The sequence below is a fragment of the Physella acuta genome, unplaced genomic scaffold (genome assembly GCF_028476545.2).
Source record: "Physella acuta isolate Inbredline_101_S28 unplaced genomic scaffold, ASM2847654v3 ptg002121l, whole genome shotgun sequence".
In the NCBI taxonomy this organism is placed as follows: Eukaryota; Metazoa; Mollusca; class Gastropoda; family Physidae; genus Physella; species Physella acuta.
In genome coordinates, this window is record NW_026733622.1 from 1 (window position 1) to 72,089 (window position 72,089).

General features: G+C 41.7%; 3 protein-coding genes across 7 annotated transcripts; 2 read left to right on the forward strand and 1 right to left on the reverse strand.

Moving 5' to 3' along the window:
• Positions 1-5,658: 5,658 nt before the first annotated feature.
• Positions 5,659-24,348, forward strand: LOC131932261 (midnolin homolog). 4 transcript variants are annotated; one of them, XR_009384527.1, is made up of 8 exons: positions 5,659-5,911; positions 15,379-15,466; positions 18,524-18,580; positions 19,019-19,264; positions 19,403-19,766; positions 20,013-20,195; positions 20,806-22,216; positions 22,313-24,348. XR_009384527.1 is itself a non-coding variant. In XM_059289124.1 (7 exons), the coding sequence occupies exons 1-7, from the start codon at positions 5,694-5,696 to the stop codon at positions 21,099-21,101; spliced, it is 1,452 nt and encodes a 483-aa protein (XP_059145107.1). In that variant the 5' UTR covers positions 5,659-5,693; the 3' UTR covers positions 21,102-24,348. The 4 variants fall into 4 exon arrangements, 2 of the variants coding, with proteins under 2 accessions (XP_059145107.1, XP_059145109.1); XR_009384528.1 differs by having other exon boundaries at positions 20,806-22,156; XM_059289124.1 differs by having other exon boundaries at positions 20,806-24,348.
• Positions 24,349-25,849: 1,501 nt separating this feature from the next.
• LOC131932259 (ATP-binding cassette sub-family D member 3) lies at positions 25,850-56,427 on the forward strand. The gene is made up of 27 exons (XM_059289121.1): positions 25,850-25,966; positions 31,627-31,672; positions 32,022-32,068; positions 33,500-33,551; positions 34,202-34,290; positions 34,372-34,441; positions 39,686-39,712; positions 40,300-40,370; positions 41,575-41,698; positions 43,285-43,341; positions 43,454-43,506; positions 44,115-44,204; positions 45,719-45,788; positions 45,879-45,948; positions 46,495-46,592; positions 46,805-46,896; positions 47,010-47,104; positions 47,656-47,731; positions 47,863-47,926; positions 48,057-48,134; positions 50,369-50,434; positions 51,759-51,872; positions 52,677-52,727; positions 53,186-53,230; positions 53,478-53,582; positions 55,121-55,177; positions 55,275-56,427. The coding sequence occupies exons 1-27, from the start codon at positions 25,851-25,853 to the stop codon at positions 55,350-55,352; spliced, it is 2,001 nt and encodes a 666-aa protein (XP_059145104.1). The 5' UTR covers position 25,850; the 3' UTR covers positions 55,353-56,427.
• A 293-nt stretch (positions 56,428-56,720) lies between these two features.
• On the reverse strand, positions 56,721-59,898 carry LOC131932260 (E3 ubiquitin-protein ligase MARCHF9). 2 transcript variants are annotated; one of them, XM_059289123.1, is made up of 5 exons: positions 59,881-59,898; positions 59,044-59,302; positions 58,645-58,834; positions 58,419-58,508; positions 56,721-58,264 (listed from the first exon to the last, which is right to left on the reverse strand). In XM_059289123.1, exons 2-5 carry the CDS (start codon positions 59,277-59,279, stop codon positions 57,920-57,922), a joined length of 861 nt encoding a protein of 286 aa, XP_059145106.1. In that variant the 5' UTR covers positions 59,280-59,302; positions 59,881-59,898; the 3' UTR covers positions 56,721-57,919. The 2 variants fall into 2 exon arrangements, with proteins under 2 accessions (XP_059145106.1, XP_059145105.1); XM_059289122.1 differs by lacking the exon at positions 59,881-59,898 and having other exon boundaries at positions 59,044-59,427.
• Positions 59,899-72,089: the final 12,191 nt, after the last annotated feature.

Below are 72,089 nucleotides of genomic sequence, written 5' to 3' on the forward strand. Positions count from 1 at the left end.
AAGAGTTGGGGGATGTGTGATGAGTGGAGAATGTGTGAGTGGATGAATGTGAGTGGATGATGAATGTGTGAGGGATGAATGTGTGAGTGGATGAATGTGTGAGTGGATAAATGTGTGAGTGGAATGTGTGGGAATGTGTGAGGGATGAATGTGTGAGTGGATGAATGTGTGAGTGGATGAATGTGTGAGTGGATGAATGTGTGAGTGGATGAATGTGTGAGGGGATGAGAGTGGATGAATGTGTGAGTGGATGAATGTGTGAGGGGATGAATGTGTGAGGGGATGGAATGTGTGAGTGATGAATGTGTGAGTGGATAAATGTGTGAGTGGAAAATGAATTGAGGTATGAATGTGTGAGGAGATGAATGGGTGAGGGGATGAATGTGTGAGTGGATGAATGTGTGAGGGGATGAATGTGTGAGGGGATGGGTGAGTGGATGAATGGGTGAGGGGATGAATGTGTGAGGGGATGAATGTGTGAGGGGATGTGTGAGTTAATGAATGTGTGAGTGGATGACTGTGTGAGGGGATGAATGTGTGAGTGGATGAATGTGTGAGGGGATGAATGTGTGAGTGGATGAATGTGTGAGGGGATGAATGTGTGAGTGGATGAATGTGTGAGGAGATGAATGTGTGAGTGTGAGGGGATGAATGTGTGAGTGGATGAATGTGTGAGTGGATGAATGTGTGAGGGGATGAATGTGTGAGTGTGAGGGGATGAATGTGTGAGTGGGATGAATGTGTGAGGGGATGAATGTGTGAGGGGATGAATGTAGGTGAGTGGATGAATGTGTGAGTGTGAGGGGATGAATGTGTGAGTGGATGAATGTGTGAGTGGATGAATGTTGTGAGGGGATGAATGTGTGAGTGGATGAATGTGTGAGTGGATGAATGTGTGAGGGGATGAATGTGTGAGGGGATGAATGTGTGAGGGGATGAATGTGTGAGGGGATGGGTGAGAGGATGAATGTGTGAGTGGATGAATGTGTGAGTGGATAAAATGTGTGAGTGGTATGAATGTGTGAGTGTGAGTGGATAAATGTGTGAGGGGATGAATGTGTGAGTGGATGAATGTGTGAGTGGATGAATGTGTGAGTGGATAAATGTGTGAGGGGATGAATGTGTGAGTGGATGAATGTGTGAGTGGATAAATGTGTGAGTGGATGAATGTGTGAGTGGATGAATGTGTGAGTGGATGAATGTGTGAGGGATGAATGTGTGAGGGGATGAATGTGTGAGGGGATGAAGTGTGTGAGTGGATGAATGTGTGAGTGGATGAATGTGTGAGGGGATGAATGTGTGAGTGGATGAATGTGTGAGTGGATGAATGTGTGAAGTGGATGAATGTGTGAGTGGATGAATGTGTGAGTGGATGAATGTGTGAGTGGATGAATGTGTGAGGGGATGAATGTGTGAGTGGATGAATGTGTGAGGGGATGTATGTGTGAGTGGATGAATGTTGTGAGGGGTGAATGTGTGAGTGATGAATGTGTGAGTGTGAGGGGATGAATGTGTAGAGTGTGAGGGGATGAATGTGTGAGGGGATGAATGTGTGAGTGGATGAATGTGTGAGTGTGAGGGGATGAATGTGTGAGTGGATGAATGTGTGAGTGGATGAATGTGTGAGTGGATGAATGTGTGAGTGGATGAATGTGTGAGGGGATGAATGTGTGAGTGGATGAATGTGTGAGTGGATGAATGTGTGAGGGGATGAATGTGTGAGGGGATGGGTGAGAGGATGAATGTGTGAGTGGATGAATGTGTGAGTGGATGAATGTGTGAGGGGATGAATGTGTGAGTGGATGAATGTGTGAGGGGATGAATGTGTGAGGGATGAATGTGTGAGTGGATGAATGTGTGAGGGGATGAATGTGTGAGTGTGAGGGGATGAATGTGTGAGTGGATGAATGTGTGGGTGGATGAATGTGTGAGTGTGAGGGGATGAATGTGTGAGTGGATGAATGTGTGAGTGGATGAATGTGTGAGTGTGAGGGGATGAATGTGTGAGTGGATGAATGGGTGAGTGGATGAATGTGTGAGGGGATGGGTGAGAGGATGAATGTGTGAGTGGATGAATGTGTGAGTGGATGAATGTGGAGTGGATGAATGTGTGAGGGGATGAATGTGTGAGTGTGAGGGGATGAATGTGTGAGTGGATGAATGTGTGATTGGATGAATGTGTGAGTGGATGAATGTGTGAGTGGATGAATGTGTGAGTGGATGAATGTGTGAGGGATGAATGTGTAGAGTGGATGAATGTGTGAGTGGATGAATGTGTGAGTGGATGAATGTGAGTGGATGATGTGTGGGGATGAATGTGTGAGTGTGGATGGGATGAATGTGGTGAGTGGATAAATGTGTGAGGGGATGAATGTATGAGTGGGTGAATGTGTGAGGTGGATGAATGTGTGAGGGGATGAATGTGTGAGTGGATGAATGTGTGAGTGGACGAATGTGTGAGGGGATGAATGTGTGAGTGGATAAATGTGTGAGGGGATGAATGTGTGAGGGGATGAATGTGTGAGTGGATGATTGTGTGAGGGGATGAATGTGTGAGTGGATGATTGTGTGAGTGGATGATTGTGTGAGGGGATGAATGTGTGAGTGGATGATTGTGTGAGGGGATGAATGTGTGAGTGGATGAATGTGTGAGTGGATGAATGTGTGAGGGATGAATGTGTGAGTGGATGATTGTGAGGGGATGAATGTGTGAGTGGATGATTGTGTGAGTGAGTGGATGAATGTGTGAGTGGATGAATGTGTGAGTGGATGAATGTGTGAGTGGATGTGTGAGGGATGAATGTGTGAGTGGATGAATGTGTGAGTGGATGAATGTGTGAGTGGATGAATGTGTGAGTGGATGAATGTGTGAGTGGATGATTGTGTGAGGGGATGAATGTGTGAGTGATGATTGTGTGAGTGTGAGTGGATGATTGTGTGAGTGGATGAATGTGTGAGTGGATGAATGTGTGAGTGGATGAATGTGTGAGTGGATAAATGTGTGAGGGGATGAATGTGTGAGGGGATGTGTGAGTGGATGAATGTGTGAGTGGATGAATGTGTGAGGGGATGAATGTGTGAGTGGATGAATGTGTGAGTTGATGAATGTGTGAGGGGATGAATGTGTGAGTGGATGAATGTGTGAGGGGATGAGTGTGTGAGGGATGAATGTGTGAGTGTGAGGGGATGAATGTGTGAGTGTGAGGGGATGAATGTGTGAGGGGATGAATGTGTGAGGGGATGAATGTGTGAGTGGATGAATGTGTGAGTGGATGAATGTGTGAGGGATGAATGTGTGAGGGGATGAATGTGTGAGGGGATGAATGTGTGAGTGGATGAATGTGTGAGTGGATGAATGTGTGAGTGGATGAATGTGTGAGTGTGAGGGGATGAATGTGTGAGGGATGAATGTGTGAGTGTGAGGGGATGAATGTGTGAGGGTTAAATGTGTGATAGTGTGTAATACAAGCTTGTATGAGTAGGCAATGCGATCATAATGTAAAGAGTTTTAATTAATTTTGTATAGTTTAAATTTAGATTAGCTTCTCACTGAGAAGCTATAAATAGAACTTATTAGAATGAAATTTTAAAAAATAGAAAATTATTTTATAGCACGTATTATATTTAAAATTGTGAAAATAGAAACAATTTCAACTATGTATCAGATTAAAAGTTGTAAAAATAGCATTTGTATTGGTGGAAATTGTCAATTGTAAAAATAGAAAGATGAGCATGTGACGTGACGGCAAGAATTTCACCGGTCTACGTCACAATCGCTGACGTCGGCGTCAATTAGCCTTGGAATGATGACGTCAAGAAAATATGTTGCAACGTTGGATGATTGCGCTTGCAGTCGTATATAAAAGTTATCACATTATGAGAAGGGAGGGGTGTTGGGTTTTTGTGACGATATGTGACGAGGGAGATTTGTTTAGAAAGTGTGACGTCACACTTGTACATTTTTTTGTGACAATGTGCGGTGTTTAGGAAAAAGGAAGGGATTAAAAAAAAATTGGTCCAAAAAGTGACGCAGTTTACGGAGGCAGTAGGAGGGGAGAGAAAAATGTGGGACAAGTGATGGGGGGAGGGGGGGTAACTGGGACAAGTGATGGGGGGGGGTAACTGGGACAAGTGATGGGGGGGGAGGGGGGGTAACTGGGACAAGTGATGGTGGGGGGGGGGGGTAACTGGGACAAGTGATGGGGGTATGGGACAAATTATGGGGGGGTATGGGACAAATGATGGGGGGGGGGGGCGGGGGGTATGGGACAAGTGATGGGGGGTACTGGGTCTAATGATGGGGAGTGATGGGGGGGAGGGGGGGTACTGGGATAAATATATTGAGAACGTGGGCATTTCTATAAAAGTGGTCCTAAAATTACAATCGATTCATTACCAGCCGCCTTCACGTTAGTTGTTTGCGGTTATTTCATATAATGTAGCTTAATAATTTGTAGTTGTTTAGCTACAATGTGGGAGTCGAACATTAACCCCCCCCCCCCCCCCCATTCATAACTCCCAAATATTATATCCCCTCCCCCTGTATATTAACCCCCCTCCCCTGTATATTACCCCCCCCCCTCGTCCCCTTTTTCTCCTGCCTAAGAACTGCATGCGAATATCTGAACTCAGCACATTTCGCTGTTTTAGTCAAATTTGTTACAGTGCCATGAGGTTTGCTATATTTATCAGTGGCGTAGCGAGGCCGGGTGTCACCCGGTGCCGCACGTAAAATGGTCACACACCACCCCCCCCCCCCCCCCCCCCCCAGAGGCGGGCGGTTGAGCGACCATTCCTGGGGACAATCTTTCAATTTTTGATTTGCATCCCCCCCTCAAACTTTTGATTTGCACATCCCTTCCCCTCAAACTTTCGGTTTGCACCCCACCCCCCCCCCCCCCCCCCCCCCCCCCCCCGTCGGGATGTGTCAAATTTGCTCTTAAAAGACTTTTTTAACACTCAAATTAATCACTTAATTAAGTGGAATTATCATTTTTCTCTATATATTTTGCTATTTTTTGGCTTGGTGTCGCCCCCTAAATGGTGTCACTCGGTGCAGTCTGCACCCCCCCCCCCCCCTCGCTACGCCACTGATACTTATCATGTTTGTTAAACGGAAGGCCTATCGATGCAGGTGGTCCTTTACCACCAGCTTTTGATCGTCAACACAATCGTCATCCGTCATTACATCAGCTTTAGCCACTGAGGATGCTGAACCGACCAAAAATCACCGTCTAATCTCTTTAGACTATTATATTTGCAACAAAAATTGAATATAAAACATGAATACTCGTTAAAAATGTTACATTACCAAAATCTCTAGATCTATTTAAACTTGACCAACCAAAATCAGCAATAAAAAATTAACTCTAACATTAGGCAGCAGTCACCATGTAAACGGTAACCTTAGTGTCGTCTGCGGGGTCGAGTCGAGGTGCAACGAACGAGACTAACGCAATCAACGCGACTGGATGCTGCCGCCCCTTCACCGCGCAATGGTTTCGTCCAGGCCACCTTTGCTAGGTCAATACGCTGTCATGGTATAAAAAGGAAATAGGCCGTCGACGGTCAGAGTGTAATCATTGTAGTAGAAAGTTTGAAGGTGGAGGATAGGACTAAAACTTGAACAAACTGTGCTGTGTTCTCTGGATGCGGTGGATGCGGATTTTGTTGCCAGAGTTGTCAGTGAAATTATGGAAAGGAAATTCCACGTTTCTAACCGAAAATCTGTGTCTAGGGTGAAGGCATCACGCAGACGTCCCGGCTGTATCCGCCTCTTTGTGTGCCCTACGACCGGGGGCCGTCTCGAGATATCTGTCTCACCCCTAGAGACTGTGACGGGCCTAAAGGCAGCCCTGGGCAGAAAGTTGAGGGTAGCCCCATCAAAGATCACCCTCATCTACAAAAACACGTAAGTTGACAACGTTTTTATTTGTCTCTGAACTTGAACCTCTGAGTTTAACTGGGTCCCATTGTTCTACCAAGTCCTAAATCCAGGTCAGTGTGTACAACTTCTCATTTATCAAATTCACCGCTTCGTTGTTAGATTTTTTCTAGTCATTGTGTCTAGTTTAACGGTTGGCCGGGGGTCAGGGGTGGCCGGGGGTCAGGGGTGGCCGGGGGTCAGGGTGTAGAAAAATAAAGCTACCCCTAGCCCAGCCTTTGTTCTCATCTGCTGTCGACATTATAGATCTGGTGAGTCACCGTCAGGCAGACGTTCATCTATCGAATCGTAGACACGCTGTGATGTGGGCTTGGTGAGGGTTGGTTGGTGGGCTTGGTGAGGGTTGGTGGGCTGGTAGTGTGGGTTGGTTGGTGGGCTGATGTGGGCTTGGTGAGGGTTGGTTGGTGGGCTGGTTGTGTGGGTTGGTTGGTGGGCTTTGTGAGAGTTGGTTGGTGGGCTTTGTGTGGGTTGGTTGGTGGGCTTGATGAGGGTTGGTTGGTGGGATGGTAGTGGGCTTGGTGAAGGTTGGTTGGTGGGCTTGGTGAGGGTTTGAGACTGTTAGCACACGCCAATAGATGAATGCAAGAGCAGAGTTAAGTGCAGTTGTTAGTAGTAATATTTAGACCTGCTTAGACTACTTTTTTCTCGTAGCCTTCTATTTTACTGTTCATTAGTAGGACTTTCTGTACTATATGCTTCAGGCTTATGATTTACATAATTATAAATTATAAACCCTATATGCTTACAATTAAGGCGTTTAACTTATAGTGAATAATGTGCCTACCAATGATTACAATTTATATATTTCAATATAGACCTTGTTAACTTTGTGTCAAATACAAAAGCTTATAGCATAAAGGACTAAAGTTATTTACTACTAACAGTTAAATTGTTATTTAAGCATTTCATATGTAAAGCTAAAACTAACAGTCAACAATGTTTATAACGGGAGGTTTGTTGACTTGACACGGGGGTGGGGGGGGGGGGGGTCGTGATTTTAAGTTTTGGCCCAGGAGTCCATGATCTTTTGTCGGTTAGATAAAAAACTACTTGAGGTGGGTCCGTGCGACACCGTTCTGACTACGACAGTGCGACACAGCCCTGTGTTAGGCCAGCATTGGCGGACTTAAGAAATCGTTTTAAATAGGATCGGTTCTGTGTTCATATTTTGACACGTCCGGCTATGTTCCAACCAGTTCCCTAACCCGAGCCACACACCACCAGAAAAAACCACATACCAACCAAAAATACCACCACTGGTTGCATTTTCGGACAGGGGAGAAAAACCTGTTTGCTTGAGTTTCGTTTTAAACAGCTGTGCTGGGCCACGCCTACTAAGTGGTGAACTCTTGCGGTTTGACCCCCGCATTGATCCGTGACCTACTTACTTAGTTACACGCCTCCATGGGCGGGTCAGTTCTTTGTTCGCGGCGGTCTACACCTTACCACCGCCGCACGGTCTACACCTTACCGCACGGTCTACACCACCACCGCCACACGGTCTACACCTTACCACCGCCGCACGGTCTACACCTTACCACCGCCGCACGGTCTACGCCTTACCACCGCCGCACGGTCTACACCTTACCACCGCCGCACGGTCTACACCTTACCACACGGTCTACACCTTACCACACGGTCTACACCTTACCACCGCCGCACGGTCTACACCTTACCACCGCCGCACGGTCTACACCTTACCACCGCCGCACGGTCTACACCTTACCACCGCCGCACGGTCTACACCTTACCACCGCCGCACGGTCTACACCTTACCACCGCCGCACGGTCTACACCTTACCACCGCCGCACGGTCTACACCTTACCACACGGTCTACACCTTACCAACGGGTTAGGCTTTTACTTTTACTCTACATAACCTAACCATAATTCTACATGACCTAACCATAACTCTACATGACCTAACAAATACTCTACATAACCTAACCATAACTCTACATGACTTAACCATAATTCTACATGACCTAACCATAACTCTACATGACCTAAAAAATACTCTGCATAACCTAACCATAACTCTACATGACCTAACAAAATTATCTACATGACCTAACCATAACTCTACATGACCTAACCATAACTCTACATAACCAAACCATAACTCTACATAACCTAACCATAACTCTACATGACCTAACAAATACCCTACATAACCTAACCATAACTCTACATGACCTAACCATAACTCTACATAACCTAACCAATACTACACATAACCTGACCATTACTCTACATGACCTAACCATAATTCTACATGACCTAACCAATACTACACATAACCTGACCATTACTCTACATGACCTAACAAATCTGAATTGGCAAGGTTGGGCGTGACATATGTAAACATTGATGTAAACAAACAATAGCTACACATGTGTCGACCTGTGCTGCGTGTTGCGACACTCGACCTACACATCCGTAAGTTGGCTGTCGATAGGTGTAGGTGTCTGAAGATGTGCTTATATCATAGATCACGTGATACCGTATTTCCACATCACAAGCAACCAACAGCCTAAACCAACCACGGTGGTCACTGTAGTGTGACTGATTAAACCGTTAGTGAGGTCATACCAGGGGCTAGCACCCTCAGGCTAATCAGCTGCCCACGCCTTACGTAATATTTCTGCGCAGATAGTTGCCGTCCGTGGGACAGGCTATCGACAAGTTTGGCGGTCTCGTTATTACGCACAAGAAATGTTTTGTGTTAATTGCGTGTCTGGGCCACTCATCCGCGTCCAAAGTGTTTCGTGAAATCACACGAGCGTGTCTGCAGAACCTTCACGGGTGATTGCGTTCATGTCCATGTCACGAGCAGGCTGAGGTCACGTGTCATGTGACTACCAGCTGTCTGGTAACTGTGTTATCTGTATTGATCCCTTCCTCTCCCCCCCCCCCCCCCCCGAAGAACTTTAACTGAGCCCACTTTTCCTTGCCGTCCCCTCCCTAACTGCACGAGTTGTCTGTTTTTATGACACCGCCCGCCTACCTGTGACGTCACGTCTAGGTGTATGTATTGAATCTGATCTAGGGCGGGGGGTGGAGCTTCAGTCCTACACACTCAAAAATGTGGCGGCGTTCAAAATATGTAAGATGGTATGTTACTAGCATTTGATCCAACTTATGGAAGATGGTATGTTACTAGCATTTGTGCCAACTTATGGAAGATGGTATGTTACTAGCATTTGATCCAACTTATGGAAGATGGTATGTTACTAGCATTTGATCCAACTTATGGAAGATGATGGTATGTTACTAGCATTTGATCTAACTTATGGAAGATGGTATGTTACAAGCATTTGATCCGACAGCAGCATTCAGCTGGTGAACTAAGAAGGCTCCCAACATAACTTGTTGGAATTGAGTAGGCTACTGGATAGATCACGCAATGTGATCCGGAGTTGCCCATAGGTGGTTTAGGGAAATACTGCCTGTCTGAGGGGTACCAGAACGTCGTGGGGGTGGGAGCAATGGCGTCACTAGGTCGGGCAGCACCTCGTTGTGTCACCCCCCCCCCCTTTATTTTTCTCTGTAAATTTCCAGTTGGTGTCCCCCCCCCCCCCCCCGAAAAAGCTTTAGAGTGTTCACATTTAATTCTACTGATGTTTATCTAGAGTCGGTTGATTATAAAGCTGGGTGTAGTATTGTATTCTCTATAGTTTGCATGTTTACGTCATGGCGTCCTCCCTTGTCACGATCGTCATTATGTACTTTTTTAACACTGATTTACCATTCATTGAACTGGTAAAAAACATTTTTTATATATCTTGCACTTTTTTTGTCTTAGTGTCACCCCTAAATGGTGTCACCCGGTGGGTGGGGGCTACAGTACTCCAAGACGTCTGGGGTGGGGCTACAGGACGTCTGGGGGTGGGGCTACAGTACATCAGGACGTCTGGGGGTGGGGCTACAGTACACCAGGACGTCTGGGGTGGGGCTACAGTACACCAGGACGTCTGGGGGTGGGGCTACAGTACACCAGGACGTCTGGGGTGGGGCTACAGTACACCAGGACGTGTGGGGGTGGGGCTACAGTACATCAGGATGTCTGGGGTGGGGCTACAGTACACCAGCCCGTTTAATGCGGGATGTACCGAACATGACAACTACACACGTGACAAAAACTAACGACATTTCTTACAAGCCAGACCCCACCCCACCCCCCCCCCCCCCCAATCTCCCAATATCAGGGTCAGATGAGTACACAGGTAGGGTAGAAACTTTATCAACCGTCAAAATGTACACAGGTAGGGTAGAAACTTTATCAACCGTCCAAATGTGCAGTGAACCCATAGAGCGTCACTTGCTGCATAATTACACGTCTCGAGAAATGTTAATAATAACCATTAGCAGGTCATCCGGTGCTATAGCAGACAAAGGCAGATAGGTAGCGAATATCGCACTAGTTTATTAAAGCAGTCAGGCTTCACCTCCCTGCCCGCTATTTGCGCAATGAAACCTGAGCTCTAATCTTGAGCAGTTGAACGGTGGTGGTGGGGGGGGGGGGGTGGAGAACAAATCGATCCTGCGACATTTCTTTGTTGATCACACACGTTCATCCACCCCACCCTTCCCACTTTTTGTCTCCGCCTGACGTCACAGTGACGTCAGTGTAGCAGACTTGAGTGCTGTAAGACCGAGTGTCGTGGCTGTTTCGCCACTTCCTCATTGGATGCTGCTCGCGCCACTGGTGGGCATGCGCAAAACCTTGTTTTTAACGGCGGCAGTTGTTTACCTGTTGTTTACTGCTACCAATATTGTGTTAATATTTTAGCCAATACAAATTTTCTGCCAAGCTGCCCCATCGGATACACGTTTGGTATTGTTTCCCTCTGCTGATACCATTTACCCGAATGTTGCCCGTTCTAATTTCCCCGTGATTTGTAAACAAATGATGACGTCACAGTGACCATTAAAACCTGATCGCTCTTTGTCTAAGAAATGCTCTCATCTTTTGTACACATTATTTGGTGGGGGGGGGGGGTATGCTGTCGTTACCTTATCTGGGTCGTTTGTCATGACATCACGTGATTTGTGTTAATGGCCTCCCCATCTCCCCACCCCATCCCCCCACCCCATCCCCCACCCCCACAGACACTGCTCATCTTGCCGCTGATTGCGACATAGCAACAAAAAAATCCTACGATTCAGCAGCAGACTTGAGTTCTTGACCGTTACACAAGCAGAAGTCAGTGAGAAATCTCCAGCAGCTTAGCCCCACCACCCGGTGGCCTGGTCAGCTGACATCCAGTGGTCAAGCCGTTGGTCAGACTATAAGACTCCAGAAGTGCTAGCTATTTATAGCCACCGTCAGCTGTAGGGCTTTAGACAGCAGTGATAAAACCCGGATATGACGTCACGCATCTGTCTTAAGACTAAGTTCGGAACGTTTTCTTACACCGTGAGAATAGTAGGCAATCGTGAGAATAGTAGGCAATCGTGATAACAGTAGGCAATCGTGAGAATAGGCAGGCAATCGTAGAATATCTGTATGATACAGATTTTCTACAGTATATGGTTTCTGTCTTCACCCCCCCCCCCATTCCCATAGGGTAGCATATGGTAAACAGTTGGGACGGTAATGACTGGGTCATCTTACAACTGACGTCAGCACTTCTCACTTTGGTCTGGTTGGGTCAGGTGTCTCCCATGTCTGTGCCCATGTCTGTGCCCATGTCTATGCCCATGTCTATGCCCATGTCTATGCCAGTGTTGTTAGATTTGTGTTCGTGTCACTTAGCCAAAGATGGATGTCTGTGACACATTATCTCCCCCCACCCCCACCCCCCAGTTGTATTGCACAAGTCCTAATATATTCACGTGACGCGCCGGGATGTTGAAACTTTGCTCACATCAATACACGACTGTCTGTTCAGGTGAGTCAACTCTGTGTGTGGGGGGGGGGGGGGGGTGGCCAGGTGTCATCTTGTTAACCTACACACGAACCTGCCGACCACCACACGAACCTGCTGACCACCACACGAACCTGCCGACTACCACACGAACCTGCTGACCACCACACGAACCTGCCGACTACCACACGAACCTGCTGACCACCACACGAACCACCACACGAACCTGCCGACTACCACACTGACCACCACACTAACCACCACACGAACCTGCTGACCGCCACACGAACCTGCTGACCACCACACGAACCTGCCGACCGCCACACGAACCTGCTGACCACCACACGAACCACCACACGAACCTGCCGACTACCACACTGACCACCACACTAACCACCACACGAACCTGCTGACCGCCACACGAACCTGCTGACCACCACACGAACCACCACACGAACCTGCCGACTACCACACTGACCACCACACTAACCACCACACGAACCTGCTGACCGCCACACGAACCTGCTGACCACCACACGAACCTGCCGACCGCCACACGAACCTGCTGACCGCCACACGAACCTGCTGACCACCACACTGACCACCACACTGACCACCACACTGACCACCACACGAACCTGCTGACCACCACACGAACCTGCCGACCGCCACACGAACCTGCTGACCGCCACACGAACCAGCTGACCGCCACACGAACCTGCTGACCACCACACTGACCACCACACTGACCACCACACTGACCACCACACGAACCTGCTGACCACCACACGAACCTGCTGACCGCCACACGAACCAGCTGACCGCCACACGAACCTGCTGACCACCACACGAACCTGCTGACCACCACACGAACCTGCTGACCACCACACGAACCTGCCGACCACCACACGAACCTGCTGACCACCACACGAACCTGCTGACCACCACACGAACCTGCTGACCACCACACGAACCTGCTGACCACCACACGAACCTGCTGACCACCACACGAACCCGCTGACCACCACACGAACCTGCTGACCACCACACGAACCTGCTGACCACCACACGAACCTGCTGACCACCACACGAACCTGCTGACCACCACACGAACCTGCTGACCACCACACGAACCTGCTGACCACCACACGAACCTGCTGACCACCACACGAACCTGCTGACCACCACACGAACCTGCTGACCACCACACGAACCTGCTGACCACCACACCTGAGCTGTGTGGTACTGTTGTGTCAAGGTGGGGCGGGCTAAAGTGCGACCTGGTTTCTAAAAATAGTACTGGCAGCTGACCGTTGGCCTTTATTCAAGAAAACTGCAGCGTGTTTGTGTACTCCATCCCAACTTTGATTTGACGAAAGGACATTTTTGTGTGCCAGCCCACACCCAGATGTTGGGGGGGGGGGGGGGGGGGGGTAGGTCACCTGGTACGTTAGCAGCGGTGCGTAGTAAAGCCAACTGTACCTGCGTAGCTCCCCCCTCCCCCTCCCCCCCCCCCACATTTAACGCACCGTGCCACGGCGACAAAAAAAACAACTTAAAAAATAACAGGTGATAGTGACGTCATATAAAGGACAGTCTTAAAAATTGACTCTTGTTATCTAGGATGGGAGGGGGGGGGGGGGGGTTTAACTAGAATATTCTGTCGAGGTTCTACACTAATTTATTGATGCTGAAAAAAAATACTAATATATTGACTCTGAAAAAGGGGGTACACTATATTGGTACCTTTAATAGGGATATGGTTGAAGCATTATTGACCGAATTTGGCCATTTCACAACGGCCCAGTAATGTTAGGGCTATCATTGGGTGTCTGATAATTTCTGGTCATTGAAAAAAAAAAACGTACAAGGGTTCCATACTGTACATCTAGACACGGTAGACCTATCTAAACTATATAGATCTAACCATTCTATACACTGAGGCCACCTCGACAACACGTAGCCTGTGAGCCACGCAACATCATGCATACCATTGACCCAGTAACCCCTGATCCAAAACCTAATCTCAATGAGTACACGAATCTGGGTTACATTTTTACCCCTGTCCGTGCAGACTTTTAGTTGGCACCTCGAGTGTGGAGAAGCGAGACTATAAACAGCTGTGTTGTGTGTGCATCACGTCACTGTGACGTAGCAGTCTGCGTGCTCTTGTGTAGCACGTGACGGCACGCTGGTTGACACAATGTCTGCCACAACACGCTGGTTTTTCTAGGAAATAAATTAAGAGAGCGAATTAACTTGGTTCCCAATGAATTAACTTGGTTCACATTCAGCAACATTCCTCTAACGGTCTACATCGACTAAATTTAGATGTGCTGTGCATCCATTTTACATAGGTGACCTACTTAATTTTTTTTAACGTTTGTTTTGCAGCTTGACATGACTTAGTTTCTAATTTTAGCCAATGTACGTCATCGTTACGTTTAACCGAGGCAAACTGCTGGTAGAGCGTGGAGTGCACAGCCGAGCTAACTTCTGATCTCGGTCAACACAGGGATCAGTTCACAGTTCAAATGTCACGATCAGTTCACAGTTCAAATGTCACGATTAGATCAGTCCACAGTTCAAATGTCACGATTAGATCAGTTCACAGTTCAAATGTCACGATTAGATTAGTTCACAGTTCAAATGTCACGATCAGTTCACAGTTCAAATGTCACGATCAGTTCACAGTTCAAATGTCACGATCAGTTCACAGTTCAAATGTCACGATCAGTTCACAGTTCAAATGTCACGATCAGTTCACAGTTCAAATGTCACGATTAGATCAGTTCACAGTTCAAATGTCATGATCAGTTCACAGTTCAAATGTTACGATTAGATCTATTCACAGTTCAAATGTCACGGTTAGATCTATTCACAGTTCAAATGTCACGATTAGATCTATTCACAGTTCAAATGTCACGATTAGATCTATTCACAGTTCAAATGTCACGATTAGATCAGTTCACAGTTCAAATGTCACTATTAGATCTATTCAAAGTTCAAATGTCACGATTAGATCAGTTCACAGTTCAAATGTCACGATTAGATTAGTTCACAGTTCAAATGTTACGATTAGATCAGTTCACAGTTCAAATGTCACGATTATATTAGTTCACAGTTCAAATGTCACGATTATATTAGTTCACAGTTCAAATGTCACGATTAGATTAGTTCACAGTTCAAATGTCACGATTAGATCAGTTGACGTTTGTGTCAACATGACTTCTCTTTATCTATGGTCTGTATCAGTCAGAGGCGTAGCGACCCTTCCCGGCGCCCGGGGACAAACTTTCGATTTGCACCCCCCACCTCAAACTTTCTGTTTGCCCCTCAAACTTTCGAAAAACGATAGTTTAGCTGTATTTTCGGCTGACTCCAGTGTAACAAAGATGTTGTTTGTTTACAGTGTACTAAAGATGTTTGTTGTTTGTTTATAGTGTACAAAAGATGTGTGTTGTTTGGTTACAGTGTACTAAAGATGTTTGTTGTTTGTTTACAGTGTACTAAAGATGTTTGTTTGTTTACAGTGTACTAAAGATGTTTGTTGTTTGTTTACAGTGTACTAAAGAACGGTTGCCTACAGGACCATCACATCCCAGACGAGAGTCACGTGACCTTGTTGCCTAATATGGAGTCTGGCCTTAGCGTAAGTAACCTCGATTCATCCTTTTGTTTGTTGACTCTTTTCCCGCCATTCATGTCCTGTCTGTGTGGCCAGATTGGGCGGCTTGTTGTCACAAATTTTGACCTACAAAAATTGTCACATTCAGGTGACTATCATACTATTTATGCTATTTATTTGTTAGGTTTTTTAACTACCAGTAAACTAGGTTTTACACTTAAAAGTTAAACTCCTTCACATTGTTAATCTTTTAAAAGACAGTCAATGGCTTTTTCGCCTTTGTCCCCAAACAATGGTCACGGGGAGAGATGTGAGGAGAATTTCCATTGGATTAAACTCGTTGCCTTATATGGTAAAAATAAACCTGGAGAGTGCCGGGGATTTTATCAATGAAAGCTCTTGTCACATGACCGAGTAAGGACGACAGGTGGGGTGGGGGAAGTGGGGACTCGCATACACGTCATGTCAACAGTTGAGTTGTCTGACACTTTCTGGATGGACTAGATTCTTTATTCCCTCCTCGTGTGGTAGATTCTTTATTCCCTCCTCATGTGGTAGATTCTTTATTCCCTCCTCATGTGGTAGATTCTTTATTCCCTCCACATGTGGTAGATTCTTTATTCCCTCCTCATGTGGTAGATACTTTATTTCCCCTTGCCATTTGTTTCGTGTAATTCATTACTACGGGTGGCTTTTTAGGCGGGGTGGGGGGGGGGGAGATCAACTGTAGATACTCTCTCTTCTAATCGCCACCTTTGTGAGCAGCTCAGTCATTTGGGATAATCTTACCACACGTTAATCATGGGATAATCTTACCACACGTTAATCATGGGATAATCTTACCATTGTCACACAAGTTAATCATGGGATAGCCCTAAATTCCCATTATTATACCCAGCCGCAGTTAGACATGAACGCCAATCTAGGACTAGAAAGAAATATACCTGTCGTCCACCAGTCCAATCTGTTCCTGTTTTAAAAAAAATCCCCAATGTTGTCAGCGAGCTATGGGGATATCCTGGACCCCCCCCCCCCCCACCTTGTTGGCGGACGTAAGGGACGGGCCAGGGGGCTCTCTGTGTTTGTACGGGGTGCCTCACCTTTTCCCCTGGGTCATCTAATCACTAATGGGTTCTATACTGACCTGCAGTGGACCAGTGACCACTAGATGACCAGCAGTAGACCACTGACCAATAGACACACTACATACAGCATAGGGTCATGTGATGCGCGGGTGGGTCATGTGGGTCATCCACCGTCTCGTGTCCGAGATGTTGTCCGAAGGCTAGAGTAAAGGGGTGGGGGGGTATACCCGGATACGTGTACTGTGTTGTCTGACGCCACACACATCAGGAAGGGGCGTGGTTGCTACAGGATGTGGGTGGGCTTAGGTTTTAGCGGGGTTCGTGGCCTGTTTCTGCTACTACTGTCAGAGACGTAACAGTCCAGTGGTAGAGCGTTCGACTGCTAACCCGAGCGTCTTGAGCTCGGATCACGTCCCTGAGTTCACGCAGCTCTGGTGGGTACCTGACTCACATTAGGCGACTGGGCTGACCGCACTATCACTTCAATGCCGAGGGCAGAGAAACTGGTCAACACCTCCCCTATTCATGGACCGTAAGCCATACTTTAGGCGACGATTCTAGCTGACAGCTAGACAGCCATACTGTAGATGACGATTATATCTGACAGCTGTGCATGACGCCAACAGAGATGAATCCCGACGACTTTGTGTCAACAGTTACATCACGTTCGTAGCATTTAAAAATGGTCAGGTTTTTTGTGACATAATTAAATCAGCCCGTCGTTGTTTGTTTAACCCAAAACTATGTTCAACCCAGCCCAAAAACAATGCACATGTCATTACATTTGATTACATGTCATTACATTTGATAACATTTGATTCTAATGAACGCACTTTAAAAGCCACCGATGACGTCAGACTGCGGGTCGCGCGCCACGATATTCCCCTTCTCCCATTGGCTAGCGCCGGTTTTTCCTGAATGAGTTTCCAAATCAATAGCAGATCGATGCAACTTACGCACGAACTGACCTGTTTTACTCACACGGGTTCTGCTCACCTTGGGCTGGAGGGGTGTCAGGGTGTACAAGCAGGAAGAATGGTGTCATCTTTAAGCTGGCTTGTCTGGTGCTATTAGATTGTTGTCAACAATTATCCAATGTCGTGGCCCAACAGCTGAGTATACGAGGGCGATGTTTACATAGATCAAAGCTGACTTACGTTTTCTTTACAAGACAAAGTTCGGTTGTGAAAACAGGTGTTGATTCAATTTTGCTGTGAAGTGGTTGTCACGTTGTGGAGTGGTTGGCACGTTGTGGAGTGGTTGGCACGTTGTGGAGTGGTTGGCACGTTGTGAAGTGGTTGGCACGTTGTGAAGTGGTTTGCACGTTGTGAAGTGGTTGGCACGTTGTGAAGTGGTTGGCACGTTGTGAAGTGGTTGGCACGTTGTGAAGTGGTTGGCACGTTGTGAAGTGGTTGGCACGTTGTGAAGTGGTTGGCACGTTGCGAAGTGGTTGGCAGGTTGTGAAGTGGTTGGCAGGTTGTGAAGTGGTTGGCAGGTTGTGAAGTGGTTGGCAGGTTGTGAAGTGGTTGGCAGGTTGTGAAGTGGTTGGCAGGTTGTGAAGTGGTTGGCAGGTTGTGAAGTGGTTGGCAGGTTGTGAAGTGCTTGGCAGGTTGTGAAGTGCTTGGCAGGTTGTGAAGTGGTTGGCAGGTTGTGAAGTGGTTGGCAGGTTGTGAAGTGGTTGGCAGGTTGTGAAGTGGTTGGCAGGTTGTGAAGTGGTTGGCAGGTTGTGAAGTGGTTGTTAAGTGGTTGGCAGGTTGGGGAGTGGTAGGCATGGAAAAATCCGCCTTTGACCAGATTTCATCCGACTTTAATGACGTCCCCCACCCCCATGAGGTTGGTTCAAATGTGGCACAGATTGACCCCGACTGACCACGCCTAAACCACATTGACGTTAAGAAACTCGTGCCACTCTGCTGCCCGTAAAGCCTACCCCCACCCACCCAGCCCACCTCTGTCATTACTTCCTGGTCTGCCAACTCCACTTCTATTGTTACAGGTGAGCCAATCAGATCGCAGCATCATGCAAGCTTTAGAGAACCTCACAGAGACTCAGGTTCGTTCACTTGTCAACATCATCCAACCTCATTTAGTTTATCAACCTCATTTAGTGTATCAACCTCATTTAGTGTATCAACCTCATCCAACCTCATTTAGTGTATCAACCTCATTTAGTGTATCAACCTCATCCAACCTCATTTAGTTTATCAACTTCATTTAGTTTATCAACCTTATTTATTTTATCAACCTTATTTAGTTTATCAACCTCATTTGGTGTATTAACCTCATCCAACCTCATTTAGTGTATCAACCTCATTCAGCGTCATGCAACCTCATTCGGCAATATATATATCATTGCTTATCAACCTCATTATTTCATTTTTTTGTCTCATTATTTTCCCCCTAAATCCCCCCCCCCCCCCCCCCCCACACCTTGATGTATTTGTGCTGTATGTGTCTTGTCCCTGACTTAACAAACTCTGGTCCCCTGCAGGTCAACGACTTCCTCTCAGGCCGCAGTCCACTGATGCTGGCCATCAGGATGGGTGAGAACATGGTCTTTGTCCAGCTTCAGTTGTCCATGCTTCAAGGCCAGCGCCCTGCCCCGCCCACCGCCAGCCCCATGGCGCCCACCGCCTCCATCTCTCAGTCCAGCCTCTCTCCCTCGGCCATAGCTGAAGCCACGCGCTGTCTCTCCCAGCGCATACACAGGCTACAGGAGCTCAACAAGTCTAGCAGGGTAAGCTCAGAGTTTCCACAGAGCACAGTGCCTACAAAACTTCAGCTGTAGTTTACAAGTTGTGTAACATAGCACCTACTGAAACCCATGAACAAACCTGTCAAGCTACAACTAACCTGGCTGTCTTATTCCTTTCAGCAGTCTACACCTTCTACCTCAAGCCTGCACAGGCTAAGTCAAGCAGCAGCCCTGTCGCAGGCAGCACCCCTGTCGCAGGCAGCACCCCTGTCGCAGGCAACACCCCTGTCGCAGGCAACACCCCTGTCGCAGGCAGTACCCCTGTCACAGGCAGCAGCCCTGTCGCAGGCAGCACATGCACCCCAACCAACTCCTGTATCAACCCCTCAACCAGCAGCACCCCCAACCTCCCCATCCCATCAAAGACCCCCAGCCCTGCCCATTGTACCTGACAACCCCCTGCCCTCCCCACCTCCCAGTCCTGGTGCAGTGATTGACAGCATGAAGCACCTTGGACGTGGTGTTTACACTGGAACATTTCAAGGTAAATGGCATTTTATACTGGAACATTTTATGGCAAGCAACATATTGCTTGTTCTGGCATGTTGCTTGTCTTGACCACATGTCATATTACTTGTCTGGACCACCAGATGTCATATTGCTTGTTCTGACACCAGATGTCATATTGCTTTTCTTGACCACCAGATGTCATGTTGCTTGTCTTGACCACCAGATGTCATATTGCTTGTTCTGACACCAGATGTCATATTGCTTGTCTTATTTCCCTCAGGCACGTTGGACCCCTCGCTGCAGGACGTCCACGGCCATCCCAGGAGGAGTGTCAGCACCATCCTGCACATCCTCAATGATCTATTAATAGCTGCCCCACATAGCCCAGCACCAGCCAATCCAATCACTGCCTGTCCATCCATGCTGACCCCACCATCTAGTCCAACCAGTAGGGCAAGTCCAGGTAAGCTACAATAGTTTATACACACTCAGCTACAATAGTTTATACACAGTCAGCAAGCTACAATAGTATATACACAGTCAGCAAGCTACAATAGTTTATACACACTCAGCAAGCTACAATAGTTTATACACAGTCAGCAAGCTACAATAGTTTATACACAGTCAGCAAGCTACAATAGTTTATACACAGTCAGCAAGCTACAATAGTTTATACACACTCAGCAAGCTACAATAGTATATACACAGTCAGCAAGCTACAATAGTTTATACACAGTCAGCAAGCTACAATAGTTTATACACAGTCAGCAAGCTACAATAGTTTATACACAGTCAGCAAGCTACAATAGTTTATACACAGTCAGCAAGCTACAATAGTTTATACACAGTCAGCAAGCTACAATAGTTTATACACAGTCAGCAAGGTACAATAGTTTATACACAGTCAGCAAGCTACAATAGTTTATACACATTCAGCAAGCTACAATAGTTTATACAGAGTCAGCAAGGTACAATAGCACGCTAGTTTCTTCTTCACATTCATAGTGATGAAGTCAATCAATCTGAGCATGTAAAAAGAATGAGGGCATTTATTAATTTTGTTTTGCTTACAGTGAACCTGAGTGAAAACTTGGAGAACATTCGGCTGCGTGGCAAGATGCAGCAGATCCAGAAGATGCTGGCCCACAAGAAGGAGGAGAGAAGGACACGCAGGGAGCAGAGTGCCCCCTACAGCACCGGCCCCCGCTCCCACCAAAAGTTGGCCATCTCCTCCTCCCTCTCACTAACAAGCTCGTCCTTACCCTCCCCTGTGTGTGTGGACAAGAGCATGTCAGCAGTGTCCAGCCATGTGGAGCCCAGCACTGACCAGTCCAGCTACTGCAAGCCCAACATCGAGCAGGCGGTCTGAGCGCTACACCTGGATGGCCTTCACCTTCAACCCCAATGAAGGTTTTTTTTTCTGCCTTCCTCAGGCCGTTTGAGGCGAGGAACTTTTAGAGAAATTGTCTGGCTGTTTGACACAGCTCTTAGCTTGGTGGCCCAGAGAGGCCCAAGCCAGCCCTAGCTAGTTAGCTTACAAAGGGCAGTAATTCAGGCTTGTAAATATCAGTGTACATAGCGATTAGTCACCACACCCTCAGTGATACATAGACATTGGGTTATTGGCTGTTATACATCAGTCATTGGGTCATTGCCTATTATACATCAGTCATTGGGTCACTTCTTGTTGTGATCCAAATTTGGAAACATTGCATTATTTGGTTTCCACTGTTAAACAAGAAAAAAAATGCAACTTAAAGTATGCAAAAAACAAAACTTCCTTCAACTAATCTTCTGTACATACAATAATTGGGCTTGACAGGCACCTTAATCTCCATACTGTGATATTGGTACGCAGCTTTTTTTTACTAACTTTTTAACCCATGAACAATATCAAATCAAAATATTTATGACACAATTTCAAAAGTAACCGACCTACACATAACAGACCTACACGTAACCGCTACCTACACGTAACAGACCAGATGGTGTGTAGTGGGTGAGAGGAGTGACCTCGCTGACTGACCGAAATGTCAGCGAGGTGAGTGTGACAGGTCACAGAGGGTGCTGGTACTAATGTCTTGTTGGCTTATTGTTTCATTCAGGCAATACTTTCAGTTTTTTAAAACCAGTTATAATGCTAGTGCATTATACGGTTGCATGTTATTTGATTTGCCATATTTTTTGTACCTCATAGAACCATTAGACTGATGGCAGGTTGCTCACACAAGTGTATATCTACATGCACTTATATACCCCATTGCTTGTAAATATAATCCCACAGTGTTATAAATTTATAAATATAACCCACACAGTATGTGTTATAAATTGTATCTTGCATTATCTCCCTTCCATTACACAATAAGCAATACATGCCACCTGTGACATCAATTAGGACAGTTACCTGGGTCAATATAGGTGGGGGTAGTTGTGGAAATAGTGATAGTTGGGGAAATAGTGGTACCTGGGTCAATATAGGTGGGGGTAGTTCTGGAAATAGTGGTAGTTGTGGAAATAGTGGTAGTTGTGGAAATAGTGGTACCTGGGTCAATATAGGTGGTGGTAGTTGTGGAAATAGAGGTAGTTGTGGAAATAGTGGTACCTGGGTCAATATAGGTGGTGGAAATAGTGGTACCTAGGTCAATATTAGTGAGGGCAGTTTTGAAAATAGTGGTTTCTGTACAAAAAATTGTTTAATATAACCTAAACAATATCTGCTTTATCAGAGTTAATATAAACATAGCTACTTATCTAGAGCTAATCTAACACGGCTATTTCACAAGAGTTGATCTAGCTTGTAGCTTTTTATCCATGTTCAATTAGTACTGTACATAATTCTATATTTTGTAATTTTTCATTTCTAGCATAGAATGATTCACTTTTTTTGTAACACCAGTAAAATCAAATATTCTATAGAAATCTGGTCCATGCTATGTTGTGATCAGCTCATGATGAAAACATGACTGACCACATAATTTTCTGTTTACTAATTTATTATTTCATCCATACCCTTCTGCTCATTTTGTAATTAATTAAGGTGAATTAAGTTTACTTTGCACAAAAGATCTTTTTTCTCTTAAGGAAGGGTTTGTGGCATATGTTGTGTAGTTCCATTAAAGAATTTTACTTTCATAGGTTTGTACACAATAGGAAACATTAACTTTTAGTGGAAGGTTTAGACCACCATTTGAGTGGGAGGTTTAGACCACCATTTGAGTGGGAGGTTTAGACCACCATTTGAGTGGGAGGTTTAGACCACCATTTGAGTGGGAGGTTTAGACCACCATTTGAGTGGGAGGTTTAGACCACCATTTGAGTGGGAGGTTTAGACCACCATTTGAGTGGGAGGTTTAGACCACCATTTGAGTGGGAGGTTTAGACCACCATTTGAGTGGGAGGTTTAGACCACCATTTGAGTGGGAGGTTTAGACCACCATTTGAGTGGGAGGTTTAGACCACCATTTGAGTGGGAGGTTTAGACCACCATTTGAGTGGGAGGTTTAGACCACCATCTAAGGTTAACAGAATAATAATTCTACTGGTAGACTGTGTGATATGGTGAGTCTGACAAGATTTGTGCTACTCAATGGTTCAGCTGACCACTGGCTGTACACAATTGTTCAGCTGACCACTGGCTGTACACAATTGTTCAGCTGACCACTGGCTGTACACAATTGTTCAGCTGACCACTGGATGTACACAATGGTTCAGCTGACCACTGGATGTACACAATGGTTCAGCTGACCACTGGATGTACACAATGGTTCAGCTGACCACTGGCTGTACACAATGGTTCAGCTGACCACTGGCTGTACACAATGGTTCAGCTGACCACTGGCTGTACACAATGGTTCAGCTGACCACTAAATGTATAGGACTAACTGGCTGTTGTACATTTGTCTGGAAATCTTTGTTCTACTGCCATTGGATGAAGGGGCAGCTCAAATAGAATGTTTTTTCTGACTATTGTTCCATCAGATTTTATCAGCAGAGTTTTTATTTAACAGAGTTTTTATTTAACAGATCTGTCTAGTGTAGATCACTAGATTGCTCTGGTTACCATCCAGTACCAAAAATTTAATCCAATTGTTTTGTTCCACCAACAAATGTGGTTTGGGTTTTGTAACTGTTTTAACATATTCTATTTTTAGTAAATGACAGAGAAACTTGATTTTAATTTTTCATAGGTTTTTAAAAAAAACTTTAGAATGTTGGTGGAACAAGTAGATCTATAGCTGTATGACCTGTGCTTGACATAGCTGCCCAGCTGTATAGATTTCATGTTAGATTTTTTTTCAGACCTTTTAGGAGGATAAAGTTATTAAACTAAGAGTTCATTGCTAAGGTAAAAATAAAAGATGGACCTTATAATTTAAAGCTGCTAATATGTTTCCAGGCATGGAACAATGATTTATTGCAATCATTTTAAAGTTTGTTTTTGTGCTGGTACAGCAGGAATAAAATGTACTCATCTGTTTTTAATTACTTTTAAAAAAATAAGCAGTCAGTGATGAGATTCCTGCATGTAAACGTTAGCACATTTTGTACTGGTAATATTTGAAATTGATCTGTTTTATGAGAATAAAGAATGAAGAAAAAAACAATGTTGTTTGTGCTGCTAATCTAGAGAAATGTTTTATATATCTTGTTATTGTTGGTGTGCCTAAGGTAATTTTATCGTTTATCTATAATTTGACGTTTCTAACACACTGTTTTCTCTCTAAACTCGAGATTCTAATTTTAATATTTAGACCTAGATCTAATAAATAAACATAGAAAAAAATTATAGCCTGTTTATCAGTTAATAGGTACACAGTACATGCTATTAAAATAGTAAATTGGTAGTAAGTTTGAGAGGTCTACTAAATTTTTGTGGACATCCACATGGGGGTGGGGGGGGGGGGGGGAGTTCTAATAACTGAAATTTTTGTGGACGTCAGAAATGGATGACTCCCAAGTGAGGTAACACCTATGATTTTACTCGCGCCCGTAAACATTTGATCTATGTTTAAAAAAATTGAAACTTTGAATACAGACTACATAGGTTTTAGCGATAGAATATAGGCCTACAGCTTACATCAATGCATTAAACACCTCCGTCCCTATACATGACGCCAAGGGCGTAATATTATACACGGCTACAGAAGGATCACATAAAGCAGACGGCATAAGCAGGCGGCGGGATTAAACATGCAACTTAATCTCGGTGCATGTTGCTGTAGGCGATAATCTCAAGTCTAACTGTATAAAATAATGTCGGTGTATGTTCCTAAAGGCGATAATCTCAAGTCTAACTGTATAATGTCGGTGTATGAACTGTGGAAAGCTTCTGGGAGGCGGCTGGTTCAACTTTTTAGAAAAAATGTATTTTACTGCAGCTACGGTTTGACATGTAGAAATGATCACAACGAGTGTTAAATATTAAAAGGTTAGAAACCAGCCAAATCAGAGACATAACCTGTCGAGCGGACATTGATGTTTACTGTTTCCAATTTGGGGTTTCTGAAAGCCATGAATTAGTTCTGGAGGGAAGGGGCGGTATTCGACAGTCATCAGTAGCACTGTTTTAACATCAGAAATTGTTCACTCTGGGTGTCATACAGGGGTGTTCTATTCTAATGGGAGTGTTCACCTCCTTCTCCTAACAGTAACACGCCCAGTCTATACCCCTGATGACCTTTTTTTTATATATAGGCCCTATAAATGTGTGCTAGTGTGTTTACAGATGAACATCATACAAATTATTTCTCATTTTAAGCTTTATCGAATGTGATTGACTATACAATGATTTATTAGGCCCATGTAGGGCCTAGGCCTATGGGCAAAATAATGGTGAGAGATGAAGAACATTTCTGACTGGTTGAACGCCTCAAGAACTTTGGACTTTGACTTTTGGCACAAAACATTAATCTAAGATCTACGATTTATTTTAAAATCTGAAGTGAAAACTGTTAAGAAAAAAAACACTGTAAAATTTGTTTGTTCCTGTATTCATTTATTTAGTATAAAAGATGATATATTTTCAGATCTAGAAATCTTTACTATTGCTAAACGTTAGAGTCATAAAAGTTTTGACCGTAAACTACTTAGACTAGATTTTTAGTTTCCCATAAACAACATGGCGGCTCAGAGTAAATTTCTAAAGTTCACTCCTAGAAACTCAGCACTTTTTACTGCAGCCGGTATTGCAGCATACTTCATTTACAAAAGAGCCTCAAATAAAACAATCAAAAAGTAAGCACAACTTTGTTTGTTTTAAAATATATTTTTTTGTCTTAGAGACAGGGTTCGCACGCATTGAGTTTGGCTCCGAAATTCTGGAAAAAGTCTTGACTGGACACCAGCGAGAAAAGTCTCAAAGGTATTTGAGAGGTGTATAATATAAATTCATTTAAAAATCATGCACAGCGTAGTTACAATTAATATGGTTATAAAATCCTGTCTATCTGGTTTTTTTCGGACTTTACTAAAGATTGGATGTATTTGATGTTTATAATATTTTCGGTAACTAAATAAAAATTAAAAAAAAAGCAAAAACAATTTGGGGATGATATTTCGAGTCGTCCCTTTGAATCCCGGACAGATCGTCCCCCCGGCGTGGCCTCAGCCAACCGGCGGGCTCGTTGCATTGAGTTAAATATAAACTCAAAACAATAATATAAACAATCTCCTTTTAGGTCGGTCAGGCCACATACCAGGCACGCACAGTGTTGTGTGTCGTTCCTTAACCAAAATAAACTATCTCCCTTCATTATCATTAGATATATTTAATTAGTTAATTAATTAGCTAATTTATAAAATTATGTATGATGCTATAGCAGTAGGTAAGTTACGGTAAGTATAATTTTTTTAACTATGTATTTGTACTATAAAGAAACACCTTCGTTGTTTGAATACCACCCCCTCCCCTTCTTGAACTCAAACTTTTAACCCCGTTCGTAGAGACATGCGGTATGTTGTAAGGCGGCGGGTGGGTAGGGTATATACTCGTTGAAGAAAAAATCCAACGTGGTGCGTGTTATTGGCCTTGGGCCTTCGGTGACGTTGTTGGCGTTTGCTGTGAGGGGGAGAGGGGTGTGTTATATCCGTTTAAAAAAATCGCAACATGGTATTGGCCTATGATGACGTCGGCGCAAGCGGGGAGGGGGGGGGGAGACACTTTTTTTTTTAAAACCAAGAACTAGGCGTTTAAAGGCTGTAATGAAAATCAAGGACTGGTATAGCCATGTTGTCGAATTTAACGAGTGATGCTTGCTGGGTCTATCATACGATTGCTTGGCGATGGGAATCTTGTCAAGCTCAGTTTATATTTACAGTGAACTATTGGGATGCTGTCATACATAAAGTAACAGCTACCGAATGTAGCACTTAAAACATCGAGTGCATCCCGCTCATTATAAATTTGAAATACAAGTTATGGATTGCCCAAAAACTTGAAGGACTATCAGAATATATGCATTGTATTATAACATTAATCATTACGATAAAACTAAAATGTGTATTCAAATATTTTTAGGCTAACAGGATCTGCATTTAAATAAACAAGACCTATTAGGCTACTTTTGCATGGTAGCACAACTACATTTTTAGATTTCATAATGAGTAGCCTAGTCGTGCATTAAAGGACTGTACTCAATAACAATGAAAAAAATGAAATGCCGGCTTCAAACTTCAAGCTATGATTTCCCCGTATTCTTCTACTAGAAATATAGTTCCGTTGTTCTAATGACCTCACCCTCCTCCTCTCACCTAGTTCAATTTAAAGTTACACTTTCAACCCCGTTAGGATGCGTGAACTACTGATGACCTAACTATTGAAAAAAAAATTATTCTGGTGTTAAATTGCCCTCCCCTACTCGCAGCACTTTGGGGCCATACACATCAGGAAGGTCTAGGTCGGTGTTGTATCTCGTGCAAATTTACTCACAACACGACTACACACTATGCTTGTATCCAGGACTAAAGCTGCGACACTCGCATAGAGTTGGATTTATTCGTTAGATCATTGTGCTTCAAATTCTGTTTCAATATTGGATTAGATGGATATAATGTTGGAATTCAGTTAGTTTGTTATATTATATTTATCTAAATGTCGTGTACCATCAGAAACTAAATTGGTTGACAAGACACATGTGTAGGCTAAAGAATGACCTCTAGATCGAGCCAAAGATGGCTGGTTAAGGTTGACAAACTGTGGTTTTCAAATTTCATGGTGATACTTTTCTAAAGGATTTTATTTTGTGCTTTCTTTGGGATTATTTTGTGTGATGTGATTATTCAGAAGTAATTTGTAAGTAGAAGCTTTTCACATCCAACCATTTTAACAGTTTGCGATTGATCTGCGGCTGGGCTGATTAATTTACATTTAGCGAAACTACACACTACACGGCGCCCTCAGGCCGTTGTTTCAGCATGCCCTACTAGTCAATTATAGACAACTTTAGAATCAATACATAGAGCCAACACACCGATTTTTATTTAATAATCTTCAAGAGCCATTCCTCTAGGGTCGTTATTTTCACGAAATTGTCGTTTTCCATTTTGTTGTCAAGAAACTGGTATTTAGTTCACGAGAACGTATGAAAACCACTCATGCGTGACCGAAATCGTCGATTGGGTGCCTTCACGTGGTTTGACACGTGTTGACCTAGGCCATTGTTTACATCCAAAAATCACCCAAAACGGCCTTTTTTCGATAAATTTGTTTGAAAAAATGGCTAAGTCCAGTTTTAAAAAGTGTCATTTTCGGGCCCATTTTAAAAAACGTAAAAAAATCCGAACTACGCGTAGAAAAAAATGGCTTTTTCGGCCCTTTTTAGCTCCAAAAACGCGTCGCGTGACGTCACCGTGACGTCAGCCGCCAACCAAAACGGGGAGAAAGCGCGCGTTTGATTGGTTGGCGGCTGACACTATGAAATCCTCTAAGGACGATTCGAATGGTATACCCAATTTGGTTTTCACATGTAATGGCGACATAAACAATGGCATCCTGCTATTGGATAGGCCGCCATTGATTTTATTGTACACATTGTAAGCTAAAAATAGAAAACTAGGTCATGGGGTTTTAAATTTGCATAGTTATTTAAAAACTTGATCTGCAAAGTTTTGTAAACAAATAGTTATCGATCACTAAGTTACTGTACAGCCAATCAATATTTGTCTTACGAAAGTGAAACATCCGGTTATAACTTAGGCTTGATGAAAATAAATAGAAATGTAGCCTTAAACTCAACAAATTATTTTCAAGTTCTCTGGATTTGCAACTTTTATAACATTTATTCTAAAAATATAAAATTTCTAAATTAATTTTAGGCTTAAGTTTTTTTTTTTATTTTTTTTTTTACGGTCTAAATCTAAAAAGCACGTTTTTATTCCATGTCAACAACATTGGGGACGGAATCTCGTCAACTCGCTCGCCTCCCTTGGCTCTTGATTAGTCTTGATTCCTTGATTTTAATTTTTTAATTTAGAATCTAGATCTAGATTCTAGATCTAATCTAGATAGAAAAGTGAATTTCAGACTTTAAAGTCTGGAAAATCGCTACTTTTTGGGCTGGATTTTTTTAAAGTCTGGAAAAAGTCTGGGGAGAATAATGGATGATTATTTAGTAATATATATAGACTTATTTTATAGATCTAGGAGTAGATACTAGATACCGGTGTCCGATAATGGAATCTACTTTAAAAAAAGTGGTGTTGGGTTGGTAGTAGTATTGTAATCTTGACTAATTTTATGGTTAGAAATTAGGGTTAGGCGTATGGTAGGACCAGGCTTGGGGTTAGGGACCGGTTAGCATTGACATTAGTAGGTCATTCGATTCAACTCTTCCGGGTTTGTCATTTTCGTGGCACTATGATATGGCAGAGGGATAAAACTATTGATTTCGATGCCATCGTTAATTTTAGAAAACTGAACTCATCTAGTTCTGTCTGTTATTTAAGAATTCCCAGATGTACTTTTGACCTAATTTCTTTGTTTGTCTCGCAAGCGGCGTGTAAGTGAAAATAGCTCTATGTATTCTTGTCTTTTAAATCAAATAACTCTGAAATATCGCTTTGCCTGTAAACCAGCTTATGTGACTTCTAAACTTTTAAGTATTAATTTAACACACATTACAATTAACTGGTAATAATTTATGGGGTTTATGAGATGTGTTCGTGGGTAATGATCAACCCTCAATAATGCCATTTTATTATAATCTTTTTTTGGTGAAAACGAGGCGCGGGAAAAAGTGTGCCGCGCAAGAATCCTATCATTTGGCTAGATTTATGACTGTTTTTGATTTATGAATGTTTACGCTTTCTTCATTGATGATCGTTTTTATTATTTTTTAAACTAAAATTATGAATTATTGGTCAGATTGCAGGTTTTGTAACTTGGTATACTTATCCTTTATCAATTTTCAAAAGCATAGCATGCTGATTGTGTATAAATATAGTCATAAAACACGCAAATCTAAAGTTCCAATTGCGATGTGCCACACCCCCTCAAGAAAGCATGTGTTTTTTAAGCTGTTTATCACACTTTACTACAGTAATTAAAATTAATTTTCAATTTGTTTTACTTATTTGGGTAAAATTAAGCACTTTTTTACTAGTAATTAAAAAAAACAATAGTAAATTCTGTTTTAATGAAGGTCACAGGTCAAGTTTTTTTTCCTTCAGTCAAGTTCAGTGGAGGGTGCCATATGCTGACCTGACTTTGAAATTTTTTTCAGTAATAATGACTTTGCACAGGAAGTTAAAATATGCTAAATTGGCTTAGTTTACTAGTGTGCTAGCTATTATTGATAAATTTTTAATAGAAAAATCATTCTGAAATTCTCATCAAAAAGCCTAAACATTTGCATGCCATGTGTGTATTTAGTTAACTACCAGTAACCTAACACCCCTATTTTTAAAGAACATTCCATTATCGGACACTGGTATAAAAATCAGGATCTTCAACACACTAGTAAAACCTGTTTTACTCTATGGAGCTGAGACATGGAGAATAACTGCTATAAATAAGAAGAAAATACAATCATTTATAAACGCATGCCTCAGAAAGATCCTGCGAATTTGCTGACCAAAAAACCATCAGAAATGATGTTCTATGGCAACGGACAAATCAACTGCCAGCTGAAGTAGAGACCCTCCAGAGAAACTGGAAATGGATTGGCCACACACTCAGGAAGCCTGCATCCAGCATAACAAGACAGGCCCGCACCTGGAATCCACAAGGTAGGAGGAGGAGAGGCAGACCAAGAAAGACCTGGAGACGTGACCTGGAAGAAGACACCAAGAAGATTGGATACAACTGGGAACAGTTGGAGAGACTAGCCCAGGACAGAGATGCTGGAAAGCTCTTTGTCAGTGGCCTATGTCCCAGTAGGGAGGACAGTCAAACCTAACCTAACCTATTGTCATAAAACACATAAAGCTCTATTTTTATTTTTTTTTAGATTTTTTCATTTTTTGATTACCATTATCCGCCACCACCTAGCTAATACAATACTATACATTATTTTTTTTTAATTGTTTATTGATTGTGTTAATTTTTAGCAATTTTTAGCTATCTAAATTTATTTCTAAAATATTTTAATATGCTTCTGTGAAGTTTTATTTAAAAATCTTTAAAAATAATTGAGAAATCCACTAATGAAATCAGGTCACCGGACTAGTAGTTTATTTCTACAGTAGGTCATAATAGGGTGATCCTGGCATCCAGGGTCTAAAGCCAAAACCAAAAAATGTGTCAGGGTTGTTGTATATCTTACATGTGTACTGCCAAAGACTAGCGTAACACTGATCTCTAGTCAACTACACATCCACCTTTAACAATAACTAAACAAAAACTTGACTTGGGGTAGTCTTATGAAATGGAATTAACCTGTTGTGCTGTTTTCTTACAGAAAAACCAACAATGTTGAAGAGGAAGTTAAGGTTGTAATTGCGCAGGTAATACTTACATTTCTTATTACTGTTACTAAATACATTTGTTTATTAGTTGAGCTTGGTTGTGATGATAGCAACACAAACTATTATCTGCACCCCCCCCCCATACACACACTCAAACACACACGGAGTGTTGATGAAAAGTGTGTTAAAGTACACAATTGCTGCATGCCATCATCCCTCCTTGTGCACACACAACCACACATACACACAACTTGAAATGATTGTAAATTGAGCTATCTAATTCTTTCATTAATTTTTTCTCTTTATTATTTGCAGCTTTTGAAAATAAAATACGTTAGAAATCAAAGGCTATTTTAAATATAAGGACAATTAATATTTTTATTTCCAGCATGGCCAAAAAAAGGAGAAAGCTGTGGTGAATGCTGTATTTTTTAAGTAAGTCACAAGCTTTTTATTGTGTGGGATTTTTTAGGTAAGTCACAAGCTTTTTGTTGTGTGGGATTTTTTAGGTAAGTCACAAGCTTTTTATTGTGTGGGATTTTTTAGGTAAGTCACAAGCTTTTTATTGTGTGGGATTTTTTAGGTAAGTCACAAGCTTTTTATTGTGTGGGATTTTTTAGGTAAGTCACAAGCTTTTTATTGTGTGGGATTTTTTAGGTAAGTCACAAGCTTTTTCATGTGTGGGATTTTTTAGGTAAGTCACAAGCTTTTTATTGTGTGGGATTTTTTAGGTAAGTCACAAGCTTTTTCATGTGTGGGATTTTTTAGGTAAGTCACAAGCTTTTTATTGTGTGGGATTTTTTAGGTAAGTCACAAGCTTTTTATTGTGTGGGATTTTTTAGGTAAGTCACAAGCTTTTTATTGTGTGGGATTTTTTAGGTAAGTCACAAGCTTTTTATTGTGTGGGATTTTTTAAGTAAGTCACAAGCTTTTTCATGTGTGGGATTTTTTAGGTAAGTCACAAGCTTTTTATTGTGTGGGATTTTTTAGGTAAGTCACAAGCTTTTTATTGTGTGGGATTTTTTAGGTAAGTCACAAGCTTTTTATTGTGTGGGATTTTTTAGGTAAGTCACAAGCTTTTTATTGTGTGGGATTTTTTAGGTAAGTCACAAGCTTTTTATTGTGTGGGATTTTTTAGGTAAGTCACAAGCTTTTTATTGTGTGGGATTTTTTAGGTAAGTCACAAGCTTTTTATTGTGTGGGATTTTTTAGGTAAGTCACAAGCTTTTTATTGTGTGGGATTTTTTAAGTAAGTCACAAGCTTTTTCATGTGTGGGATTTTTTAGGTAAGTCACAAGCTTTTTATTGTGTGGGATTTTTTAGGTAAGTCACAAGCTTTTTATTGTGTGGGATTTTTTAGGTAAGTCACAAGCTTTTTATTGTGTGGGATTTTTTAGGTAAGTCACAAGCTTTTTATTGTGTGGGATTTTTTAGGTAAGTCACAAGCTTTTTATTGTGTGGGATTCAACGTGACATAACATAGAAACAATTGGGATTTGTGTGTTGCCTATCTAGAGGCAGTTCAAGTCCGGTGTAAGTTTGATCCAACCACTACCATCTGATGTATGCTCACTAGAACACCACACTGTGAAAACATGTTGACCAGTTTCTTATCAGTGTTGAAGATTTCATCTGAAAATATTGACGATTTCATCTAAAAATGAAATCATCGTCAACTTTTGTTGTTGATGAGTCCTTAAGCCAAGGATAAAAACTAAAAAGTCAGCTAGTAACAACTAACTATGTGCACCAGATTTAGAGTTGAGTACACAATCTGGCATCCTTTTAGCTCATGCTTGTTATGAAATTTATTGTCACTGAAATTTTTAGTCAGAGAAATTGATTTCTATTGTTTAAACTTTACAGTCGATTGTGGGCTATCCTAAAAATTCTTATACCTGGCTTCTTCACCATAGAGGTAAGTGCAACAATTAGCCAGCTGATTGCATGTCTGCCCTTTTGTTTAGCAGCTGATTGTATGTCAGCAAACTGCCCAAACCTAAAGATTTAACCTGTGTAAACAGCCCCAAACCTAAAGATTTAACCTGTGTAAACAGCCCCAAACCTAAAGATTTAGCCTGTGTAAACAGCCCCAAACCTAAAGATATAACCTGTGTAAACAGCCCCAAACCTAAAGATATAACCTGTGTAAACAGCCCCAAACCTAAAGATTTAGCCTGTGTAAACAGCCCCAAACCTAAAGATGTAACCTGTGCAAACAGCCCCAAACCTAAAGATATAACCTGTGTAAACAGCCCCAAACCTAAAGATTTAGCCTGTGTAAACAGCCCCAAACCTAAAGATATAACCTGTGTAAACAGCCCCAAACCTAAAGATTTAGCCTGTGTAAACAGCCCCAAACCTAAAGATTTAGCCTGTGTAAACAGCCCCAAACCTAAAGATTTAGCCTGTGTAAACAGCCCCAAACCTAAAGATTTAGCCTGTGTAAACAGCCCCAAACCTAAAGATTTAGCCTGTGTAAACAGCCCCAAACCTAAAGATTTAGCCTGTGTAAACAGCCCCAAACCTAAAGATTTAGCCCCTGAAAGATTTCTATTTCTCCTGCAGTCTCTGTATCTGGCAATAGTTGCAGTCAGCCTGGTGGCCAGGACTTACGCTGACGTCTGGATGATACAAAATGGAACCTCCATTGAAAGGTTGGCTACATACTATCTGTTCATGTTAAATTAACTCTATACATTCTTCCTCCATTTTTGACACACCTTTTTGTTTTCCAGTTCAATCATTGGTAGGGACTCTGAGCAGTTCAAAATTTTACTTTTCAAGTTTATCTATGCTATGCCAGTTGTAAGTATGATCTTTCCCAACACAGTCATTCTGGTACAGTAGTATCGTACAGTCTGGTATAGTAGCATTGTACACAGTCTGGTACAGAAGCGTTGTACACAGTCTGGTACAGAAGCATTGTACACAGTCTGGTACAGTAGTGTTGTACACAGTCTGGTACAGTAGCATTGTACACAGTCTGGTATAGTAGCATTGTACACAGTCTGGTACAGTAGCATTGTACACAGTCTGGTACAGTAGCATTGTACACAGTCTGGTACATTAGTGTTGTACAGTCTGGTACAGTAGCATTGTACACAGTCTGGTACAGCAGTGTTGTACACAGTCTGGTACAGTAGTGTTGTACACAGTCTGGTACAGCAGTGTTGTACAGTCTGGTACAATAGCATTGTACACAGTCTGGTACAGTAGCATTGTACACAGTCTGGTACAGTAGTGTTGTACACAGTCTGGTACAGCAGTGTTGTACAGTCTGGTACAGTAGCATTGTACACAGTCTGGTACAGTAGCGTTGTACACAGTCTGGTACATTAGTGTTGTACAGTCAGTCTGGTACAGTAGCATTGTACACAGTCTGGTACAGTAGCATTGTACACAGTCTGGTACAGTAGCGTTGTACACAGTCTGGTACATTAGTGTTGTACAGTCAGTCTGGTACAGTAGCATTGTACACAGTCTGGTACAGTAGCATTGTACACAGTCTGGTACAGTAGCGTTGTACACAGTCTGGTACATTAGTGTTGTACAGTCAGTCTGGTACAGTAGCATTGTACACAGTCTGGTACAGTAGCGTTGTACACAGTCTGGTACATTAGTGTTGTACAGTCAGTCTGGTACAGTAGCATTGTACACAGTCTGGTACATTAGTGTTGTACAGTCAGTCTGGTACAGTAGCATTGTACACAGTCTAGTACAGTAGCATTGTACACAGTCTGGTACAGTAGCATTGTACACAGTCTGGTACAGTAGTGTTGTACACAGTCTGGTACAGCAGTGTTGTACAGTCTGGTACAGTAGTGTTGTACAGTCTGGTACAGTAGCATTGTACACAGTCTGGTACAGTAGCGTTGTACACAGTCTGGTACAGTAGCATTGTACAGTAAGTCTGGTACAGTAGTGTTGTACAGTCTGGTACAGTAGCATTGTACACAGTCTGGTACAGTAGTGTTGTACACAGTCTGGTACAGTAGTGTTGTACACAGTCTGGTACAGTAGCATTGTACACAGTCTGGTACAGTAGCATTGTACACAGTCTGGTACAGTAGTGTTGTACACAGTCTGGTATAGTAGCATTGTACACAGTCTGGTACAGTAGCATTGTACACAGTCTGGTACAGTAGCGTTGTACACAGTCTGGTACAGTAGCATTGTACAGTAAGTCTGGTACAGTAGCATTGTACAGTCAGTCTGGTACAGTAGTGTTGTACACAGTCTGGTATAGTAGCATTGTACACAGTCTGGTACAGTAGCATTGTACACAGTCTGGTACAGTAGCGTTGTACACAGTCTGGTACAGTAGCATTGTACAGTAAGTCTGGTACAGTAGCATTGTACACAGTCTGGTACAGTAGCATTGTACACAGTCTGGTACAGTAGCATTGTACAGTCAGTCTGGTACAGTAGCATTGTACACAGTCTGGTACATTAGTGTTGTACAGTCAGTCTGGTACAGTAGCATTGTACACAGTCTAGTACAGTAGCATTGTACACAGTCTGGTACAGTAGTGTTGTACACAGTCTGGTATAGTAGCATTGTACACAGTCTGGTACAGTAGCATTGTACACAGTCTGGTACAGTAGCATTGTACACAGTCTGGTACAGCAGTGTTGTACAGTCTGGTACAGTAGCATTGTACACAGTCTGGTACAGTAGCATTGTACAGTAAGTCTGGTACAGTAGCTTTGTACACAGTCTGGTACAGCAGTGTTGTACAGTCTGGTACAGTAGCATTGTACACAGTCTGGTACAGTAGTGTTGTACACAGTCTGGTACAGCAGTGTTGTACAGTCTGGTACAGTAGCATTGTACACAGTCTGGTACAGTAGTGTTGTACACAGTCTGGTACAGTAGCATTGTACACAGTCTGGTACAGTAGCATTGTACACAGTCTGGTACAGTAGCATTGTACACAGTCTGGTACAGTAGTGTTGTACACAGTCTGGTACAGTAGCATTGTACACAGTCTGGTACAGTAGCATTGTACACAGTCTGGTACAGTAGCATTGTACACAGTCTGGTACAGTAGTGTTGTACACAGTCTGGTACAGTAGCATTGTACACAGTCTGGTACAGTAGCATTGTACACAGTCTGGTACAGTAGTGTTGTATACAGTCTGGTACAGTAGCATTGTACACAGTCTGGTACAGTAGCATTGTACACAGTCTGGTACAGTAGCATTGTACACAGTCTGGTACAGTAGTGTTGTACACAGTCTGGTACAGCAGTGTTGTACAGTCTGGTACAGTAGCATTGTACACAGTCTGGTACAGTAGCGTTGTACACAGTCTGGTACAGTAGTGTTGTACACAGTCTGGTACAGCAGTGTTGTACAGTCTGGTACAGTAGCATTGTACACAGTCTGGTACAGTAGCGTTGTACACAGTCTGGTACATTAGTGTTGTACAGTCAGTCTGGTACAGTAGCATTGTACACAGTCTGGTACAGTAGCATTGTACACAGTCTGGTACAGTAGCGTTGTACACAGTCTGGTACATTAGTGTTGTACAGTCAGTCTGGTACAGTAGCATTGTACACAGTCTGGTACAGTAGCATTGTACACAGTCTGGTACAGTAGCGTTGTACACAGTCTGGTACATTAGTGTTGTACAGTCAGTCTGGTACAGTAGCATTGTACACAGTCTGGTACAGTAGCGTTGTACACAGTCTGGTACATTAGTGTTGTACAGTCAGTCTGGTACAGTAGCATTGTACACAGTCTGGTACATTAGTGTTGTACAGTCAGTCTGGTACAGTAGCATTGTACACAGTCTAGTACAGTAGCATTGTACACAGTCTGGTACAGTAGTGTTGTACACAGTCTGGTACAGTAGCATTGTACACAGTCTGGTACATTAGTGTTGTACAGTCAGTCTGGTACAGTAGCATTGTACACAGTCTAGTACAGTAGCATTGTACACAGTCTGGTACAGTAGTGTTGTACACAGTCTGGTACAGTAGTGTTGTACACAGTCTGGTACAGTAGTGTTGTACACAGTCTGGTATAGTAGCATTGTACACAGTCTGGTACAGTAGCATTGTACACAGTCTGGTACAGCAGTGTTGTACAGTCTGGTACAGTAGCATTGTACACAGTCTGGTACAGTAGCATTGTACAGTAAGTCTGGTACAGTAGCTTTGTACACAGTCTGGTACAGCAGTGTTGTACAGTCTGGTACAGTAGCATTGTACACAGTCTGGTACAGTAGTGTTGTACACAGTCTGGTACAGCAGTGTTGTACAGTCTGGTACAGTAGCATTGTACACAGTCTGGTACAGTAGCATTGTACAGTAAGTCTGGTACAGTAGCATTGTACACAGTCTGGTACAGTAGCATTGTACACAGTCTGGTACAGTAGTGTTGTACACAGTCTGGTACAGTAGTGTTGTACACAGTCTGGTATAGTAGCATTGTACACAGTCTGGTACAGTAGCATTGTACACAGTCTGGTACAGCAGTGTTGTACAGTCTGGTACAGTAGCATTGTACACAGTCTGGTACAGTAGCATTGTACAGTAAGTCTGGTACAGTAGCTTTGTACACAGTCTGGTACAGCAGTGTTGTACAGTCTGGTACAGTAGCATTGTACACAGTCTGGTACAGTAGCATTGTACAGTAAGTCTGGTACAGTAGCTTTGTACACAGTCTGGTACAGCAGTGTTGTACAGTCTGGTACAGTAGCATTGTACACAGTCTGGTACAGTAGCGTTGTACACAGTCTGGTACAGTAGTGTTGTACACAGTCTGGTACAGTAGTGTTGTACACAGTCTGGTACAGTAGTGTTGTACACAGTCTGGTACAGTAGCATTGTACACAGTCTGGTACAGTAGCATTGTACACAGTCTGGTACAGTAGCATTGTACACAGTCTGGTACAGTAGCATTGTACACAGTCTGGTACAGTAGTGTTGTACACAGTCTGGTACATTAGTGTTGTACAGTCAGTCTGGTACAGTAGCATTGTACACAGTCTGGTACAGTAGCATTGTACACAGTCTGGTACAGTAGCATTGTACACAGTCTGGTACAGTAGTGTTGTACAGTCAGTCTGGTACAGTAGCATTGTACACAGTCTGGTACAGTAGCATTGTACACAGTCTGGTACAGCAGTGTTGTACAGTCTGGTACAATAGCGTTGTACACAGTCTGGTACAGTAGCATTGTACACAGTCTGGTACAGTAGTGTTGTACACAGTCTGGTATAGTAGCATTGTACACAGTCTGGTACAGTAGCATTGTACACAGTCTGGTACAGTAGCATTGTACACAGTCTGGTACAGTAGCATTGTACACAGTCTGGTACAGTAGCGTTGTACACAGTCTGGTACAGTAGCATTGTACACAGGCTGGTACAGTAGCATTGTACACAGTCTGGTACATTAGTGTTGTACACAGTCTGGTACAGTAGCATTGTACAGTAAGTCTGGTACAGTAGCATTGTACACAGTCTGGTACAGCAGTGTTGTACAGTCTGGTACAATAGCATTGTACACAGTCTGGTACAGTAGCATTGTACACAGTCTGGTACAGTAGCATTGTACACAGTCTGGTACAGCAGTGTTGTACAGTCTGGTACAGTAGCATTGTACACAGTCTGGTACAGTAGTGTTGTACACAGTCTGGTACAGCAGTGTTGTACAGTCTGGTACAATAGCATTGTACACAGTCTGGTACAGTAGCATTGTACACAGTCTGGTACAGTAGCATTGTACACAGTCTGGTACAATAGCATTGTACACAGTCTGGTACAGTAGCATTGTACACAGTCTGGTACATTAGTGTTGTACAGTCTGGTACAGTAGCATTGTACACAGTCTGGTACAGCAGTGTTGTACAGTCTGGTACAGTAGCATTGTACACAGTCTGGTACAGTAGCATTGTACACAGTCTGGTACATTAGTGTTGTACACAGTCTGGTACAGTAGTGTTGTACACAACCTGTAGTTCACATTTCCTGTATATGTGAAAAAATAGATGAGAACTTTGCCACATTTTTTAAACAAATTAAAAAACTTTTTTCTGCAGATCTCTGTGGTTAACAACCTGTTGAAGGTAATTGTTTAGTTATTGTTTAGTAATTGTTTAGTTAGTGTTTAGTAATGTTCAGTTTGTTTAGTAATGTTCAGTTTGTTTAGTTATTGTTTAGTAATTGTTTAGTTAGTGTTTAGTAATGTTCAGTTTGTTTAGTAATGTTCAGTTTGTTTAGTAATTGTTTAGTTAGTGTTTACTAATGTTCAGTTTGTTTAGTAATGTTCAGTTTGTTTAGTTATTGTTTAGTAATTGTTTAGTTATTGTTTAGTAATGGTCAGTTTGTTTAGTAATGTTCAGTTTGTTTAGTTATTGTTTAGTAATGTTCAATTTGTTTAGTTAGCCTTAAGAGAAAGTGTTTATGATTGTTAAACAAGTTTGTTTTTGTTTATAAATAATCTTTGGGCTTCTGACAAGTTTTTTTTTTTTTTTTGTGGCCAAAGAAAGGCAAGATAAGTTTGTTTACTATTTTTTGTCTGATTGTTTACAGATAGTTTACTGATTTTTGTCTGATAGTTTACAGATAGTTTACTGATTTTTGTCTGATTGTTTACAGATAGTTTACTGATTTATTACGGCTTGTTAACTGAAGGGTTAACCCTTTGTTTCAGTATGGACTGAGCATGTTAAAGCTTCGCTTCAGAATCAGACTTTCCAAGTATTTGTACGACAAATATCTCAGGTCAGATATAGACACATATCTCAGCTACTTCACTTAACTCTGTTCTACAACTCAGGTCAGATATAGACACTAAGCTAGTTCACTTAACTATGTTCTACAACTCAGGTCAGATATAGACACTCAGCTAGTTCACTTAACTCTATTCTACAACTCAGGTCAGATATAGACACATATCTCAGCTACTTCACTTAACTCTGTTCTACAACTCAGGTCAGGTATAGACACTAAGCTAGTTCACTTAACTCTGTTCTACAACTCAGGTCAGATATAGACACTTAGCTACTTCACTTAACTCTGTTCTACAACTCAGGTCAGATATAGACACATATCTCAGCTACTTCACTTAACTCTAATCTACAACTCAGGTCAGATATAGACACTAAGCTAGTTCACCTAACTCTAATCTACAACTCAGGTCAGATATAGACACATATCTCAGCTACTTCACTTAACTCTGTTCTACAACTCAGGTCAGATATAGACACATATCTCAGCTAGTTCACTTAACTCTGTTCTACAACTCAGGTCAGGTATAGACACTCAGCTACTTCACTTAACTCTGTTCTACAACTCAGGTCAGATATAGACACTAAGCTAGTTCATTTAACTCTGTTCTACAACTCAGGTCAGATATAGACACTAAGCTAGTTCACTTAACTCTGTCCTACAACTCAGGTCAGATATAGACACTAAGCTAGTTCACTTAACTCTGTTCTACAACTCAGGTCAGATATAGACACTTAGCTAGTTCACTTAACTCTGTTCTACAACTCAGGTCAGATATAGACACTTAGCTAGTTTACTTAACTCTATTCTACAACTCAGGTCAGATATAGACACTTAGCTACTTCACTTAACTCTAATCTACAACTCAGGGTCAGATATAGACACATATCTCAGCTACTTCACTTAACTCTATTCTACAACTCAGGTCAGATATAGACACTAAGCTACTTCACTTAACTCTGTTCTACAACTCAGGTCAGGTATAGACACTTATCTCAGCTAGTTCACTTAACTCTAATCTACAACTCAGGTCAGATATAGACACATATCTCAGCTAGTTCACTTAACTCTGTTCTACAACTCAGGTCAGATATAGACACTTAGCTACTTCACTTAACTATGTTCTACAACTCAGGTCAGATATAGACACTTATCTCAGCTAGATTGTACTTCACATGTCCATTGACTTTTTGTTTAGGGGCTTCACATTTTACAAGATGAGCAATCTGGACAATCGCATCGCAAACGCTGACCAGCTGTTGACCCAAGACACTGAGAAGTTCTGTGACTGCGTGGCAGAGCTGTACTCCAACCTAAGCAAGGTGGGTAGTGGTCAGTAGTTAACCCAGGGTTTAAGGTGGGTAGTGGTCAGTAGTTAACCCAGGGTTTAAGGTGGGTAGTGGTCAGTGGTTAACCCAGGGCTTTAGGTGGGTAGGGGTCAGTAGTTAACCCAGGGTTTAAGGTGGGTAGTGGTCAGTAGTTAACCCAGGGCTTTAGGTGGGTAGTGGTCAGTAGTTAACCCAGGGTTTAAGGTGGGTAGTGGTCAGTAGTTAACCCAGGGTTTAAGGTGGGTAGTGGTCAGTAGTTAACCCAGGGCTTTAGGTGGGTAGTGGTCAGTAGTTAACCCAGGGCTTGAGGTGGGTAGTGGTCAGTAGTTAACCCAGGGTTTAAGGTGGGTAGTGGTCAGTAGTTAACCCAGGGCTTTAGGTGGGTAGTGGTCAGTAGTTAACCCAGGGTTTAAGGTGGGTAGTGGTCAGTAGTTAACCCAGGGTTTAAGGTGGGTAGTGGTCAGTAGTTAACCCAGGGTTTAAGGTGGGTAGTGGTCAGTAGTTAACCCAGGGCTTTAGGTGGGTAGTGGTCAGTAGTTAACCCAGGGCTTAAGGTGGGTAATGGTCAGTAGTTAACCCAGGGTTTAAGGTGGGTAGTGGTCAGTAGTTAACCCAGGGTTTAAGGTGGGTAGTGGTCAGCAGGTTAACCCAGGGCTTAAGGTGGGTAGTGGTCAGTAGTTAACCCAGGGTTTAAGGTGGGTAGTGGTCAGTAGTTAACCCAGGTCTTAAGGTGGGTAGTGGTCAGTAGTTAACCCAGGGTTTAAGGTGGGTAGTGGTCAGCAGGTTAACCCAGGGCTTAAGGTGGGTAGTGGTCAGTAGTTAACCCAGGGTTTAAGGTGGGTAGTGGTCAGTAGTTAACCCAGGTCTTAAGGTGGGTAGTGGTCAGTAGTTAACCCAGGTCTTAAGGTGGGTAGTGGTCAGTAGTTAACCCAGGGCTTAAGGTGGGTAGTGGTCAGTAGTTAACCCAGGGTTTAAGGTGGGTAGTGGTCAGTAGTTAACCCAGGGCTTTAGGTGGGTAGTGGTCAGCAGGTTAACCCAGGGCTTAAGGTGGGTAGTGGTCAGTAGTTAACCCAGGGTTTAAGGTGGGTAGTGGTCAGTAGTTAACCCAGGGCTTAAGGTGGGTAGTGGTCAGTAGTTAACCCAGGGCTTTAGGTGGGTAGGGGTCAGTAGTTAACCCAGGGTTTAAGGTGGGTAGTGGTCAGTAGTTAACCCAGGGCTTAAGGTGGGTAGTGGTCAGTAGTTAACCCAGGGCTTTAGGTGGGTAGATACAGGTAGAAGAAGGAAAGTTTTATTAATTTTCTAGGTAGAATTATTTTATCTTACATTTGACCACATCTAAAAATATTTTTTTATTGTTAAAGAATTTAATCATTTGGATTCACATCTCCTGGGGAGGAGGGATGTTTTTGAAAGTAAAATGTTACAATTGTTTAAGAGTGGGTTAACTGTCATACAAACATTCTTCCATTTCCTGAAGTAAAATTTAATTGAAGTGGGTCCAACAAATGTGTGTAACAAATAATATTTCTATTTATGGCATAAAGTAAAGCTACAAGTGACATATATATTTTTTGTTCCAGCCAATTCTTGACGTTATACTTTACACTGTCAAATTAGCTGGTGCCATTGGAATCATGGTAAGGAAAATATTTTGAAAGTGTTGTTGAAAATATTTGACCTACCAAATATTGTAAACTGCTGTATGATAAAGGTAACAACTTGCCAATTTTTTTTTTTTTTGCTGACCAGGGTCCAACATACATGTTATTATACCTGGCATTCTCTGGTGCTGTTCTCACCAGGTAAGTTTCATTTAGTGATTCTTGCTTACATACTCTATCAGGAGAGTTGGTCATTTAGTGATTCTTGCTTACATACTCTATCGGGAGAGTTTGTCATTTAGTCATTCTTGCTCACATACTTTATCAGAAGAGTTGGTCATTCTTGCTCACATACTCTATCAGGTGAGTTGGTCATTCTTGCTTACATACTCTATCAGAAGAGTTGGTCATTCTTGCTCACATACTCTATCAGGTGAGTTGGTCATTCTTGCTTACATACTCTATCAGAAGAGTTGGTCATTTGGTCACTCTTGCTTACATACTCTATCAGGAGAGTTGGTCATTCTTGCTTACATACTCTATAAGGAGAGTTGGTCATTCTTGCTTACATCTTTACATACTTTATCAGAAGAGTTTGTCATTTAGTCATTCTTGCTTACATACTCTATCAGGAGAGTTGGTCATTCTTGCTTACATACTCTATCAGGTGAGTTGGTCATTCTTGCTTACATACTCTATCAGGAGAGTTGGTCATTCTTGCTTACATACTCTATCAGGAGAGTTGGTCATTCTTGCTTACATACTCTATCAGGAGAGTTGGTCATTTGCTTTTATTTTTGAACCACCAGGCTGCGGCGACCAGTGGGACGCATGACAGTTACAGAGCAAAAACTGGAGGGGGAGTACAGATATGTCAACTCTAGGCTCATCACCAACAGGTAGGTCAACTCTAGGCTCATCACCAACAGGTAGGTCAACTCTAGGCTCATCACCAACAGGTAGGTCAACTCTAGGCTCATCACCAACAGGTAGGTCAACTCTAGGCTCATCATCAACAGATAGGTCAACTCTAGGCTCATCACCAACAAATAGGTCAACTCTAGGCTCATCACCAAACTGGTAGGTCAACTCTAGGCTCATCACCAACAGGTAGGTCAACTCTAGGCTCGTCACTAACAGGTAGGTCAACTCTAGGCTCATCACCAACAGGTAGGTCAACTCTAGGCTCATCACTAACAGGTTGGTTAACTCAAGTTCTAGAATGAACTTTCCTCAAAATAAGAATTGAATAACATAAAAAAATTAATTTTCAGTTAATTCATATAACATTGTAAAACAACTTTCAATCATTGAATCTATCTTATTTATATAACATTATAAAACAGTTTTCAATCACTGAATATAACATTATAAAAAATAGCATAAAAATGTTTTAAAAATAAGCTTTTATGTAATAATGCACTTAAATTAAAAGGAGAAAATAAATAATTTTCTTTAAATATATTATAATACACTAGAAAGAAAAGTGTATGTCACTCTCTTATATATTGGAATCCTTTAATTATATTTAGGAAGAGACACATGCTTTTCTGTATTGTAATTTAAATAGTAGTGTATTATTATATACGAGCCGACCCGCGGCATATCATACGCCGCTATTTAGTTGTTTTATTTTCTACTTTTCAGTAATTCATAATTTGTGAATTTGACAGTACTAATGCTGCCACTGAAAATATTTGCTTTAAAACACTATCAATAAGGACGATACTACCCCCACCCTCCTTTCCCCCAACCCCTACACTACACCCCCCCCCCCCCCCTAGTGAAAGCAGCCTCCTTTTAGTTACCTCCCCTAAGTTTAAAATCATTTCAAACTAAAGTATCTGCCCCTAATAGCCGTCACTAAACCCGGCTCTACGAATGTAAACATTTAGCGTGAACCACAGCTCACCAGACCATGGGGAGGTAGGGAGCGCACTTACAGCTTGTTTTCTAGCGTCTCCCAGAAGAGAATTATATATATATAGATTTTTTTTAAATCATTTATTTTCTTCATTTTAGCTTGTTATTAAAACATTTTTTTATGGGAAAAAAAATTCAGTAGTGTAAATTTTTAATACAATAGAGTTGCATAACTAAAAACTATCACACACCTAATGAACATGATAAAGCGCATATAATTGTGTGGAATAGTTGGATAAGACTGCCCATTGATTTTAAAAAAATTGTAATTAATTCATTGAAAAATTAATTCGGTATCCAATTAAGTCAAATTTAATGTCAGATTGCATTGTCATCATGTCTTGACACATGTGCCCAAAATTTTGCTCTACCGTTTCAATCTAGACAAACAGGATTAAGACAGACAAAGAAAACAAGTTAAATAAAAGCTTGTAAAAACAACTTTCAATCATTGAATATGACATTATTAAATAAGTTTTCAATTCCACAGTGAAGAGATTGCCTTTTATCAGGGAAACAGTCGGGAAAAATTTATCATCAGTGGCACTTTCAATAAACTTGTAAGTCAGTTCTTACTTAGTAACATCATAAGTCAATTTATTGTCAAACAAATTCTGGTGTTTAATGATCTCCACTAATTTATTGAACAGGTGGATCACCTTCGTCAATTCATCCACTTCCGTATTCAGATGGGGTTCGTTGATAACATCATCGCTAAATGTAAGTTTGGCATTGATGTGTTGTGTGTTATTGCTAAATGTAAGTTTGGCATTGATGTGTTGTGTGTTATTGCTAAATGTAAGGTTGGCATTGATGTGTTGTGTAAGGTTTAAAAAGTTGAGTCTTTGTGTACAGATATTGCTACTGTGGTGTAAGGTTTAAAAAGTTGAGTCTCTGTGTGCAGATATTGCTACTGTGGTGTAAGGTTTAAAAAGTTGAGTCTCTGTGTACAGATATTGCTACTGTGGTGTAAAGTTTAAAAAGTTGAGTCTCTGTGTGCAGATATTGCTACTGTGGTGTAAAGTTTAAAAAGTTGAGTCTCTGTGTACAGATATTGCTACTGTGGTGTAAAGTTTAAAAAGTTGAGTCTCTGTGTACAGATATTGCTACTGTGGTGTAAAGTTTAAAAAGTTGAGTCTCTGTGTACAGATATTGCTACTGTGGTGTAAGGTTTAAAAAGTTGAGTCTCAGCTCTGTGTACAGATACTGCTACTGTGGTGTAAAGTTTAAAAAGTTGAGCTTGCTAACACCAGTCTCTGTGTACAGATATTGCTACTGTGGTGGGGTACTTAGTAGTGAGTCGACCATTCCTGAACCTGGCACATCCACGACACCTCAACTCTACCCACAGCGAACGATTAGAGGTGGGTATCTTCCTAATCCAGTGGTCCCTTAGCTAGCACGGTGTTGAATGAAATTGATTTACTGTCTGTTCATATGGTGTGGACTGCTAGAATGTTGTGGTCAGTTTATTTGGCTAAAGTCATGTTGGAGGTCAGTATATAGTCCAAATTCCTTTTTTAAAAATGTATCCACATTTTGAATTAGCTTGAAATCTTTTTTTTTTGCCTGTCAGGATTATTTTAAAAGTGGTCGCATGTTGGTAAAGATGGCTGAAGCTATAGGTCGCATAGTGTTGGCTGGACGTGAGTTAACAAGACTGGCTGGGTATGTACTATTGGCTAGCTGCACAAAGTCACCATCATTTATTTACACAAAAAACTTGCACACACTTCCTGCAAGAATTGATGTTGACATTTATTTTTGAATTTTTTCTTCAGCTTTACTGCCAGAGTGACAGATTTGATGAAAGTTTTGGATGATTTAAACATGGGCCGCTATGAAAGGACTATGGTCAACTCAGAGAATAGCCGAGGTAACCGCCCACATTTCCCATGGCATCCAGATTTTAAAAAACGTGGAATGATTTTATGTGAACGTATGATTTAAGTTTGACCTGAACCACCTTGTGTATTTAGCCATTAGAATGACTTTATGTGAACGTATGATTTAAGTTTGACCTGAACCAACTTGTGTATTTAGCCATTAGAATGACTTTATGTGAACGTATGATTTAAGTTTGACCTGAACCAACTTGTGTATTTAGCCATTAGAATGACTTTATGTGAACGTATGATTTAAGTTTGACCTGAACCAACTTGTGTATTTAGCCATTAGAATGACTTTATGTGAACGTATGATTTAAGTTTGACCTGAACCAACTTGTGTATTTAGCCATTAGAATGACTTTATGTGAACGTATGATTTAAGTTTGACCTGAACCAACTTGTGTATTTAGCCATTAGAATGACTTTATGTGAACGTATGATTTAAGTTTGACCTGAACCAACTTGTGTATTTAGCCATTAGAATGACTTTATGTGAACGTATGATGTAAGTTTGACCTGAACCAACTTGTTTACCTAGGTTCCAGCAACAATCTCAAGTCTCTAGCACTGAAACCAGGCAATGGGTCCATCATCATCAAAGATCATATCATCAAGTACGTACCTGTGACACCAACATGGCCACATGTGCCTTGTCCACATACATATGTGTGATGTGTATCTACATACGTTTGTAGAACATAATGGTACATGCTTCAAGTTATTACAAAGTTATTTTTTTCCTCAGGTTTGACAAAGTTCCTCTTGTAACCCCTAATGGAGATGTTTTGATAGAAGAACTCAGTTTTGAGGTGAGATAGTAACATCAAGTATGGTCCCCACTCTAATATCAAGTATTGTCCCCTATCTTACATCAAGTGTTCTAACAATAAGTAGTAATGTATTCAGCCTAATGTTAAAGTTGTAAATAAAAAATTTCAGGTTTCTTCAGGGAAAAATGTGCTTGTCTGTGGACCAAATGGATGTGGCAAGAGTTCTTTGTTTAGGATATTGGGAGAGGTGAGTAACCATACAGGGATAAATGTTTAGGATATTGGGAGAGGTGAGTCACCATACAGGGCTAAATGTTTGGGATATTGGGAGAGGTGAGTCACCATACAGGGCTAAATGTTTAGGATATTGGGAGAGGTGAGTCAACATACAGGGCTAAATGTTTGGGATATTGGGAGAGGTGAGTCACCATACAGGGCTAAATGTTTAGGATATTGGGAGAGGTGAGTCAACATACAGGGCTAAATGGTTGGGATATTGGGAGAGGTGAGTCACCATACAGGGCTAAATGTTTAGGATATTGGGAGAGGTGAGTCACCATAGAGGGCTAAATGGTTAGGATATTGGGAGAGGTGAGTCAACATACAGGGATAAATGGTTGGGATATTTGGAGAGGTGAGTCACCATACAGGGCTAAATGTTTAGGATATTGGGAGAGGTGAGTCAACATACAGGGCTAAATGTTTAGGATATTGGGAGAGGTGAGTCACCATACAGGGCTAAATGTTTAGGATATTGGGAGAGGTGAGTCAACATACAGGGCTAAATGTTTAGGATATTGGGAGAGGTGAGTCAACATACAGGGCTAAATGGTTGGGATATTGGGAGAGGTGAGTCACCATACAGGGCTAAATGTTTAGGATATTGGGAGAGGTGAGTCAACATACAGGGATAAATGGTTGGGATATTTGGAGAGGTGAGTCAACATACAGGGATAAATGGTTGGGATATTTGGAGAGGTGAGTCAACATACAGGGATAAATGTTTAGGATATTGGGAGAGGTGAGTCAACATACAGGGATAAATGTTTAGGATATTGGGAGAGGTGAGTCAACATACAGGGATAAATGTTTAGGATATTGGGAGAGGTGAGTCAACATACAGGGATAAATGGTTGGGATATTTGGAGAGGTGAGTCACCATACAGGGCTAAATGTTTAGGATATTGGGAGAGGTGAGTCAACATACAGGGCTAAATGTTTAGGATATTGGGAGAGGTGAGTCAACATACAGGGCTAAATGTTTAGGATATTTGGAGAGGTGAGTCAACATACAGGGATAAATGGTTGGGATATTGGGAGAGGTGAGTCACCATACAGGGCTAAATGTTTAGGATATTGGGAGAGGTGAGTCAACATACAGGGATAAATGGTTGGGATATTGGGAGAGGTGAGTCACCATACAGGGCTAAATGTTTAGGATATTGGGAGAGGTGAGTCACCATACAGGGCTAAATGTTTAGGATATTGGGAGAGGGGAGTCAACATACAGGGCTAAATGGTTGGGATATTGGGAGAGGTGAGTCACCATACAGGGCTAAATGTTTAGGATATTGGGAGAGGTGAGTCAACATACAGGGATAAATGGTTGGGATATTGGGAGAGGTGAGTCACCATACAGGGCTAAATGTTTAGGATATTGGGAGAGGTGAGTCAACATACAGGGATAAATGGTTGGGATATTTGGAGAGGTGAGTCACCATACAGGGCTAAATGTTTAGGATATTTGGAGAGGTGAGTCAACATACAGGGCTAAATGTTTAGGATATTGGGAGAGGTGAGTCACCATACAGGGCTAAATGTTTAGGATATTGGGAGAGGTGAGTCAACATACAGGGATAAATGGTTGGGATATTGGGAGAGGTGAGTCACCATACAGGGCTAAATGTTTAGGATATTGGGAGAGGTGAGTCACCATACAGGGCTAAATGTTTAGGATATTGGGAGAGGTGAGTCAACATACAGGGCTAAATGGTTGGGATATTGGGAGAGGTGAGTCACCATACAGGGCTAAATGTTTAGGATATTGGGAGAGGTGAGTCAACATACAGGGATAAATGGTTGGGATATTGGGAGAGGTGAGTCACCATACAGGGCTAAATGTTTAGGATATTTGGAGAGGTGAGTCACCATACAGGGCTAAATGTTTAGGATATTGGGAGAGGTGAGTCAACATACAGGGATAAATGGTTGGGGTATTTGGAGAGGTGAGTCACCATACAGGGCTAAATGTTTAGGATATTGGGAGAGGTGAGTCACCATACAGGGCTAAATGTTTAGGATATTGGGAGAGGTGAGTCACCATACAGGGCTAAATGTTTAGGATATTGGGAGAGGTGAGTCACCATACAGGGATAAATGGTTGGGATGTATTTGTTTTTCCTACACCATCTGATCTGTTTGTTTGTCCTACACCATCTGATCTGTTTGTTTTTCCTACACCATCTGATCTGTTTGTTTCAGCTGTGGCCATTGTTTGGTGGGACATTGACCAAACCAGAGAAGGGAAAGTTGTTCTACGTCCCCCAGGTAAGTCTGTCATCCTACAGCTGTCCTGTCGTCCTACAGCTGTCCTGTCTGTCATCCTACAGCTGTCCTGTCTGTCATCCTACAGCTGTCCTGTCATCCTACAGCTGTCCTGTCTGTCATCCTACAGCTGTCCTGTCTGTCATCCTACAGCTGTCCTGTCTGTCATCCTACAGCTGTCCTGTCATCCTACAGCTGTCCTGTCTGTCATCCTACAGCTGTCCTGTCTGTCATCCTACAGCTGTCCTGTCATCCTACAGCTGTCCTGTCTGTCATCCTACAGCTGTCCTGTCTGTCATCCTACAGCTGTCCTGTCATCCTACAGCTGTCCTGTCTGTCATCCTACAGCTGTTCTGTCTGTCATCCTACAGCTGTCCTGTCATCCTACAGCTGTCCTGTCTGTCATCCTACAGCTGTCCTGTCTGTCATCCTGCAGCTGTCCTGTCTGTCATCCTACAGCTGTCCTGTCTGTCATCCTACAGCTGTCCTGTCTGTCATCCTACAGCTGTCCTGTCTGTCATCCTACAGCTGTCCTGTCTGTCATCCTACAGCTATCATCTAGCTGCTCTTGTTATGGAGGGTATCTATAAATGTTTGTGATAGTGTGAAGGTTACTGTAGTTAGACCTGTTACACGCCCACCTAGACACATTGTCAACTGTTGCTGCAACTGTTTAATAGTTTCAGCAATGATGTAATGCAGTGCTGTATCTGAATTATTCACTTGGCTCTGATCTCTCCCTTCTCTGAATTCTGATTATGGCGACATGTCGAATACTAAACCACATATAGTTTTAGTGTAAATACAAATAGGTTTAAGTTATCTTTAAACTAGGTATGCCGAACTGATTTTTTCAAAGTTGTTATGTCAAGATTCTAAGATAGTGGGTACCAAATTGGTTCATATTTCTCAAGTAGTAAAAAAGTTATAACGTTAAAAAACTGGTGTTTTAATTTTTTTTCTCGACATCCTAAACAGTGCCATGTTTTGGGGTTATATCTGTCAAAGTATATGACACAAGTTCAATCTTTTGAACTTAACAAAAACAAGAACAACCCCAACAAAAATAATTAGACCTATATCATTGAAATTAGTGTTTCTCACTTATTGCTAAAATTAAAAAGGGTAGTAAAGAAACACAAATTGTGTTTGTTTTTTTTTTTTAAATAGCCAGAGATTTTCTGATAAAACAGCATATATGATAGTACATTTAGGCTAAACTAGCAAAAAAAAATTTTTTTTTGGCCTATTTGACATACATACCTGCATCAGCTGCTTCAGCAAGAGACAATGGGTTTAGGTAAACTTGAATGTGCATTTATTTCAGCGCCCTTATATGGCAGTTGGCACACTTCGGGACCAAGTGATCTACCCTGACAATCATGCAGAACAGCTGAAGAAAGGGGTGAGGGATGAGGATCTGGCTGAAATTCTGGATAAGGTAAGCCAACTTATCTCATACTGGTAGTGGTGTTGGTAAAAGTAAGCCAACTTATCTCATACTGGTAGTGGTGTTGGTAAAAGTAAGCCAACTTATCTCATACTGGTAGTGGTGTTGGTGGTAAAAGTAAGCCAACTTATCTCATACTGGTAGTGGTGTTGGTAAAAGTAAGCCAACTTATCTCATACTGGTAGTGGGGTAAAAAGAATATTTCAAGTGATGTTTGTATGTTGTAGCCTGTCCTACTGCTGTCTGACAGAGTAGCCTGTCTTACAGCTGTCTGACAGAGTAGCCTGTCTTACAGCTGTCTGACAGAGTAGCCTGTCTTACAGCTGTCTGACAGAGTAGCCTGTCTTACAGCTGTCTGACAGAGTAGCCTGTCTTACAGCTGTCTGACAGAGTAGCCTGTCTTACAGCTGTCTGACAGAGTAGCCTGTCTTACAGCTGTCTGACAGAGTAGCCTGTCCTACAGCTGTCTGACAGAGTAGCCTGTCTTACAGCTGTCTGACAGAGTAGCCTGTCTTACAGCTGTCTGACAGAGTAGCCTGTCCTACTGCTGTCTGACAGAGTAGCCTGTCCTACTGCTGTCTGACAGAGTAGCCTGTCCTACAGCTGTCTGACAGAGTAGCCTGTCCTACTGCTGTCTGACAGAGTAGCCTGTCCTACAGCTGTCTGACAGTGTAGCCTGTCCTACTGCTGTCTGACAGAGTAGCCTGTCCTACAGCTGTCTGACAGAGTAGCCTGTCTTACAGCTGTCTGACAGAGTAGCCTGTCTTAGCACTAACACTTCCTTCTCTTCTCAAGGTTCAACTGACCCATATACTGGAGAGAGAAGGGGGCTGGGAGGCTGTTCAGGTAAGTGTCATCTCATGGGTGTATCAGTGGTTTCTATGTCATCTGTATCAGTGGTTTCTGTGTCATCTGTATCAGTGGTTTCTATGTCATCTGTATCAGTGGTTTCTGTCATCTGTATCAGTGGTTCTGTGTCATCTGTATCAGTGGTTTCTATGTCATCTGTATCAGTGGTTTCTATATCATCTGTATCAGTGGTTTCTATGTCATCTGTATCAGTGGTTTCTATGTCATCTGTATCAGTGGTTTCTATGTCATTTGTATCAGTGGTTTCTATGTTATCTGTATCAGTGGTTTCTATGTTATCTGTATCAGTGGTTTCTATGTTATCTGTATCAGTGGTTTCTATGTTATCTGTATCAGTGGTTTCTATGTCATCTGTATCAGTGGTTTCTATGTCATCTGTATCAGTGGTTTCTGTGTTAGGATAAGTCACCACAGTCAAATATTTTTTGTTTCAGGACTGGATGGATGTGCTAAGTGGAGGAGAAAAGCAAAGAATAGCTGTAAGTTTTTGTTATATGGTGACCATAGCTGTAAGTTTTTGTTATATGGTGACCATAGCTGTAAGTTTTTGTTATATGGTGACCATAGCTGTAAGTTTTTGTTATATGGTGACCATAGCTGTAAGTTTTTGTTATATGGTGACCATAGCTTCCTATTGACAGATGGCCAGACTAGTAATAGTATAGACCACTGTAACTACCACAAAAATCTGAGACTAGTATAGACCACTGTAATTCCTATTGACAGATGGCCAGACTTTTCTACCACAAACCACAGTTTGCCATATTGGATGAGTGCACCTCAGCTGTGAGTGTGGATGTTGAAGGCTACATGTATCAACATAGCCGTGAGGTGAGTGGGAACTTTTTGAAATTTTCCAAACTGAACATTTAAAACATGCATACAGTAAATAAAGTGTTTCCTTATTTTAAAACAATGTACATGTCTAACACGTATAAGACATTGTACTGAACAATCTAGCATGAAATTACTACTGTTATTACTGTTATTTTAAAATATATATAGATTCTGAATACAAAATTTACCCCAGAGTAGTAAAAATGATCCAGTTTTAACTATCAAAATGCTATTTGATTCAGAAAAAATTAAATAATAGAGATGTGTAACTGTAGTAATAAACAGCTTTAACTTAATATTCAGAAATCAGTTCAGTTAATTTATTTAAATTATTTGATTAAACGTTATTCACAATTCCATTAATTATTTTTTTACTGGTGAAAACCTAAGTCATGTGTCATTTATTTCATTAAAAAGATTTTAAATGCTAACTCTAGATCAAAATTAAAATGATGAAATGGCTTTCAAAAATGCATTTAGTGAATCATGGAGAACTATCAACAGTTGGTTGAATATAAAATAATTTAGCCATTTAATGCAATGTTATCCTAATATATAAAATCCCATATGCGAACTTCTCTCTCTCTCTCTCTCTGTCCACAACATTTTTGAGGCTATGTAATCAGTATGTTCAGCAATATATGGAGAACTTAACGATACAGACTTTTGTTGAAAATAATATGTTGGATGTTTTAAATGTATAAACTAAATTTTATTTAAAGAAGGAAAATAAAAATAAAAGCATATTTGTGTAGAAACACATTTTTAATTATGCAACTGGAAGAGTGATTATTGTTGTGACAAGAAAGCAATAAATAAACGACGTCACATGTATAAACTACGGAAAGTACACAAAACCAATTTTAGAATATGAAGAAATGAGCTATCTAATTCAAATTTGATTTAAAGCTATAGATCTACTTATCAAAACATAGCCCTACACCCTGAAATGTACACAATTTTCTCGGCCAAAAGTAATACAAATTACTTTTAAAAAAAAACGTAAATATCATTGAACATCCGAGTTTTTAACGGAATCATTTAAGTCTCTTAATCAGTGTGTGCATTTAATATGGTGTTGTGTTGACTAATAATGTATATAATTTGGCTTTAATTTTTCTAATAGGTATTGGTAGCCTATGTTATTTTAAAATGTGTTGGATTTTTAGCAATTTAGTTATTTCTTTGCTCTGTCAGTAATATCAATGTATAGTAAAGCCTCCGTGCCTACTACTGTTACCATCATTGAATAAATAAATTGAATAAGTTGAAATTATGTTTTGAACAATAACTATTTTTATAAAATATTTTTTTCTCAAACATGTATAATGTTAAATTATTGGGCCTATAATTCACATAATGGGTACTGACAGCTAGCATATGATAAATTGATCATTTACCTTTGCTTACATTATGCTGGTTTTTGAGTGTACCAATTTAATGTTTTTATTATATTATTTTTATTAGAGTTATACAAAAAGTTTTGTATAACACAAAGTCAGTGTTTCTTATATTGCCACTTGTTATCTTAGGTTGGAATCACTTTGTTTACAGTTTCTCATAGAAAATCCTTATGGAAACATCATGAGGTAAGTTATGTCCCTTGCTGATGTATTGTCACTGTTTTAGTTTGACACTGTCTTGTTAGTTTCAAGTATTGTCAAATATTTTATTTTTATTTCTCAGTACTATCTGAAGATGGATGGGCGTGGCTATTATGAATTTAAACCAATCACAGAAGAAACATCTGAGTTTGGCTCTTGATCTACGTATAATTTATGTTTTTTAGTTTTTGTACCAGATATTTTTCTCTCTTGTACTATTACATGCAGCTTGTACAAAAAAAATATTTATCTTGTAAAGTGACCACAAACCAGATTTCTTTTACTTGTAAAGATTTTTTCTAGAGGGTTACATAGGTGATTAGTTTATGAGATTTATATCCCTTTTTCTGAAGCTAATGTCTAAGGTTTTAATATGTTCCCTTTACGGATCTGTCAGATTTGTGTCAATTTGAGAAGTGCCTTATTTATTTTTACCAAAATATTGAGTCTGAATTTAATTTAATGAAAGCATTGAAATATATTTTTTAAAATTTCGTATATATATTTTGATTTGGTTGCCGACAAACTGAGAAATCTATTAATGGTTGGAACGGCAGTGTCTTTTAGAAAGTTCAAAGGTCAAGTTGACAAGTGTTGGTGGAGTAGCTGGTCTACTGTGTAAACAACTTGGTACTAGCTTAGCTGATAGTAGGGGGGGGGGGAGTGGTGGGACTTAGTACTGTACAGGGGTGCTCCCATGTTGTTCTGTCATCATCACATTCAGACTTCCATCAGCTGTGATTTGAATGTTTTTATAATCTAGATCATGTTCTGTCATCATCACATTCAGACTTCCATCAGCTGTGATTTGAGTGTTTTTATAATCTAGATCAAATGTTCTACTGGTTTTTTTTTTTACTTGTTCAACTGTGTGCTGTTATTTTTCTTTGTTTAGTGAAATCAGGTCATAAAATGTGGACAATTTGTGTAGCCTTATGATGCTTGACATTATGGAGCCCAGTAAAAAAAAAGATGGTCCAAATCCATCACATTCCATGTTGGTGTAGACAAACTCTGTTGGGAAACGTCTGTAGTAAAATGTGTACTTTTATTTTCCGTGACTCCACAAAATTGTTTGATGATCAGATTTGTATTTATTGTATGCCTGACAATCCACGTGAGACATTTCTTGCAGCTGTCTGTCATAGAATTAGTGCTCTATGACAACTGGCTTCCCTTTACATTTCTTATGACTTTGCTACTGAAATTTTGGAAATAAATCATTTAGAGCATCATGTTGCCACGTCATTCATTTTTAAAGTTTCCACAACTCTATCTCCATAATGGCAACAACAGGATCATTCCAACTGGGCAACAACAATATATCATAGAGAAGTAGACAAATGGTACTCATTCTAGCAATATGTCCTCAAGCTTGATGCTGGTAGACAACAAATATGTTCAGCATCTCTGGCTTATATCAAGCTTGATGTTCAGCACATTCAACCATTGGAAGCATTGAGCTACATATATTTTGTGAATGAATAGAAGCCATGGCTGTATGTAAGAAAAGTTGTGAAGCTCTACAAAAGGTAATACAATTTTATTATAGTATCAAGTCTACACTAATACAAGTGAAACAAGTACATAGAAAAGTCATCAAGAATGGAACAAATATTTACACTGTTTAAGTTACAAGCAATGGAGTGTTGACATTTACAATTGTATTCAGCTCAAGTTTAATCAAACACATTTTTTTTTCTGCTACAATCAGACAAATGAAAGACTTGGGTATGTAATTTATGCTGAAATTATATAGTCTCTGGTCATTTTATTCAAGGAGTTGACAACCTGTTTTCTGGGAGAGAAATACTTCATGAACAAATAACAGAAAGCTGAAATTTTAAGCACCTTTGAAATTTTTTTTGCTTCCAATATTTCAAAACAAAGTGTTGCATTTTTAAAAAATATATTATTGTTCCTATGCAGACAGTTGCATAAAACTGGGTTAATTATTTCTTGTTAGTAAGGCCAAGTTTTAACTGGCGCTAAGTTGTTAGTAGTTATAGGAGATATACCCATGATAAGTCCCCTGCCCAACAAATCTACAGGAGGTAACCAATAACATTACACCTGTTGACTGCTACAGTAGGAAACTAATGACATTACCCCTGTTGATTGCAAACCTAACCCAGAGAGTTGCTGCGTCCAATCTGGCTAGCAACCAATGGTTTGGCTAGCAACCAAAATGGTCTGGCTAGCAACCAATGCTCTGGCTAGCAACCAATGCTCTGGCTAGCAACCAAAATGGTCTGGCTAGCAACCAATGGTCTGGCTAGCAACCAATGGTCTGGCTAGCACTACCAGCCAGAAAGGTGCAACTCAAACACCTGAGAGGACCAGACATTCAAGCTTTTTAAAGTCTTTCAAAGATCACCACAGGAGAGGCAGGGAGTTGACCAGACACACAAGTGGCTCTCATCTAACATTGAAGTATTGCAGTTAGTTCACATGTATCTAAGTGGTATTCAACTTGACATATGTCAAGTGGAAAGTTGAAATATAAGAGTGGTGTTTCCAGGATATCTAGTTTGTATGGCAAATCATTTGCTCAAGTATAGAAGCAATGATGCTGACTATCCTGATCTGCCATCCATGTTTTAATTGCCTGTTGTTTATGTTGAGGAAATGCTGTATATGACAACAGACCCAAGGGTTCTCCATCCAACAGGACAGTTCTAACCTGGCACACTAGTGTTGGGCCGAGACCAAGCAAGCATGTGGTGGTCACGTCTGGGTCACATCTTTGGTCTTGTCATAGGATTCTATCTGCCACTCTGTGTTATTCAAGAGAAATTTGTGAAACAGCCTGTAGAGCGTGTGTCTTGCCTTGATCTCCACAGTCATGGCGATGAAGAAGGAGATGAAGAAGAAGACCCCACTGGTCAGCGTGATGATCTCCTCCGTGCTGAGCTGAGACTTGCTCTCGGCTGCCTGGCCATTGTCAGACAGGAAGCAGAGGACAGTGGCCACCGCGCAGCTGATCATGAGGAGGAGTGTGAAGAGGAAGATGGTGTGCAGACACTTGTCTCTGCTGGACACGCGTGGCCAACGCAAGCCGTGGCACTGAAACTACAGATGACACGTGTGTTAACTCACATTTCAACTGCTCATTCAGGCACTAAAGACATGTCTTACCTGAATGTAACCATCAAAGATGTCTTTAATTACTGTCTGCATGTTGAATAATTACAAGAAAATAGCCCAGGTAAAAAAAAAAACTTACTTTGAATCGTTTGTGTCGGATGTAAACAAAGTGACAAAGTTCACACATGGGAGCTCTTGTTGTCTTTCTGCTGGAATAGTCAATCCATTTCTGGGGAGGTCAAAGGGGATGGCTTGTAGTGCATAGCTATGTCACAACGTGGTAGATAATGATCTAGCTTACCCAGAAGTTATGGCACCTAAATAACTTGTAGGACCTCCTTCATGTCCCAACTTTTAGGACCTACCAGCAAACAAAAGTAGTGCACATATTTGAGAGTGCCTGAGCAGCGACATGGAGACACAAGAATGTCGTCCTTCTCTCCTGGCACCTGGCAGATTCTGCAGGTGTTGCTCATGTCCTTCTCAATGTCAAGGTCAGACTGCCAGAAGAGCTGCTCCCCAGTGGACTCACCTGACCTGGCCTCCAGCACGGCACTAAAAATACAAGACATTTTTGAGCTGGTGTTGCCAGTCTGATATTTGCAGTTGGGATCAGAAAAACAATCAGCATGAAAAAAGTTTGAAGGAATTGTATTTTGTTCAATTACTGGCAAGTGGTGAGCTCAAGTTTTGTTCAAATCTTATTAAAGCAGAGGATATAGAATGCAGTAAAAGAAAACCTAGAGGGAATCTAGTCTACTTGCTTTGGTTTATGGTCCAGCCCATGGACTGTGTGTGAACTGCAGCCGTCCAGCTGGTTGATGCTAGTGGGACAGCTGTGGATGTGGGAGCCGTGGATCTGGGAGCCGTGGATCTGGGAGCTGGGCAGGTTGCCAAGGTGAGCTGTGGGTAGGTTGATGCTGCTCCTGGTGCTGCTGGGGTCAATGGTTGTGGAGTAGGATCTGAGGAGGGCCATCATCTGCTCCTTGTCCTGGTCCATGCTGAGAGCTCACACTGTCACAGGCAGGGACTGTTGGGGTCACAGGCAGGGGTCACAGACAGGGACTGTTGGGGTCACAGGCAGGGACTGTTGGGGTCACAGGCAGGGACACTGGTAGGGGTCACAGGCAGGGACTGTTGGGGTCACAGGCAGGGACACTGGTAGGGGTCACAGGCAGGGACTGTTGGGGTCACAGGCAGGGACACTGGTAGGGGTCACAGGCAGGGACACTGGTAGGGGTCACAGGCAGGGACACTGGTAGGGGTCACAGGCAGGGACTGTTGGGGTCACAGGCAGGGACACTGGTAGGGGTCACAGGCAGGGACACTGGTAGGGGTCACAGGCAGGGACACTGGTAGGGGTCACAGGCAGGGACACTGGTAGGGGTCACAGGCAGGGACACTGGTAGGGGTCACAGGCAGGGACACTGGTAGGGGTCACAGGCAGGGGTCACAGGCAGGGACACTGTTGGGGTCACAGGCAGGGACACTGGTAGGGGTCACAGGCAGGGACACTGTTGGGGTCACAGGCAGGGACACTGGTAGGGGTCACAGGCAGGGACTGTTGGGGTCACAGGCAGGGACACTGGTAGGGGTCACAGTCAGGGACACTGGTAGGGGTCACAGGCAGGGACTGTTGGGGTCACAGGCAGGGACACTGGTAGGGGTCACAGGCAGGGACTGTTGGGGTCACAGGCAGGGACACTGGTAGGGGTCACAGGCAGGGAGACTGGTTGGGGTCACAGGCAGGGACACTGTTGGGGTCACAGGCAGGGACACTGGTAGGGGTCACAGGCAGGGACACTGGTAGGGGTCACAGGCAGGGAGACTGGTTGGGGTCACAGGCAGGGACTGTTGGGGTCACAGGCAGGGACACTGGTAGGGGTCACAGGCAGGGAGACTGGTTGGGGTCACAGGCAGGGACACTGGTTGGGGTCACAGGCAGGGACACTGTTGGGGTCACAGGCAGGGACACTGGTAGGGGTCACAGGCAGGGACACTGGTTGGGGTCACAGACAGGGACACTGTTGGGGTCACAGGCAGGGACACTGGTAGGGGTCACAGGCAGGGACTGTTGGGGTCACAGGCAGGGACACTGGTAGGGGTCACAGGCAGGGACTGTTGGGGTCACAGGCAGGGACTGTTGGGGTCACAGGCAGGGACACTGGTAGGGGTCACAGGCAGGGACTGTTGGGGTCACAGGCAGGGACACTGGTAGGGGTCACAGGCAGGGACTGTTGGGGTCACAGGCAGGGACACTGTAGGGGTCACAGGCAGGGACAATGGTTGGGGTCACAGGCAGGGACACTGGTAGGGGTCACAGTCAGGGAGACTGGTAGGGGTCACAGGCAGGGACACTGTTTGGGGTCACAGGCAGGGACACTGGTAGGGGTCACAGGCAGGGACACTGTTTGGGGTCACAGGCAGGGACACTGGTAGGGGTCACAGGCAGGGACACTGGTAGGGTCACAGTCAGGGAGACTGGAAAGATAAAAATTTCAATATTGGAAGAGGCATTTCTATGACAATGTAATTCTAGGTATTTTGAACATAATTGGAGTAATTAGCTTATGACAGCTAAACTCCACTCAACTGTCTTTCTTAGTGACAAGGATGGGATCATTGTACTGATTTCTGTACAAAAGTAACAGTACAAAACACTCAATATGAGTTATTCTCCAATATAGGTTTTATTTCTACTTAACATCAACAATGATATAATTAAGCTCCACACATGCTATACAGTAAATATAAATAAAACAACAGCAAATACTCTCAAACCGTATTTTCTACAGTCAATAAGTCAACACAAACAAACCTTATGTCTTCTTACTCTACCTTTTAGGCTAGTCATATACATATCTAGACCCTATGACTGTAGCTGTGTACAAAAATATTAATAGCAGCTAAGCTAGTATGCCTGGGTTTCTTTCTTTTGTATGTAGAAACTGAAGTTAATTGTAATGGCATCACTTGATGACACTAATGAATGAGGCTTACCATTTCAGTCAGTAACAACCACTTTTATAGCTTTTCTTAACAAGAGAAATTGTCTTATTTATAATTATATTAGATCTAGATTAGTCTCGTTAGGTCAATAAAACTTTAGTGTTTAGTCATTAGTTAGTCATTATTTATAACCTATTAACATTTTTTTAAATATAATTAACCTGCATTGGATGACTTCTGAAAATAGGTGTGGTGGGTTGTTAATAGTAGTGTAGTCTCCTCTTATGCTTAGAAGTTAGGGTATGGCAATATTTAAATTTTAATTTTTTTTTAACCACATGACATAGCCTAGTTCAGACATTTGTTTACATCTTAAATGTAATGTAAACAAACCAAATTTTTTTTTTGCCTTTAATATTTATAGTCACCGAAAATACTACAACATCAAATATATTCATTCATTCTTTAGTAAAGTCTGTGAAAAATATAAAAAAAGTCAGGTTTTATAGTATAATCATATTTATTTTAATAACATGGCACCCGATTAAAAAAAAAATATTTTATCACAATTTCGAGATAATTCACGGCCGCCTTACAGCAAACCAGAGTGGCCGCCCCTTAAACCTTGACCTACTTGACGACATAGTGACAAATTTTGGATTTCCCTATATTTCACATCCAAAGCTTACACACGTGTAAACAAGAATTATGGTAGTGTGTGCTACAAACAAATAGTTAGCTAGATCTAACACCCACCCACTGCTACTGAGATACAGAATCATTAACTTCAACATTAGGTAAGGGGTCATCCATAAATGACGTCACACTCGTAGGGGGGAGGGGGGATCCGTAATTTTGTGACGATGTGTTAAGGGGGGGGGGGGGGGGTTCAGATGTTGCGACATCACACTTTTGCATAATAAAAAGCAATGTTAGAAAACGAATTTAAGACGTTATTTCGCGTTTTAGATAACTGTTTTAATAAATTGTATTAGTTTACACAAGATTTTAGAAAAATGTCGATGTTTTAAAGAAAATTCAACTGCAATTTTGAGGAGGGTTGTAGGTTGATGTGTGACGTCATTTTAGGGGGGGTCTGGCTTTTTGTGACGGAGGGGAGGGGGGGAGGTAAAAATCGTCCAAAAAAAGCGTGACGTCATTTATGGATGACCCCTAAGGAAATACACTGGGTCAACCAAAGAATGAATTGCGTGTGTGAGTCAACGATGTGCTCAACTCATTTTTTTAAAGAAGTGACGTGGTCAATGACCTGGGTGTTTAAAATACAAATGGTTCGGCAAAAATTAGCAAGGTCTAGTCCCGCGATTAAATAGCTCTGATTGTTTACCAGGGCAGGGGATTCAATGACGCATTAGCAGCGACAAACAGCTGGTTTGGGGGGGGGGGGGTATGTTGGAAACTGACAAAGGTACAACAATGGGTACCGGAGCTTTAGCGTCTACACACTTTCTTACAGCTAAAACAAAAAGGAACCCCCACTCCCCATGGCGAATGGGGGGGGGGGGGGGAACTAACATAGTTGTACAGCACTTAACGACTATGCTAGATTTAAACGGGTAGCAGCAGTGTTAGAGTAGGGCAACATCACATCATGGATGTAACCGATTGCTAAGACAATTCAACTTACCACGTGAGAACAATCGCAGGTTCGCTTGACGATAGAAATAAAAATGTAAAGAGCACTCAATGTCTGCATGTAAACCGTCGTGTAGCAGTAAGAAATGAAATGTGCCCAGTTTCTGTCAGCCAAATACCTGACGACAGGCCCAGTAGACATTAGGCAGACGTCTGGGCTTTCCCGCACTATTCACAACATACACGGGGAAACCCTTTAGTTAGATAAGCATTTAGGATACTCAGCACAGTTACACGGGAACCTGTCTGAGAAAGCACTTAAAATAGTTACATACATGATAACAACTAGACAAATTAGACTCAAGACCAGTGAATCGAACTTGAAGGTTTTCACTGAGGGGAGAGGTGTGTACTGATAATATGCAAACAGAAAATATGTTTCAATCACTGGGGGGAGAGGTGTGCACTGATATACAGAAAATATGTTTCAATCACTGAATGTGTGATAGTAACAGAGAAAATTACATTGTTCTATAATCAATTAAACACAGACATACAATATGTAGAATAAAACAGGACAAGTAGAACAACACAAGAGGACATGTAGAACACAAGAGGACATATAGAACAACACAAGAGGACATGTAGACCACAAGAGGACATATAGAACAACACAAGAGGACATGTAGAACACAAGAGGACATGTAGAACAACACAAGAGGACATGTAGAACACAAGAGGACATGTAGAACAACACAAGAGGACATGTAGAACACAAGAGGACATGTAGAACACAAGAGGACATGTAGAACAACACAATAGGACATGTAGAACACAAGAGGACATGTAGAACAACACAAGAGGACATGTAGAACACAAGAGGACATGTAGAACAACACAAGAGGACATGTAGAACAACACCAGAGGACATGTAGAACAACACAATAGGACATGTAGAACACAAGAGGACATGTAGAACAACACAAGAGGACATGTAGAACAACACAAGAGGACATGTAGAACAACACAAGAGGACATGTAGAACAACACAAGAGGACATGTAGAACAACACAAGAGGACATGTAGAACAACACAAGAGGACATGTAGAACACAAGAGGACATGTAGAACACAAGAGGACATGTAGAACAACACAAGAGGACATATAGAACAACACAAGAGGACAAGTAGAACACAAGAGGACATGTAGAACACAAGAGGACATGTAGAACAACACAAGAGGACATGTAGAACAACACAAGAGGACATGTAGAACACAAGAGGACATGTAGAACAACACATGAGGACATGTAGAACAACACATGAGGACATGTAGAACAACACATGAGGACATGTAGAACAACACATGAGGACATGTAGAACAACACAAGAGGACATGTAGAACAACACATGAGGACATGTGGAATACAAGAGGACATGTAGAACAACACATGAGGACATGTAGAACACAAGATGACATGTAGAACACAAGAGGACATGTAGAACACAATAGGACATGTAGAACAACACAAGAGGACATGTAGAACAACACAAGAGGACATGTGGAACAACACAAAAGGACATGTAGAACACAAGATGACATGTAGAACACAAGAGGACATGTAGAACACAATAGGACATGTAGAACAACACAAGAGGACATGTAGAACAACACAAGAGGACATGTAGAACAACACAAGAGGACATGTGGAACAACACAAAAGGACATGTAGAACACAAGAGGACATGTAGAACACAAGAGGACATGTAGAACAACACAAGAGGACATGTAAAAACACAAGAGGACATGTAGAACACAAGAGGACATGTAGAACACAATAGGACATGTAGAACAACACATGAGGACATGTAGAACAACACAAGAGGACATGTAAAACACAAGAGGACATGTAGAACACAAGAGGACATGTAGAACACAAGAGGACATGTAGAACAATACAAGAGGACATGTAAAACACAAGAAGACATGTAGAACACAAGAGGACATGTACATCAACACAAGAGGACATGTAGAACACAAGAGGACATGTAGAACAACACAAGAGGACATGTAGAACAACACAAGGGGACATGTAGAACACAAGAGGACATGTAGAACAATACAATAGGACATGTAGAACAACACAAGAGGAGATGTAGAACAACACAAGAGGACATGTAGAACAACACAAGAGGACATGTAAAACACAAGAGGACATGTAGAACACAAGAGGACATGTAGAACACAATAGGACATGTAGAACAACACATGAGGACATGTAGAACAACACAAGAGGACATGTGGAACAACACAAAAGGACATGTAGAACAATACAAGAGGACATGTAGAACAACACAAGAGGACATGTAGAACACAAGAGGACATGTAGAACAACACAAGAGGACATATAGAACAACACAAGAGGACATGTAGAACAACACAAGAGGACATGTAGAACACAAGAGGACATGTAGAACAACACAAGAGTACATATAGAACAACACAAGAGGACATGTAGAACAACACAAGAGGACATGTAGAACACAAGAGGACATGTAGAACAACACAAGAGGACATATAGAACAACACAAGAGGACATGTAGAACAACACAAGAGGACATGTAGAACACAAGAGGACATGTAGAACAACACAAGAGGACATGTAGAACAACACAAGAGGACATGTAGAACACAAGAGGACATGTAGAACAACACAAGAGGACATGTAGAACAACACAAGAGGACATATAGAACAACACAAGAGGACATGTAGAACAACAAAACAGGACATGTAGAACACAAGAGGACATGTAGAACAACACAAGAGGACATGTAGAACAACACAAGAGGACATGTAGAACAACACAAGAGGACATATAGAACAACAAAACAGGACATGTAGAACACAAGAGGACATGTAGAACAACACAAGAGGACATGTAGAACAACACAAGAGGACATATAGAACAACACAAGAGGACATGTAGAACAACAAAACAGGACATGTAGAACACAAGAGGACATGTAGAACAACACAAGAGGACATGTAGAACAACACAAGAGGACATATAGAACAACACAAGAGGACATGTAGAACAACAAAACAGGACATGTAGAACACAAGAGGACATGTAGAACAACACAAGAGGACATGTAGAACAACACAAGAGGACATGTAGAACAACACAAGAGGACATGTAGAACAACACAAGAGGACATGTACATCAACACAAGAAGACATGTAGAACACATGAGGACATGTAGAACACAAGAGGACATGTAGAACAACACAAGAGGACATGTTGATCACATGTCTACCCTCCAGCTAGTAACCCATGGGTACCAAATTGTGTCTGATCCAGACAACAAGTCAAAGTCATGACTTAAACTGGCTAGAGCCAGCTGGCAGCAGTCAAAATGTGACTTAACACTTTAAGTTTCAAACTGGAGCAACTCTTGTACACACCTGTCAGGCCAGTGGAGGGGGGAGGGGGGGGTGGTTACTGAGAGCCCATGTCTAACTAATGTGTGTTGGGTGGTTACTGAGAGCCCATGTCTAACTAATGTGTGCTGAAAATAGCACCTCTTTGTGCCAGTAAACCAACACTCTGCTGCTGTCAGCATTATGGGAAATGTTCATATACATAAATTACATAGGCTCATTTGTCTTTTTAATCTCTTGTATTTTTTATCTCATTTGTCTTTTTTTTTAAATCTTGGTGGTCTGTTACATGCTTTTTTTATGTTCCAATGTGTGTCTGTCTGTCTGTGAGTTTGTGGTCAAATCTTTTAACTCTCACTTTTGACACACTTCTTGTGCAGCTATTTTGTTCAAACTTTGCAGATACACTTGTTGACACAGCAGTAATATTTTATTTTTTATTTAATTATTATAATTTTATATTAAATTATTGATTAAAATTGAATTTAAAGTTTTATTTTCAATAATATGGTTAAAAAATAGAAATCAATCAGCCAATCGCTGATGTTTTCACACCTAGGACCCCCCACCCCCTTCCCGCCAAAGCACCAACTGAGCAATATATATAGACCTAGAAATATTTGCTTAAACCATTGTCCATCTCCACCCCTGAGAAAAATGTCTGAAAGAAACACTGGTGTATAAAGATAGGTTCAGGAGAATGTTATGGTGGTGCTGATGTGTAATACTGAGCTATAAGACATGTAGGGATAGGTGGGTTCAGGTGGGGAGTAGCTGCTGTAAATTATAATGTAGGGATGGGTGGGTTCAGGTGGGGAGTAGCTGCTGTAAATTATAATGTAGGGATGGGTGGGTTCAGGTGGGGAGTAGCTGCTGTAAATTATAATGTAGGGATGGGTGGGTTCAGGTGGGGAGTGTCTGCTGTAAATTATAATGTAGGGATGGGTGGGTTCAGGTGGGGAGTAGCTGCTGTAAATTATAATGTAGGGATGGGTGGGTTCAGGTGGGGAGTAGCTGCTGTAAATTATAATGTAGGGATGCATGGGTTCAGGTGGGGAGTAGCTTCTGTAAATTGCTGCAGGTTTGCAGGTTATCATTTCATTATGGGTGCAGGTTTTTAAACAATGGTGCAGCCCTGAAAGGATGGGTGGTAGCAGTGGCGTTGCTTGGTCGGGTGTCACCAGGTGCAGCACTTTGTGGTGTCACCCCCCTCAAGAAATTATATATATATATATATATATATATATATATATATGTGTTTGTGTGTGTCTATGTGATGGCCTATAGTTTAAATATATGCCACATACACGTACATGTATATGTATAACTATAAGCTTTAATCTTTGCAGACTTAATAGTAATGATGTTTACCTTAAGTCTGTTAATAATATAGTTGGATGAAGCAATCTTTTCTCTATAGCTAGCACGTTTACGCCATGGTGCCAATCCACCCTCTTGTAATAATTGTCAATGTGTACTTAAACGTCTGTTTAACTATAATTAATCATTAATGGAACTGGCAAAAAGAAATTTTTCTCCTGTATATTTTGCTATTTTTTTGCATTGGTATCACACCCTTAAATGGTGTCACACACACACACCCACCCAACACCACCCCCCCCCCCCCCCCACCTCTGGATGGTAGTTAACTAGTTATGGTCATAGTCTTGGCAGCAAGATTAGAATTAGATCTAGATTCTAGATCTATCTAATCTATATCTAAATTTAGTAAATAATAAAATAGGCCTGCTACCCTAAGATAAGAAAGATTAAGATAAAGTATCATAGACTATGATACTTTATCTTAATCTTTCTTAGTTAGATCTACTATATTACTACTAGTATTATGATAATACTAGTAATATACCAGTATACTGAGTATTATGTATTATGATCTAGATCTAGAATCAGAATCTAGAATCTAATTGACAATTGTAACTGTAGTGTAAGAGTAATCTACTATTTTTTAGTACTAGGCCCTATCTATAGTATCTAGATTTCTACATCGCATCTAGATTTTCTAGTTCTAGATATTTACAAAAAAAGATCTATAGATAATTTGTACTTGTGAGCAGCTATAGCTGTATTGACAGTGGAACTATTGTGTGAGTGTGTGTGTGTACTGTACAGCAACAACAGTGTCAGTGCAGTACAGTGTCCATTCGTACACAAGTTTTGAAGTACTCTAGCTAGAACTAGAATCTAGATCTAGAGATCTAGATATCTAGATCTAGATCTAGATTCTAGATCTAGAATCTAGAGTCTAGATCTATTATTCTATATTTTACTTTTAACTTTGACCTACCTTCTTACACATTTTACCCTGGCTGCAAAATAGAGATATAGTTTAGCTGCTTTAAATTCTCTTTAACACGCCAATTATTAAAATGGAAATGTAGATCTAGATTCTGGTAGACTAGTGGTAGAGATCTAGATTAGTTCTAGTGCTCAGTGTGTCGTTTGTTTTTATTACTTTCACTGTCTGCAACAACACAAAACAAATTCACCACTGTGTCTGCGCATGTCTGACCTAATTTGCTTCACTAATATCTTAGCCTAGGCCTATTACTACTATTTATCTAGTTACTTCATAGGCCTATAATATGCAGGGAAGACATCTTTTAAGATAAGTTTTAAGTAAGGAAGCTCAGAAAATTACATAAGAAGGGGCCGTCCATAAATGACGTCACACTCGTAGGGGGGAGGGGGGTCCGTAATTTTGTGACGGAGTGTGATGAGGTGGGGAGGGGGTTCAGATGGTGTGACGTCACTTTTTTGCATTATAAAAATATTTAAAAAGCAATGTTAGAAAACGAGGTTTAGCCGTTATTTTGCGTTTTAGTAAAAGGTTTTAATAAATTGTAATAAGAATTTTGGTGAAAATACTCTATGTTGACTGAGTTCTGACAAGATTTTGGAAAAATATCGATAAAGACTTTTTTCGGGGGGGGGGGGGGGGGGGGGGGGGCGGGGGGTGGACAGACACTGTTAAATGTATATATTTACTATATAAATTTCATTTCGTTCGGGGGGGGGGGGGGCGGTAGACTTTCTTCGGGGGGACAGAGATGTGGTTTGATAGTGTGGACAGATGTGGTTTGATAGTGTGGACAGATGTGGTTTGATAGTGTGGACAGATGTGGTTTGATAGTGTGGACAGATGTGGTTTGATAGTGTGGACATAGATGTGGTTTGATAGTGTGGACAGATGTGGTTTGATAGTGTGGACAGATGTGGTTTGATAGTGTGGACATAGATGTGGTTTGATAGTGGGGACAGAGATGTGGTTTGATCTAGCAGCAACACAAAGACTCCATGTGCCAGATTAATTAGCCCTAATCAGCCTTTTTTTCAGTGAATATAGGAGTACGTCAATTCCGCATACATTTGCTAATAAGGGGTCATCCATAAATGACGTCACGCTTTTTTTGACGATTTTTACCTCCCCCCCTCCCCTCCGTCACACGTCGTCACAAAAAGCCAGACCCCCCCCCCCCTAAAATGATGTCACACTTCAACCTACAACCCCCCTCAAAATTGCAGTTGAATTTTTTAAAAACATCGATATTTTTCCAAAATCTTGAATAAACTATTACAATTTATTAAAACAGTTATCTAAAACGCGAAATAACGTCTAAAATTCGTTTTCTAACATTGCTTTTTTATAATGCAAAAATGTGACGTCGCAACATCTGACCCCCCCCCCCTCCCCCTCATCACACATCGTCACAAAATTACGGACCCCCCCCTCCCCTACGAGTGTGACGTCATTTATGGATGACCCCTAATCTTAGTTTTTGCGTTACTGTCTATTTTTTTATGTGGCTGAAGCTTTCTAAGCCTCAACGTGGCGCTTGTAAGCACTCACGGCACCCCTATAAGGTGATCAGTGCATTTGGGGCGTTGGGCGCATACAGTGTTTCTTCCAGACTTTTTTCTCCGGGGGGGGGGGCACTTGAAATTTTCGGGGAAGGGGGGGGCGGTCAACATTTTTCGGGGGGGGGGGGGGGGCGGACACTAGTAAAAGTGTATGTTTACTATATAAAATCCATCTCGTTCCTCGTTCGGGGGGGGGGGGGGGGCGGTAGACTTTCTTCGGTGGGGCAAAGCCCCCCCCCCCGAAGAGATGTCTGGAAGAAACTCTGGGCGCATAAAGCGATCAGTGCATTTGGGGGCGTTGGGGGCTTAAAATAATGAGGCCAGAATACGGGGAAGGGAGGGGGAGTGACACAATATGTTTACAATAACATTAGTTTACGCTTAAGCGTTTACTTAATTAAATGTGCTAACGCGTTTAGTTAATTAATCAAGCTTACACGTTAAATTAGAAAAATTAAAATCTGTAATATGCCACGCAGACTGCGCTGGGCCTTGACAGAATCGATTATATGCAAGCAGACTATGTATAGCCTATTGGACTAATTATAGAACAGACCCAATCACTGTTCAGGGAAAAACTCGCTGACTGTATCGGATATTCCCGTTGGTCCCCCCTTCCCCCTTTTTTTAAAATGGAAATGACGTGTAATATCTATTCGAAGAAACAAGGATGGCGTGTTTCTGTTTTCTTTCCCAAAAAAATGTAATTGAAAATCGGGGTATTTGAAAATCGAAAAATCTTGTTTTGAACATTCCATATTCCGGTGCTATATATAGCCTTATTCTACACAGATCTGCATGAAACTTGAAATCAATAATTTTGGTCTAGTTGTTCTACGTGTGTACCTCGCTTGCAGTTTCTTCCATCTCTTCGCGGGGGGGGGGGGGGGGGGGGGGGGGGGGGGGGGGGGGCTCTGCTCCCTGGAGAAAGTCTACCGCCCCCCCCCCCCCCCCGAACGAAATAAAATTTATAGAGACAATATAAACTTTTAACGGTGTCCTTCCCCCCCCCCCCAAAGAAAGTCTACCCCCCCCCCGAAAATTTTAAGTGCCCCCCCCCCCCCCCCCCCCCGGAGAAAAAAGTCTGGAAGAAAACACTGCTCGCTTGTCCACAATTCTATGACCTCTTCTAACCTTAACAGTTTACTGCCTTCCCAACATTTATAATTTTTACTTTGTGGAGAAGTCTGTTAATGACGACACAAAAGTTAGCCACACCGTCCACATAACTTTCAGACGTTCACAAACCCAAAGCATTACTCTCCAGCACACCCAAAGCCAACGTAAAATAATAAACCACTCTAAATAAAGTAGATTACCTACTTTGGGCCTACAGTAATTGATATTGCTTGTTATTTGTCTTTGGGCTGTTTTTTTTTTTTTTTTTTTAAATTATAGCTTTTAATATGACATATTTGAACATTTTAATGTAGATCTAGAACTTCACGTTCTTCCTTTATTATACACGAAGTAAAATAATGGGGAAAATGCATACCTATAGATCTAATTTAAGATAAAGTATCTTTTGATTTTTCTAGTCTAGTATAACATCATCTATGGGAAATATAAATAAAATTATCTAGATCTAGCTAGATTAACCGTTAGCTCATATGACATATTTCCACAAACTCGTGTGGTCTTCAGCTTCTAGACAACGCACGTTGGTCAGATTTACATTGGTTTGATCTGGCAAGTGCGTCCTAAAATACTGTTTTCATAACAGACCACCAACACATGTTAATCGGAAGAGTAAGATTTTTAAATAAAATTTTTACTTGTCAAACTAGTAAATTGGTATAGATCTAGATCTAGATCTCGGTAAAACTCAATTTCAGCATATTTTATTCGCTTTTTCACATTCACCTCTCCGGTTGAGCATATTTTATTTAATATTAATTTATTATCAACACAAACACAACCAAAACACAGTGACACACGTTAGAC

Bases quoted from the DNA above. Each gene is read 5' to 3' on its own strand.
- LOC131932261 (XM_059289124.1), top strand. From the start codon at position 5,694: ATGGAAAGGAAATTCCACGTTTCTAACCGAAAATCTGTGTCTAGGGTG. The intron at 5,912-15,378 runs GTAAGTTGACAA...GTTTGTTTACAG, and splicing joins ACCCTCATCTACAAAAACAC to TGTACTAAAGAACGGTTGCC. The intron at 19,265-19,402 runs GTAAGCTCAGAG...TATTCCTTTCAG, and splicing joins AGCTCAACAAGTCTAGCAGG to CAGTCTACACCTTCTACCTC.
- LOC131932260 (XM_059289123.1), bottom strand. From the start codon at position 59,279: ATGGACCAGGACAAGGAGCAGATGATGGCCCTCCTCAGATCCTACTCC. The intron at 58,835-59,043 runs GCAAGTAGACTA...TTGTATTTTTAG, and splicing joins GGGCTGGACCATAAACCAAA to TGCCGTGCTGGAGGCCAGGT. The intron at 58,509-58,644 runs GTAGGTCCTAAA...TGACCTCCCCAG, and splicing joins TGCACTACTTTTGTTTGCTG to AAATGGATTGACTATTCCAG.
- LOC131932259 (XM_059289121.1), top strand. From the start codon at position 25,851: ATGGCGGCTCAGAGTAAATTTCTAAAGTTCACTCCTAGAAACTCAGCA. The intron at 44,205-45,718 runs GTAGGTCAACTC...TCAATTCCACAG, and splicing joins TCTAGGCTCATCACCAACAG to TGAAGAGATTGCCTTTTATC. The intron at 53,231-53,477 runs GTAAGTTTTTGT...TCCTATTGACAG, and splicing joins GAGAAAAGCAAAGAATAGCT to ATGGCCAGACTTTTCTACCA.